This window comes from Glycine soja, chromosome 1 (genome assembly GCF_004193775.1).
Source record: "Glycine soja cultivar W05 chromosome 1, ASM419377v2, whole genome shotgun sequence".
NCBI lineage: Eukaryota > Viridiplantae > Streptophyta > Magnoliopsida > Fabales > Fabaceae > Glycine > Glycine soja.
The window spans coordinates 49,206,394-49,277,882 of NC_041002.1; the positions used below are offsets into that span (position 1 = coordinate 49,206,394).

Consider the following 71,489-nt stretch of genomic DNA (forward strand, 5'->3'; position numbering starts at 1 on the left):
AGTTGATGCAGTTACTGCATATGTTTCAGTGACTTTCAATCAATCTCTCTGTTTAAGGATTTTCACTTTTCTTAGTCCAAGTCTTATGTAAAATCACGTTAGTAGTGTTTCTCTGTCAGTTTGAGACAGCAAGTTAGTAAGTGTGGCCGAAAATGCAATATATGAAACATTACAGAGATCAAATTCCATATAAATTATATGTAATTGGCAATTGGCTATTGACTTGGCTTTATTTTTTTTTTCGTTGAATTTAATGATGGTGAATAAATCAACGTAGGAGAAGGAGCAACAGTCGCCTCATCTCCGGTGTTCAAATACCTAGTTATATATAAAGGTTATCTAACAATGGAAACACTACCATTTTTCAGCCTCCAATTCCTCATCAAAAGGAAGTACTTTTCTCTCATGATACTTCAATTTTTGTCTATATGTGTCCACCTATTTTCTCTCTTTACATTAAACTTGTTATGGTTTACCCCAAATATGACTGTCTTTGCATTAAAAAATGAGACTGATCATTTGACACTTCTCAAATTCAAAGAATCCATATCTACTAAATCATAAAATTTTTCTCTCTTGGAATACTTCTACTCACTTCCGTAACTGGCATGAAATCACATGTGATCCCATGCTTCAAAGAGTTACAGAGTTGAACTTGCAAGGATACAATTTGAAGAGATCCATTTCACCCCACGTAGGCAATCTCTCCTATGTGAGGAACTTCAACCTCAAAGACAATAGCTTTTGCGGGAAAATCCCACAAGAATTGGAATGGCAGTCACAACTATAGTACCTCTCTATCAGAAATAACTCATTGGTAGGAGAAATTCCTACAAACTTGACAGGTTGCACACATCTTGAAAGCTTATAATTGTGTGAGAACAATCTGATTGGCAAAATACCGATCAAAATTGGCTCATTTCGAAAGCTTCAACAATTGGGTGTTGATAGAAACCAGTTAATCGGAGAAATCCCATCATTCATAGGGAATCTCACATCCCTAACTGAAATCTGGGTGGATAGTAACAACTTAAAGGGATATATTCCACTAGAAATATGTAGTCTCAAAGGATTGGCAATTGTAGCATTGCATGTCAACAAACTGAGTGGAGCATTTCCTTATTGTCTTTATAATATGCCATCTCTTACTGCAATCTCAGTTGCAAGAAATCAATTTAACGGCTCTCTTCCTCCCAACATGTTCCATACCCTCCCCAATCTCCAAATACTTGCAATTGGTGCCAATGAATATCAGGTCAATCCTACCTTCCATCACAAATGCATCTACCTTTTCAAAATTAGATATCGGTCGTAACCATTTCACCGGACAAGTTCCTAGTCTAGGGAAACTACAAGATATTCACTTTCTATCTATGTCTTGGAACAATTTTGGTGGCAATACAACTAATGATTTGGAGTTTTTAAAATCAATGACAAACTCTAGTAAGTTTGCTATACGGCAAGTATACCGATTGTCATCACAGTTTACAAAATTTGTAGTTAAGATCGTCTTCTCAGGAACTTGAATTACTCATTTTCTTAGATAATATTAAACATTTCAATATATATATATATATATATATATATATATGATCTTTGATTGAAAATTCATTGGTTTGTTGTGATAAAAGTAAATAATATAAAACTTACAAGCTTATAATTCTAAGAAAAGCGATGAAAAATGTTTTGAACTCAATCAAGAAAAACATAGGATTGAATTTCATCATTCGACTCTTTAGTCCTAGTGAAATTTACGCATATGAATCATTCTTTACTGTTGTTGATGCACTCGCTAAATCACAATGTATTGATTCCTCACATATGAAATTTCTAAGAATAATTATCAAATACTGATTCCTTGCATATTCAAAAATCATTTCTGCATTAAACAAGTATAAGATTGCAATCAATATGTTATGATCTATTCCTAGAAACATAACATGGAGAGTAACTTCATTTAGTTTAGACTCTCAAGATTGCTTTCCAATCAAACTCAAGAACTAGATTCATGAGACTATTAATGAGATAGAATCAAGCATAAAGAGCAGAATGATGTTACCAACAACAAATAGAAAAGATTCATATATATATATATATATATATATATATATATATATATATATATATATATATATATATATATATATATATATACACACACACACATACTGAGAGATATATTAGAGTACGAAGATTACATCCAATTATACTGGGAGAACTAGCCGATCATGACGGCGGTATCAAGATCAACAAGAGATATGATGAAGAACATCTTCACGATCCTTCTTGGTGATCTCAAATGATTCCACGTTTTTTTGTGTTTCTCTCTCTAGAAGCTCTTGAAAGTGAATCCCCCTTAGTTTTTGTCCTTTTGAACTTTTAAACAAGTTGATTTAATTAATATTTACCGAGGACAAACATTCTTACCTAGGCGACTAGAAGACTTTAGAATGAAGAAATCTTGGGTCGCCTAGGCTACTCATTCTCACCCGAGCGAGTCTTGGACAACAAGTGCATTCGTCCAAGCAAGTTATTCTTGCTAGACGAGAAAACCCACTGGATGAACTCCTATTTTCACAGATTTCATTTGCCTAGGCGACTTTGGTCTCGCCTGGGAGAAGAAACAGGACACTTTAAAAACTCCAAGTATTCAAGACTCAACTCTTCATTGCTCCAAAAATGTTTTTCACTTCTTCCACCTTGCTTTCATCATATACCAATCTTTTAATCTACAAAATTTACACGAGAAAGAGTTGGATAAACCTTCGAATTATAAACAAAACATTTAAATCTATTTTAACTACCAAATAACTCAAAATTATAGGAAGTTTCTAACAAATGTTGTTGAAATCACAAGATAAGTGTCAACATTTGAATCACATATTAACTAAAATATGACACTTATCAAAGTTGAAAACCTAAGATATATCCAACAATAATTTTGGAGGCCATTTTCGAAATTCCTTGGGCAATTAATCCACCCAACTCAGTACACTATATCTCGGAGGCAATCAGGTATCAGGAGAAATTCTTGCAGCGATAGGAAACCTAATTAGCTTAATTCTCTTGACAATGCAAAATAACCACATTGATGGGATTAGCCCAACAGCTTTTGTGAAGTTTCAGAAGATGCAATTCTTAGGCTTAGATGGAAACAAGTTGCTAGGAGAGATATGAGCCTTCATAGGAAACCTTAGTCAATTGTTTTATTTGGAAATGGCAGAAAATTTGTTAGAAGGAAATATTCCTCCAAGAATAGGAAAGTGGCAAAAGTTACAATATCTAGGTCTTTGGTAAAACAACCTTAGAGGAACTATATCTGAAGAGATTTTTAATCTTTCCTCTTTAACAAACTTGTTGTCTTTGTCACAAAACTTATTGAGTGGTAGTATACTGGAAGAAGTCGGCAACCTAAAAAATCTCAATTGGCTAGATATGTCTAAGAATCATCTGCCTGGTGACATTTCTGGAACCATAGAAGAATGCATAATGTTGGAGTACCTTTATTTGCAAGAAAATTCTTTACAAGGAATCATACAATCCTCTTTGGCATCACTCAAAAGTCTTTAATGTTTAGACCTGTCACGAAACTACTTGTTTGGATCAATTCCTAATGTTTTGCGGAACATTTCTTTCTTGGAATACTTAAATGTTTTAACAACTTGGGTGGTGAGGTACCAATTGAAGGTGTCTTTCAAAATTCAAGTGAGTTAGTGGTGACTGGGAACAGTAAGCTTTGTGGAGGCATTTCAGAACTGCATCTACCACATGCCCCGTCAAAGGTAAGAAACTTACAACACACCACAAATTCAAATTGATAGCAGTGATAGATAGTATGGTTGTTTTTTTCTCATACCATCAATTATTCTAACTATCTACTGGATGAGAAAAAGGAGTAAGGAGCCATCTTTGAATTCACTAACAATTGGCCAGCTGACTAAAGTTTCATACTAAAGCTTACACAATGGAACTGAGGGGTTTCATTTACAAATTTGATAGGGTTTGGAAATTTTAGCACTGTCTACAAAGGTACTCTAGAGTTAGAAGACAAATTTGTTGCTGTAAAGGTCCTAAACCTTAAAAAAAAAAAAAAGGAGCTCACGAGAGTTTCATTGCTGAATGCAATGCACTTAAAAATATTAAACATTGAAATCTGGTTCAGATTTGGACATATTCCAGCACAAATTACAAAAGTCAGGAGTTTAAAGCTCTAATTTTTGGGTACATGAGAAATGAAAGCCTAGAGCAATGGCTGCATCCTAGAACAGTAAATGCAGAGCATCCGAAAACTTTGTGCCTTAATCAAAGATTAAATATCATGATTGATGTTGCTTCTGCTTTACATTATCTTCATTGTGAATGTGAGCAAAGAGTATCATTCATTGTGATTTAAAGCCAAGCAAAGTCCTTCTTGATGATGACATGATTTCTCATGTGAGTCATTTTGGCATAGCAAGACTTCTCTCAACCATCAATGGTACCACGTCTAAGCAACACAAGTATCATTGTAATAAAGGAGACTGTTGTCTATGCTCCTCCAGGTATGTTTTAAACTCTTGAATAAGTGTTTCTTTGAATTCCCATAACTTTTGGTAAAAACTTTGCATTAATTTCTAATTACAAAGTTTTGACAATTTTTGCTATATCTTTTTAGAGTATGGAGTGGGTTCTGAGGTGTCAATGAAAGGCAACATGTATAGTTTTGGGATTCTTATGTTGGAAATGCTTATTGGAAGAAAACTCATATGAAATCTTTGAAGATGGTCAAATTTTGCATAACTTTGTGGAAACTTCATTTCCTAATTATCTTTTACGGATTTTAGACCAATCACTTATACCAAAACATGAAGAAGCAACAATAGATGAAGAAAACCGTCTGAATCTAACTCTAGCGGTCGAAAAGTGCTTAGTTTCACTTTTAAAGATTGGACTTACTTGTTTAGTGGAGTCACCAAAAGAAAGAATGAATACGGTGGATGTCACTAGAGAGCTAACAAAATAAAAAAAAACTTTCTTGCTGGTAAGTGGTAAGATAAATGAAAATTTATCTTATTCTCTGCATATTACTAGAGAATAAATGTAGATGTGTCAGTTTGCTTTGTCTGCCAAATTTTAATAGCAGTTCTTTTTATAATAATGCACTTTTGTCCTCTGTTTTTTATTTTATTTTTTGAATTGTTTCACACATAATAGTTTTCCTTTCCAAACTTCACAACATAATCAAATTGAGTTTTCTACTAGATGCTTAATTGCATATGTTGTTGGCTTCGGTTCTTACCTGATTAATTGCTTATGTAGTTATAATGTTGGTTTCTTCCATTTTGTTATGTATTGCAAAATTCTAAAACTACAAAGGTAACCGGGCTTGTTTTAGGTGTTGAAACTTGAAAAATCAAGCTGAGACCAAATGCCACAGTTATTTCAGAAACTGATTCGTATATTGTATGTTGTACTCTAGTAGAGTTTATTGCCAAGGTTTGGAGCTGTTTAATAATTTTAGTCAGTTATCTACTCATATGAATGCGTCAATCCATCTTTCAAGTAATATATCTTATACTCAATTAACGTAATACTCCATCTAAGTAGTGGAATTATTGTACTTTCTTTATTTTTATTTCTCATGATTTTCCAAATTTTAATTTAGAGCATTAAATTGCTTTCAAACTAAATCCATATTCACCATACCAATTTTTTATTTTATTTTATTTTGTACTTTGGAGATCCATAAAATTGTGTTTAATATTCAGGGACTAAAATATCAGAGATTGCTTTCTAAATTTTGTTTGAGACGTGAAATTTATAAAGGTAAAAACATAAAATCTTCCATATGAAATATACAAATAAATGAGAAAAAACACATGACATCGGTCATAATAAAAGTGGACTTCAGTGGTACAAGTTGATGCAGTTACTGCATATGTTTCAGAGACTTTCAATCAATCTCTCTATTTAAGGATGTTCTCATTTCTTAGTCCAAGTCTTATGTAAAATCATGTTGCAGATTCAATGTTTAAATAAATTGCGAAAGCAGTAAATCTATTCAGCGACAACTTTTGTAGGTGTCATACAAAGATCAAACAATTTAATCTGGTGTTTTTTCTGTCAGTTTGAGACAGCAAGTTAGCAATATATGAAACATTGAAGAGATCAAATTACACTTTCCACTCGTTCGTCATTTTTTAAATGTATCTGTTATTGTAATACTTCCGAATAAAAAAACTGACACTGAAGGTGTTGATATAAAACAATATAGAAGATGTAAACTGCACCTGAACATACTGAGCTGATGTAAGTCTTGTTAGTTTCACTGCATGGATGACTTTATGTTGGAGTCCACCTAAACCAAGACAATCTCATTATGTAATTTATTCAAGCAGCTTTCACAATATATTGAATGCAGGAGAATGACTTGACTTGCCCGCAAATTGTTCACGTTTACATATTTTTTAAGTTTCTGTTAAAGTCCATTTTTCTTTTCTGCTAATTAATGTCTAACTAGCTTGCAACCTGAGTTATTTTTTCTAGACAACACTATAAATTTGCATGATCCATTATCTGTATGTCCTTTGAGGAGTTGACTGTGTCTACTATGTATAGAAAATGTGGCTTTAATTGCAGCTGCTATTATTTATAAGTTCCTCGAGTTGATAGATCCTGAAGACATTAGGTAGGAGCTAGTTCATATATTAAGTCTTTAAAAAAAGACGGTGTCATCTTTATTTGTTAGTGGGGAAATTGCTTAAGGGTGGAGTCCTCATAATTGTGTGCTCTGCCAAGTCTGGTTATGGCTAGAGAAGTGAGAACTTACTTTGTAGCTTGAATGTGTGAGTGACTGTGGAAGCAATTGCTTTTTCTACGACAATTATGTGCCCCAAATTACAAGATGATTTTAAGTTTGGATTTATGCAAGTTTTCAAATGTGTATGCATCACATCACTTCACTCTCCAAAATCCCTTATTTTAAAAAAGTCAAATCCAACAAATAGAGGTACTTAGACATTAGGAGGAGGTCTTACTGTCACTAATGCACTATTTGACTCAAAAGAAGGGAAATGAGAAATCTAATAAAAAAAAAAAGGAAAATAAGAGCTTTTAATGTGGAGAAGTAAGAACACCTTATTTGATTTATAAGGCGGAGAAGAAAAAAGGAAATAAACAAATTTATTATTATTTAATCAGGGTAGTCAAATATAGCCATTATTAACTTAAGAATAATTTAATTTAGGGGAGCCAAAATAGTGTGGAGATATTCTTCTCTCTCACTTCTCCAAAATTTTGAACCCAACATGAAAATTTTATAAAAGTCCTGCCTTCCGCCTCCCTCTATTTCTGTACAATTAAACACCGTGTGAAATAGTTTTAGGAGGTAAGGAACTTTCTCACCATTGAAACTTTGCAACAATTTTTTTTATTAATAATAAAAATGCTAGTAAGTGCTTTAATGAAGAAAGAATCAAGATAATGATAACCAACAAAATTCTCCATAGCTGAACCATAATTTTTCACTCACCCACACGAAATAAAATTAAAAAATGCAAGACAAATATAAGACAATCCTACATCTTTCAGGGTTTGTTCCAGCATCCTCAAGCTTTACCCAAAAATGTTGAATTCTGTTATCACCGTAACATAAAATTCAAGGATATAACATTATCAACCATTTAAAGCTAGTATATCTCATCATCAGGAATATCTGGGGTTAGGAATTTCCTGGGGTCTTTACTTATTTCTTCATAGTTTAGTGTTGATTTCACTCTTTCTGGCACTGGCATGAGAGGAATAATGCTATCTCTATCGATTACACCATCAATAATTCCGTATTCCACTGCTTCAATTGGAGACATATATTTATCCCTATCAATATCTTTCTGCACTTGTTCAAATGAGCGTCCAGTGAAACTTGATATAATTCTTGTGATATTATTCTTGTTGTGCATAACTTCTTTAGCCTGAATTTCTACATCTATAGCTTGCCCACTAGCACCTCCAAGAGGTTGATGAACCATAATTCGTGTATTTGGCATAGCAAAGCGCTTGCCTTTGGTCCCACCACCAAGTATAACAGAAGCTGTTGATGCTGCAATGCCGAGTGCAACTGTGGAAACATCGGCCCTCACAAGCTGTACAGCGTCATAGATAGCCATTGTAGCACTAAATTAAAAACAAGCAAAGTAAATAAGCAGTGAAAAAGGAGTAAGGCATCAAACAAAATAAAAACTTGCAATGAAAAGCATACCATGCAGAAAAGATTGCTAATCAACTAGAACTTGACACAACATAACTCCAAGCAAACCTATAGGCTATACAGACTTCCAATTAATTCTCTTAGCTGCCTAACAGCATAAGGAACCAAGTTGTAAACCCGAAAAGAAAGCAAATATCTTGGTTTAATCAGCATTACTAATTCAGCCCAAAACAGTAGGAAAAAGAAGCTCTTGTTGAAATTAAAGAAATGGCAGGCCCTTCAGATATGGCCTTAGTTCTCGTTACTAGAATGGAGAAAGAGAAGAGTATAAAAGCAAAAGGAATAGATGAAGAGAAAACTCTTCATCAATCAAATCAGAGGTCTCCATTCTCTTTGCATACACACCAAAGTCACTCCTTTGAAGTAATCATTATACAGGAAACCATGAAGAGGATAAGAAACCACTTCATCTGATAACATGCTAAAACAAGTAGCTGCCATTGAAAATTTTAGAATTCCTCTCCAACAATAGGCACCAAATAATAAATAATAACAAACACAGCACACAGCCAAAGTGACATGCCAGAATCATTTGCAGCAAGATCCAAGTCTCTAAATCCTAAAATCTTCAAAAACTGAAGTCTTTTATAGAGATCGGATATTTCTTTAAGGGGACAGGATTTCAGAAGATATGGGAAATAAAGGACTTCTTTTACAAATAATTTGGATATTTCAAGGGGCACATTGTTTATTTGGTCACAGGATAATTCCATAACAACATCAACAGGATAAAGCATGGTGCAATTAATATACTAGCACAGGAGGGAAAAGTTACACCTTTCATCAAACAACAAGCAAGATACAAGAAAATGGGACATAATGGAAGGGGATTGTTTTTTCCCTGAAATTAAAGATGACCACTTAATAGTTTGAAGCCCATAAAGCACATTAGCTTGTAAAAGTAAGAAAATTGGATTAATGAATATAATGCAAATGAAATAAACATTATGAATGAAGTGATATAAAAGTATCAGCCAACCATTTTGGTGCTACGATTGTCGACAGAAACCCTTCAGTACAATTGAAAATTAATTTGTCAATTGATGACCAAGCTTATAGTTGAAACCATATCAATTGTCTACACACCCCAAACTTTGTCTCATTCACCATATGGAATAGAATTCTTTGCAGTGTACCTCAAATCATGTCAGACATGAACACAAAAGATGTTTTCCTTGATTGTTTTAATTTAAGTTGAAATTAAGAAGCATAGAGATGGTACAGACATGAACACAAAAGAGGCACCCAGTAGCATGGCAAAATCTAAAATACTAACCACTAAGGAATCAAGGACACAACACATCATAGACAAATAGAGATATGTAGGTGTGTGCATATGTACATGTGTGTGAAGTGAACTGTGAAGGTCAATCTTATGTGGAAATGAAAAGAATTTAGATTATCAGATTTGTCAGAATAGACAAGACTAAAACATCAAGTCATAAAACATTTTAAAATGCTCATACACAACGACTTGATGTTTTAATCTGGAACTCAATCATGTGTACAAGTCTAACAATTAAGATTCACTCCTCTCATTTTTCACATAAGATTGGCATTCCCACTATTCCTTAGAACCACTCCTTATATCTGTCCTGTCAGTGAGCAAAAACACCAAGGAACAAAATTATAACTTAAATAAGCCCAGTACACCTTAAACCATGTTTAGAGTTTAGACTCTATTTAACAATTGTTAAATATCGAAATACATCATTTTTTTGTTCCTACAGACTACAAGTATTGTATAGGTGTATGTTACCCAATAAATGTTAAATATGACTATATGAGCATGGCTCTTTCTATAAGCACATGCTTCAAAGTTGCAAATGCATGACTGCCCAAGGTTTGGTGTGATGCCAAACACAAATGGGTTATACTTGAGTAGGTTTGGCTTTCAGTGGAAAATTAATAAGAAAACAACAACAACAACAACAACAACGCCTTATCCCACTAGGTAGGGTCGGCTACATAGATCAACTTCCGCCATAATGTTCTATCAAGTACCATACTTCTATCCAAATCATTAAGTTCGAGATCCTTCTTGATAACCTCTCTTATAGTCTTTTTGGGTCTTCCTCTGCCTCGAATTGTTTGCCTTCTCTCCATCTGGTCTACTCTCCTCACTACAGAGTCTACCGGTCTTCTCTCTACATGCCCAAACCACCTAAGTCTATTTTCCACCATCTTCTCTACAATAGGCGCTACTCCAACCCTCTCTCTAATAGCTCCGTTTCTAATTTTATCCTGTCGAGTCTTACCACACATCCACCGCAACATCCTCATCTCCGCTACACCTACTTTAGTCTCATGTTGGCTCTTGACCGCCCAACATTCTGTTCCGTACAAAATTGCCGATCTTACCGCAGTCCGATAAAACTTTCCCTTTAGCTTGATCGGTACCTTTGCATCACATAACACCCCCGATGTTTTTCTCCATTTCATCCATCCTGCTTGAATGCGATGATTCACATCCCCTTCAATTTCTCCATCATCCTGTATTACAGACCCAAGATATTTAAACCGTGTGACTTGAGGGATAATATGGTCTCCTATTTTCACCTCTGAGTTAGATACCCCCCTACTTTTGTTGAACTTACATTCCATATACCTCAAGAAAACAAAAGCAAAAAAAAAAAGTGGAGATGACAAAATGAGAAAACTGAAGGCATATTCTGTATATACTTTCATACTTCACTTTTCACTTAAGCAAACATGTGATTTAGATATTTCCCTACCAGGAATACAAATATTGATGTATTCAGTGCCTTCAAGTACATAACACAAATCATTAATTATCTGTGCCAGAAAAGACAAAAACAAAAAAATCAAGAGCAAATGCCAAATAGACTGACTCTCCTATACGTTAGGTCAGTGCACCTTGCATTTAAGAGTTCAGCTAACAAGCTTTCAGTGCTTCCCAGTTTGGTCCGTGAGTGTATTGAATAAAACATGAGAAAGGATAAAAGAAAATAATGCATTCAGTTAGTTTTTATTTTCAAATTAGTTGGGTGGCTTCCACTAATAATTATAAAATGCTGCTTTGTTTTCACTTCATTATCTATTTTCAAGATTTCAGAATTTTTCACAAAATCATGAGACAAGGTGACATTTTTGCAATTATTAGTGAAAAAACATCAAATGAAAACAAAAACATAAATATTGCAATGCCCCAACTAAAACTTCTTATTCAGGGGACAATATCTCCTCCTAAAACGGCAAACTCAAAATGCAAAAGCTACAACTAAGCAAAACACTTCAGCAGAAACCAGGAAAGACCTTGCAATGCCCCAACTAAAATGAGAGGAATAATATCATCAACATTTGAAAGCCATTGAATTGTATAAATATTGAATAGTATAAACTGCAGGCATGAAAACAAAAGGACTTTCACTGTCAACGGCCCAGTGAAGGGTTTTACATATACCAAAACACTATCAGAAATCCATAAGAAGAAGAAATAAAGACCATCCCAAATTAACCATAGAACTCTTCCTTGTTCAATTGAATGAACCTGTTGATGTTTTATGTCACTTCATTCAAAGCAAGCTTCAAGCAGCAGTATAATCAATTAAATATTTGGTTACCACTTACCAATAACCACTGCAAACAGTAATTTAAACAACAAAATAATTTATTTATTTTTCAGTTCCCCACAAGTATCTTCCTTCAGAGATAGTCTTATTTGAGACAAGACACTGTCTGACACTAAATGTGAATATCTCCCAGGCTATTCAAACCTTAGTTCATCACGTGATGGAGATTAACCCCTTCCACTAGAACTAACCCTCGTTGGTAAAAGTTCCACCTATCCCTTACTCACTATATCCTTATTTCTCGGGAAAAATTCAATTAAAAAAAAGGTGTTTTTACTACTACCCTTTACTCTTCTGTGCCCAATCCACTTCCTTTATCATATACATACATTTGCTATACCATTCTAAAAAGGAACTCAGACAACACAAAAACAAAAACCCTCATTGGTTAGACTTCCCATCTATCCCTAATTCCTTTATATCTTATTTTCCTCAAAATTTCAATTTTTTTTTAAAAAAAGGCAGAAAAAAAAGGTGTTTTTACTCCTACCCTTTACTCTTCTATGCCCAATTCACTCCCTTTATCATATAAATTTGCTATACCATTTCAAAAAAAGGAACTCAAACAACACAACAAATCAAAAACCTCGTCTAACCTGAGAGAGCCACCAGTGGAATTAATAAAGAGCCTGATATCCTTAGTGGGGTCTAGGGCATCCAACAGCAGCAACTGGCTCATGATAGCATCAGCCACAAAGTCGTCGATGCTGCTCCCGAGGAACACAATCCTCTCCCTCAGCAACAGCCCCATCACGTCGCCCTCCGCGCCTCTCGCCGCCGTCGAAGGCGTCTGGGGCGCGGAGAGCTCGAAAGTGAGGCCCGGGTTCCGAGATTGAGACCCAAAGTTTGGGATTTTGGAGGGGATTGGCGAGGCCGTGAAGACACACCTTGCGGGGGTTTTGGAGGGTTTGGAGAAGCGTGAATGGGGTTTGGGGGTGAAGAAGGAGGAGGAAATGGGGGACTTAGGGTTTGAGGAAAGGGTGCGAATGGAAGAAGGTAAAGGGTGAGAGGGAGAGATTGAGAGCAAATCCATGGTGTGAGTGTTGGGGAAGTGCACGACTTCACTTGCTTTACTGCAGATGATTAGATAACCTGGATTTTCTTCTTCTTTTTTTACTGAATTTCTTCTCTCTTTTTTTGTTTTTATAAGTGTACGGTATTTTCTGAATGACTTTTCCGATATAAAATAATTACTTTTATACTCCTCTTTTATAAGAAAAAAAACTATTCTTTTTTATAAATAAATTTTGGTTAGTTTAATGTATCCCTTTTCATCCATTAAGATTCACGCTTGCTTAATTTTAATATATTAAATTTTAAATATTTAATTTTGATTTTTTATATCTTCAACAATTTTATTTTAAAAATAATCAATTTAACATCCTATTTGATAAAAGTAACTAATAAAATAATATAAATCATAAAATTATAATTGATTTTTTAAAAAATAATCAATAAATTAAATAAATATATTAAAAATAAAAATATAAAAAATTAAGAGTTAATATTTTAAAAAAATACTATTTTAAATATCTTTTAAAAAGCACTAAAAATTATTTATCAAATAATTAAAATATATTAACAAAATGTGAATAACAACTAAAAATCATCACTGTATTATTTAATTTTAAAATTATAAACTTATGAAAATACATTATCATTCATCATCTCTTCTTCTTCGACCTTCCATCATCACCCAAAACCTCCACCATAAATCAAGAAAATCATAATCCAATTGACAAATCAAAATCCTAAAGCATATTTCAGCTTCAAATAAAAAATTCATAAACAAGCAAAAATCTCCAAAATCACAACCCTAATTAAGGAAGCGCGTACGACGATAGAAGAGAAAACATAAGTGTCGCTGCACGCGGTGACAGTGAAGATGGAGATGATCGTGGCGCTCCCCAATGTCATTGAGGCTAGATCTGGAACTTGTCGTCGTTGGTTGGCTTGGTGAAGACGAGGGCAGATTTGGCTGAAAGTTGAAAGTTACTACAAGTTCGTGTAGGGAGAAAGGAAGAAAAGAGAATAAATTAAGGGAAAATAAAGATGAAGGTTACCAGAGATCTGGCTTGTGATTTTTTCTATGTGTGGTGAAGGTTTTGGGTGATGAAAGAAGGTTGAAGAAGATGAATAGGACATGGATTACAATATTTTTTCAGAAGTTTATAATTTTAAAATAAAATAAAGATACTGATAATTTTTAATTTTTACTTATTTTAAATTTTAAAAAACTGATAGAGTTAAAATCGAAAATGAAAAAAAAAATATTAAAATAAAAATAAGTATAAAATTTAATAGATGAAAAGTAATATTAATTTTATTTGATAAGGAGTTTATGTTTAATATTAAGTTTTAATAAATGATAGTTTAAGAAAAATATTTATTTTTTAATTAAATTTTTTTCATTTTAATGAAATTAAATAATTTTTTAATAAGGGTAAAATGAATTTCATTTGCTTATAAAAGAGAATGTAGGGAGTATGAAAAAAAATTAAGGTGATGAAAATGAATAATTCTTTAAATGATGCGAAGTTTGTTTTAAACAAAATGACAAATTTAACTGGTAAAATTTTAGTTGATGAAATTTATATTACAAGAGTGTGGAAATTTTTTATTCAATAACACACAATAATATTTTGTTTTGTGTTTGGAATAACTTAGAAGTTAAAAATATTTCTCTTTAACATACATTTTTTTTTTGCTGATTTAAAGTTTAGGTAGATTGGATTTCTATACCATTATTTACCAACAAGATTCTCTCACATCTATAACAGATGTAAAACTTAAGTCCTTTTAGGATATGAATTTATTTTTCTTATTAGACTAACTTTTGTTGCTACTTTTAACCTAACTTAATTTCTTGGTTTGAGAGGATATCAGGTCCAATTAGACTTATCCTATGTTTGAATACTTATTTTCTAATTAAAAAAAAAAAAAAAGTCCCCAATATGAAAAATCTAACTAATTTGGAATTTGGACTTTCTATGATACAATAACATGGAACAGAAACTGGCAGAAAGCAACATTCAAATCTGAATCCAATAAAATTGTTTTTTTTTTCTATGAAATTTCTATTTTCACTCCCCTAATTACTACTACACTTTCCTTTATAATTATTTTTCCTAAAATAGCCTAGACATTGCACTCCCCTTTCCTTAATTCTGCCAACCTCTAACTACCACCTCCGCGGAGTGCGTGCAACCCTTACCGTCTGACTATAAAGTGAACATTCTGCACCAAGTCGCATGTCCCCTTTTATCTACAAACCCTAAGATTCATTGAACCCGTTGACACTCGCACAAAGCCCCTAATAGGCACGATGGATGGCATAATTAAATATTACACACCATCTAAATACATTAGTTAATTAATGTTGAGAGAAATACTTGAAATTAGGTCACTAGACCACCTACAAAATTAAGGAGTAAACAAGAACAAAAAGAAACAATGATTTTGGAAGTGTGCATAATTTCATGAACTTCTCTCACTCTGCTTTGACCTAGTTGGAGACACAATAAGAATTATAAAAAAGGAGTGTAATTTCTAGACTATTTTAGTAAAAATAATTATAAAGCAAAGTGCATTAATAAGTAAGTAGGATGAGTAGAAATAACAATTTTCTTTTTCTAACGGTTTAATTGATATGGGTTGGGCTCACAAGTTGGTCCAAACTCATGACCACCCTTGATACATATCAAATGGTTAGTATAATTTTTTTATAATCTTATTAGATTTTTTATGATTTTTTAAATAGTTCTTATACAAATTAATAATATTATCATATATAATAATTTATACTGAATGATAATATATTTTTTTCTGATATAAATTGATAATGTATTTAAATTAAAATCTTAATTAAAATACATATAAGATATATTCTTTTACACTAACATCTAATTATAAATTGTTATATATAGTATGATTATTGATTTTTATAAAATCTATTTTAAAAATTATATTTAGAATTAATTATCATATATAGTATAATTATTAACTTTTTTAAAAATTGTATCTAATGTGCTGTAAAAAAAGTTGTATCTAACGTGATTTTTAATTAAATAATAGTGTATAAATTTAAATCAATTATCAATTCTATATTATAATTTCCTTTTTAAAAATTATATTCAATGTCACAAGAAATCAGACAATATTTATTTTTATCTCATACTACAAATATTTAATTGGTAATTTACCTTTTCACCTTCCATTTGTCCATACTTTTCTTTCTCTATAGTACATATTGACATCGTGCCCTCCTATCTTTCATCTTCCGTTTAATCATAACTTTTCTTCTCCCACTGTCCCTTCAAATTGACTTCCTTTCTTGTCTCCTTATGTACATGCAATTGTAATCCTTTTCTTACATATTTTTCTTTTTTATTATGTTATTGTTTTGTATGATTAGTTGGTATATATTTGCAGAGACTTTTCTTTTAAATAATATTAAAAACAACATAATAATATAAAATATAGTATATTTTAAATCTCACACCTGTGTTATTACGGTAGTTTAGTTTAAACATAAGTACAAAATGTCATCCAATCTTAAATTGCTAGCGACAAAATTATTGTTTTGGAATAGTTGAGTTTTCAGAGTTGATAAATAAACTAATTTTAGATTTTAAATTAATTAAAATTGTGAGAATCTTTACATTATCCATATTGGTAAAAATTTCTACCATGTATAGAAGTCATAATATTTAATTCTTACTTTTCTTGGCATTGAATTCAATTTTGGTCATTCTCTTCTCTCACCAGCTGTAACAGCGGTTGACCTCACACCACCCACCACTGTTCTGTTTCTTTCTATTTGTTGTTTTTTTCCTCAAACAGGACAAAACAAACACAAACATAGGGTAACTGGAATACAATGCAATGCAACTTTGATCAAATGCTGATAAAATTGAAGGGTCCCCTAGATCTTCTTTGAGGTCACTGTTGCATCTCTCACCTCTGCTCCAACGCCACGTTGCTTTGGTCAGTCACACAACACAACCGTTTTTTTTTTTTTTACCCTTCGTTGTTCCATTTCCCAGCTTCTTCCCTGGATCTGCAATTTTCTCTCTACCCGTTGAATTTCTCGTTACAATTTTTAATTTTGCTTCCAAAGTTTGATTATTTTTGTGTTATCATCGAACCCCCATTCCACCAAAAGCGAGTTTTGCAGGTCAAAAACATGCGTTTGCTGGGAGTTGAATCCTATAAGCCACAAGGCATTGCTAGGATCAGTTTTGACTTTTGAGCAATGCCGTGTGAAATGGGGAACTGTGTTTTTCACTGTGATTCTGAAGATTTTGAACATGTGTGTAAGAGGTTTTGTTTAGCTTTTTCTGAAATGTGAATTACGAGTGTGCAATGGCATGGAAGCATGAAAGGGTTAATAAAAATTGGAACTTAAGCGGAATGGGTGATCATGGGTGTGTGTGTGTGTGTGTGCAGGTTGGAGGGAGATGATTGATGGAGTCCAGTGAGGATGGGAGCATGTCATTTAGAGAGTTCCATGCGAATGGAAGCCGCATGGTTACATCTGAAGTTGAGGCCAAGCTTGATCAAGGAAATATTCAAGAGGCAGAAGAGGCATTGCGAGAAGGGTTGTCGCTCAATTTTGAGGTGAGTTTGTTAATGCTCCCATATAGTTAACTAGTTTGTGCCTGCCATTTTTGTTTGCAAAGTGCAATCATTCCCTTTTTTCTCCTTTTCTTTCCCTTTTATGACATTTGGTGGCAGCTGTTTCTGGATTGTGCATTTCATATTTGCAAATAGTAAGAAGCAAAAACCAAGGACCACATTCTCACTTGGATTATTGAAGGAAGCTAATCTCAAACTCCCACTTGGTGTCAAATGATTGCAATAATTGTCTCTAAAACATTTTTTACTTTTTGGTATTTGACATGCAATTATTGCTCATCATGCTTGCTAATTATTTCGATTTCATTATGTTGTCTTGCTATATATTACTGTTTGGAGCAACCTATCGAGACTAGTGGGTGCAAGGTCATTAATCATGTTAATAATGAAATGGTTGAAATTTGGAGGGCATTAGCGTTTTCCTGGTTTTTAGGATATAATTGGATCTTTAATCCTAAGATCAAATTAAAAGGTCTTTGGCATCTATCATGATTTCCTTTACCTTAATTTTGTCTGGTTGTAGAAGTCTCTGGTCCCAACTCCTAACCTTCTACTGAAAATATGTTAATGCCTGCCATCTATAAACTCTTTTCTTTCAATTGTCAAAATTGTCCCCTTTTTGGCTATGTTTGGACTCTGTGATCTATGATTACATTTCGAACAACCAAATTTTTTTGGTTAATTACTACAAATCTGTTGTTGGATGTTACAGAATTGACATAGGGTAGAAATGCAGACAAAAGGAATCAAATTTTAACAAGAAAAAATTGTAATTCCTGCCTTAGCTAGGTAACAGTAACTATTTGTTATTCTCAAAACCTTCAATGACTAGGGGATAATTTTCTTCTGAGTCAAACCTTAGGATCACTCCTTTGCTCAGAATAAAATTTCATATGTGACCATGAAATTTTCTTGTGATGTGATCAGTGCTCTGATTACTCTTTTATGAGCATCAAACATATATGGATTGTAATTTATACACATGAACATAACATAATGTGTTAGATTTGAAGCTAGATAAATATAGCAATACAAGAACTGGATCTCATAATTTGTACAATGAGTAAATTTGATCCAAATGATCCCTTAAATGTTTGTATATGAACATCTTGCATGCCTTGATTCTTGACATTGGATTGGAGCAGCATATTTATTGGGATAAATTAATCAGATGTTTGAGTTTTGCCCAATTGTTACTTTTTAAAAATTTAACAGGAAGCAAGAGCTCTTCTTGGAAAGTTGGAGTATCAGAGAGGTAATGTAGAAGGTGCTCTTCGTGTGTTTGATGGGATTGATCTCCAAGCTGCCATACAGAGATTGCAACCTTCCTTTTCTGAAAAAACACCAGTGAAGAAAGGTCGCACTCGCACTGAATCACCCTCCTCAGTCTCTCAGCATGCTGCTAGTTTGGTGCTTGAAGCCATCTACTTAAAATCCAAGTCTCTGCAAAAACTGGGGAAATTTACTGGTATTGAATATAGTATTGGTTGTTGAAAGTTGTTCTCAACCTCACCTTTACTTTCTTAATATTGCTTTTCCTTCTAAATGAGAATGATTCCTCCTACATTTTTAATATATATTTCTTAATCAGAATGAACACACTGAAATGCTTGTTTGATGGATTCTGCAGAGGCTGCTAATGACTGTAGACGTATTCTTGATGCCGTTGAGAAGATATTTTATCTGGATAATCCTGATATTCAAGTGGATAATAGATTGCAAGGAATAGTCAGCCATGCAGTTGAGCTCCTTCCAGAGCTTTGGAAACAAGCTGGTTGCTATGATGAGGCAATCTCTGCTTATAGGCGAGCCCTTCTCGGTCAATGGAACCTTCATAATGATTTCTGTGCAAGAATTCAGAAGTCATTTGTTATTTTTTTGCTATACAGTGGGGTGGAGGCAAGTCCACCTAGTTTAGCAGTTCAGATTGATGGATCATATGTGCCTAAAAATAATCTTGAAGAGGCTATTCTGCTATTGATGAATTTCTTGAAAGATTTTTGCCTTGGGAAGATGAAATGGGATCCTTCAGTCATGGAACACCTGACTTTTGCACTTTCTATATGTGGTGGAACTTCTATTTTAGCAAAGCAACTTGAAGAATTGAGGCCTGGAGTATACCATCGAATTGATTGTTGGAATACTTTAGCTTTATGTTATAGTGGAGCTGGACAAAATGACAGTGCTTTGAATCTGCTAAGGAAGTCTTTGCACAAACATGAACGACCAAATGACCTTACATCATTGTTGTTAGCAGCCAAGATCTGCAGTGAGGATCCCTATCTTGCTGCTGAGGGAGTGAACCATGCACAAAGGGCAATCAGTAATGCTCATGGCCCAAATGAGCATTTAAAAGGTGTTGCTCTTCGGATGTTGGGACTTTGTCTGGGAAAGCAAGCTAAGGTTGCTTCCTCTGACTTTGAGAGGTCTCACCTTCAGTCCAAAGCTCTTGAGTCATTGGTGGCAGCAATTAGATTGGAGCCAAACAATTCTGATCTGATTTTTGAACTGGCGTTCAGTATGCAGAGCACCGAAATTTGCCTGCTGCTTTGCGTTCTGCAAGGCATTTCTTTAACAAAACAGGCGGTTCTGTATCGAAATCTTGGAGATTGCTTGCTCTAATTTTGTCTGCACAACAAAGATTTTCAGAAGCTGAAGTGGTGACAGATGCTGCTTTAGATCAAACTGCAAGATGGGAGCAGGGGCCTCTGCTTAGGCTGAAAGCAAAGTTGATGATCTCCCAATCACGACCCATGGATGCTATTGAAACTTATCGATACCTTCTTGCATTGGTTCAAGCCCAGAAGAAATCCTTTGGGCCTCTCCAAATTAGTTCAAAGGTAAGATTCTGCCATCTACTTATCATCTTTCAGGACTCCTATGTTTAATATAATAGCCAGGCATGTCAATTTTTTTGTTATTAAATTATGCAAGTCATGTCCTAATTGTAGCTGAATATATGTAATGGGGGAAGTGGGTTTCGAATAAGAACTCTTGAATTTTTCCTAGACCTAATTCAACCCCCCATGCCCAGGATTAATCATTTGTAACGTGGGGATTGTAGGTCTGATTTTTCTTTTAATTGCACTGCGGGCCATGTAGGATTGATTTTTTAAAAAATATTGCATTCCGAAAGCCACAGGGCCAAGTATATTGCACTAGGAAAATTGTGGTGCCTGGTAGATTTTTGGCCAGTTGAGAGTGGCCAAAACATTGTATCTATGATAAGCACTGATACTATCTTGAATTGGCCTGAGCTTAACTCAACCCTAAAAATTAACTCATGAGATAAGGATTGTCTAAGCCTTATAAGCTTTACTTTGGCCATAATTACAGTTGATGGGACTTCAATTATAAATTGCTGATTGCAAAATCAATCTTACCTCCATTTTTTCAACTCTTTCCAGGTTGAGGAGGACAAAGTAAATGAATTTGATACTTGGCATGGTCTGGCAAATTTATATGCTAGTCTTTCTCATTGGAAGGATGCTGAAATCTGTTTGCAAAAGGTCAGGGAGTTGAAGGAATACTCTGCAGCATTGATGCACACTGAAGGCAAGACCAAAACCTTTTTGCTGTTTGAAGTTTTCTATTCAAGCATGTTGAACTTAACCCCACCCCTTTTGATCTAATTGAGGCTGAGGCAGGACCGACGATTGAATCCCTTGCCTGCAAAACTCCTGCCCGATAGTTGCTGTGCTTATGATAGGATTATGGATCCAAATTGGGCCCAATAAGGCTTTAATAGATCTGGAGAGCATATGCTCTTACGTATTCTGTCTTCCTTTTCTTATTTTTGTATAATCTTCCTTCTTGTTAGATAGGAGTTGAATCCTATCAATTGGGGCTTTCATTGAGAGAAGTTTAGGGGAGATTTTGGTGTATGCAAATGAACTTGTTTTCCCTGTGCCTTGTTGGGTCCAATTAAATCCAAATCCTATCAGCTTATGCCTGGTCATAGGCCTAAGGCTGGATCCACATGCCATCTTAAAAGTTTTAAGATTGTAAAGTCACATCCATGAAGGCCATGAGGTAGAGCATAATACCATAACAACCTGTAATGAAGCAATGAGCTAAGATTTATCTGCTTGTATAGAAATATTTGTGTGGCCTACTCTAGGATAAACATTTTATATTTTCCCGTGTGCTCTGCCAGGTGTTTTGTTTGAAGGACGTGGGCAAAATGAAGAAGCTCTTTGTGCTACTATTAATGCTATACTACTTGAACCAAACTATGTTCCATGCAAGATCTCGATGGGTGCTTTGATTCAAAAAATGGGTTCAAAGTATTTGGCTGTTGCAAGAAGCTCACTGTCTGATGCACTCCGAATAGAACCCACAAACCGCAAGGCTTGGTATTACTTGGGATTGCTTCATAAACATGAGGGCCGAATAAGTGATGCTGCTGAATGCTTCCAAGCAGCTTCCATGCTTGAAGAATCTGATCCCATCGAAAGTTTCAGCTCTATACCTTGACCGGATTCAATTCCTAAACAGTTAACTCTGCAACCATCAGTGAGATTTATCTCATCATGTTTTTCTGTGCATACGTCTTTTGAGTTCATTGGGACACATAGAAAGAGTTTAGGAACTGCATTCCTTTTCTTTATAAATTTTTTTTTAAAATTCTTGTCATCACAGACTAGGATCAAAGAAAAAGGATTAAAAACATTATATAGTAAATAAGATAAGAAAGGGATTGATGTTAAACTGGTTGAGGGATGGATGAATTGTAAAGAACTTGAACTGGCAGAGATATTAATGTTGTTCAACTGATGCTTAGCCTTGTAAATGTATTTCGAGCAGTATCATTGTACAGAGAGTAGAGATTCAGTTTTCTTCTTTTACGTGCTTTAGTTTGTTGGCTAGATCTACAAGACATAAAAAGGAAAATGTTAGGAGTCACTTGAACTCAAATGCAGTGTGATGTACATTTCTGTAATTTTTTTGAACTTTGATGTTTTTGAGCTTGTAGGATAAATGCTTTTAAGAACTTCTCTCTATTTTCAGTAAAGAAGCTCTCAAAGGACTTTCGGCTTGTATCCAAACATGCCGAAGTTGTTACATATGCATTATATTAAGCCCTAAATATTTTCCCTCTTCAAAATGGGCACGTATACCCATTTTTATGATGGGCAGATGGCTTTGTTTATTACCCTCACAATGCGCAGCTACTGCCTGTGTTTGCACCTTAAAGATAAGCATTGGCTTCTTGCTGATAACCTAGTGCCTATTTCAACAAGTATGAACAAAATTAACTTTGAATGAAATTGATATTTTAAAATTAATTTTGAAGTAATGTTATTTACATTTGAATACTTTTATCATAAAAGTTAGGATTAAAATTCGATATAAATTTTTTTATCCAACATAAAAACTATCAAAAGTTACATAAAGTTAGAAGCAATTTTGGATTCTCTCTAACATGAAATCATATATGTAAAAAATTATCTAAAATTAATTTTAGACTTAATCAATTATGCTACATGAAATCAAATACACACTTGGAGTTTATTTTTTCTTTTATTAAAAAAATGATATACTGCCTGTATTGTACATTAGAGGATGAGTTTCTACCCGCGTGTGAAATGGCTTGTTGCATCATGTTTAGCTGCACACTGCGATTACTGGTGTGTTGAACTTGTTTAACAAAAATGGGGCTAACTTGTATTAACAAAGTGACACCCAAGCTATCTGCTAAAAGGCAAAGTGGCACGTGCAAACGCTACAGCAGAAATTGTCAAGAGAAAATTGTATTAATCCAGAATCGGTCGTTACTTAACAGTCAACAGATAGTCCAGCCAACTAACCCAACAAAGGGATTCCAAATCAGATACAATTACATACTACATTACAATAACAAAATTTTAGTTCTACTATGAAAATACCAAACTACAGGTTTTCTTCTTCTTGGGTATCGTCGGAACTTTGGAGATGACTTAAGTTAACTCTAGCCTTTTTTGGTTGTGATGACTCTTCTTCTCTTGTGCCATCTTCATTACCCTTCTTCCTCTTCTCTCCCACATTGTCTTCTTCATCAATAGCAGCTGCAGCAGGTTCAGAACTCAAATCACCTTCAGATCCCAATGTGGATGTCTTTGGATCAGATTCTTCAGCTTTATCTTTGTCTTTCTTTCCCAATTCTCCATTCTTTGCTGACTTCTCATATTCCTCCAGAAAGGAGCGGATTTCTTCATTGGTAGCAAGATCCAAAGGGGTCTTTCCTGCCTTTGTCTTGGCACCAAGGTTTGCCCCTTTCTTGGCCAAGTACTTGACGAGTTCCATATGGGAACCTTGAACAGCATAGTGTAATGAAGTCATGCCTTTGCGGGTGGTGGCTTTGAGAGAGGCCCCAGCTGAAAGTAGAGCGCGGACAACTTCTAAATGTCCCTTCTGTGAAGCAAAGTGTATTGCAGCCATGTCATCCATTGCAGAAGCACCAACATCAGCCTTCTGCTTGCAGAGATAAGTGACTACCTCTGCTTGCCCAGAAAATGCAGCTAAATGCAGACTATTGTCCAAAGTTGCTAGTCAAAGAAACATGGTGGAAAGGCAATGCTAGAAAGAATTCCCAAAGAAAAACCTAGAGTGTATATTCGATTCCTATTTTCAAAACAAAATTTAAAGAAAACAGACACCCACACCAAGCTCATGTCTAACCACATACAACACCAGTCCAGGTGACCTACACACCTTTAAGTTAGGGCCATGAAACAAAAGAGGATGAAAAAACATCTCCTAACTGTTCTTGTTTTTTGGTTTCTAAAACACCTGTTTTAAAATCTTAATCTATGTAGGATGAGAAATAATTGTTGAATCGCATCAAATTGTTTTAGAAAAATAATTTTTAAAACCAAAAGGTGAGAAGTAAATCAAACATACCCTTAGTTACCACTTCATCCACATAATTTTTTTTCCAATTCTGCCAAGAATGCAATCAGAAGAAACATTCAACCGGCCATAAGGATAGGGATAGATATATGATGGCACCAACACAGGTTCAGATTAAACAAACAACATCACCCTTTTCATACCTGAAAATCTCTGTGCTAAGGAACACGTAAGCCTTCTCTAATAGGGGTGATTATGATGTAGTGATTTCATAAAATGAATGGTTCAAACAAGATAGGTAAAATATGCAATGCACAGAACAAAAAGAACGAAAGAAACAGATGCTGCAATGAATCATATCATTATAATAACCAGCAAAACGTAATTTTCAATTCCAGCTACTGTGTTTTGTTATCTAGAACAACAACAACGACTAATTGAAAGAATTTAATTGTTAGGGTTTCTATTGCGTTGAGTTTACATAAAAAATAAAATTGAATTAATTAATAGAGGAAGAAAAGAAGTGAGGAAATGAGGAGGATACGGTGTTCTGGAATGCTTATCTCTGGAATTAACGGCCAAAGGATTTGAAGCCAAAATTGAGTTAACGGCGATGAGATCACCGGACCTTGCCGCCGTGTGAAGCTCGTCGGCGGTACTCGGTTTCCGTGGATTACCCATCTGCTCCTTCTTCTTCCGCGAATGCACAACACAACACTCTTCTGCTCAACAACTCTCTTTTCTCCGGTATTTCTTCTGCTCTTCTTCGCAGTTTTGCCAAATGCCACGCCAATTCACCAACGATAAAAAAAAAAAATGGTTTTTCTTCTTCTTTTTTCTTTATTCATTATTTTTTAGTTAATAATAATAATAATAAATAGGAAGCTTTTGATTTAAAAATGATTAATTAATTTAATACTATTGTATGAAGATATGAAGATTTGTAAAGATTTTGTGAATTTAATGTTGAATATAGCAACTTTAACTGGGTTGCTTAATTCATTTAATCTTAAGCAACATTCTTCTCTTAGGTGTTAATTGGTAATGGTTTTGAAACACCAACTAAGTCAATGTCTAACCCTGAAGTTTAGTCCTTTTTCACTTAAGTCAAATAAGAAAATATCATGCATGAAGAATGAGAAGAACACAATGATAAAAGAAATTTTAGAGCATGATTCATCATTCAGATGCACGGCATTAAAATGCTTAGATGGATTTGTAATAACTATAAATGATATGTTAATGAGTCCTAACATAATATAATGGAGTAGAATTTCTATAACAAATGGATGTTTATGGTTTTTCATAGGGGTAACAAAGCAAGTCATCCAAAAAAATGAGTTGGGTGGGTTAATCCACCTTCGAATACTAGGCAGAAAATCATGGTCCGTCAAAAATGAAAAAATAAATAAGTAAAGAAATTAAAAAATTAATATCTTATTTCATAAAATTAATTCAAATAAACAAATTAAGCCTTTTTTAAGAGGAACAAATGTAGTTAGAGAATGTAAAGTATATTAATTATTTATCCTAAATTTGATTTTAATATAAATTTTTCGATAAATATTGGAGAAATTAAATTTATAAAATAATATAAAAGTAATGACAAATATGTATTTTGATTTTTGAACAATACTATAAACTTAAAAAATACAAAATGGTAACCCAAAGCTTAAACATTTATTAGTATTTATAACTTTTTTATAAATATATATATATATATATATATATATATAACGAGTCGACGAATCAATCCATCTCATTCTGTCATTGACCTAGCGGGTTAGGCAGGACAAACCAATATAGGATGACAGGTTGAGTTATTTAGTCTAACTTATCTACAAAGACCCATACATATTATCACTCCTAGCTTTTCTAAATATGTCACCTAAGAAGCATCAATTGCATACATTAGGAATGAAAAATTATTCAATAACATCATAGGTCAATTTTATTATGAAATAATATCATGTTAATTCTACAACATACTTGAATTAGTAGAGTTATAAGAATTATGAATTTGATATGCATTTCTTATATTATATAATAATGATGAATGTATTAAATCAATTTGATGTGGAAAATGACATTTTAGAATTGATCCTCAATTATAATATATGATGAACAGAAACCAACAACTAATAATATTTTTTAACGTGCTCTTGTATGATTTTTGATAAAATCTTTTTCTTTTGATTTTTTAAACAATAACCTTAAAACAAAAGGCACTTATTGCATCCTAAGAGAGATTACATAAGTATTGCATCCTAAGTCCTAACCCGCTACCTCAGCAACCAATAAATCCTCCAACATGTATTGCTTATCAATACCATCATGGTATAGCTGCCAGCAAAAAGCAATACCAACCTATCCCATCAATGCTATCAGGTTATTGCTTATCAATACCATTATCATACTTCCATGAACATTCCTTTTGTAATATTGATTTGTCCAGTGATCCATTTCCACACAACCAATGTACCCGCTGTCAATTTGGTGTATCAAGCTAATTAAGCAATTGTTCCAAGCGTTACCAGCTTACAAACTGTCTCATACCGCTGAAAAATTCCTCCATATCATCTTCCCCTCATATATGTTATATGCTTAAAATGTATCAACTCTCAGCCAACACCAATCGTACTATTATGCAGACACAGCTTCAACAGAAAAAGTTACTGAACTTATTATGCATACAATTAAACAAGCCAACGGATTTGCATACCAACTTGACAGAGGATAAACTAATGAAGCTCTGCTTGTTTCCGTGACCTTAGCCAGTTCCAAGACACAAATAATATTTAGAATAATATTCAGTTCAATTTAATTATTTATTCTGAATCAAATAACGATAATGAACTTTTTTTATTTATATGTAGGTCTCCTTTTAAGTGCTGAACTTATCCTTGTTATGAGTTAAAAATAGATTCAATGATTTACTTATGCAGTTGTGCACAATTATAGTTACAATAACTATTTAATTAGTTGATGGCCAAGATGTGGTGATGGATGTATGATTGCCCATAAGTTGAATAATGACACTCTGAAAGTGACTGGAAAATGAAGTTTCATTCCGGGGTTTGGGAGAAAGGGAGCGGATGAATATGACAAGGACGATTTTATTACTATATATAGTGGATATATGTAGTTTAGCCTGAAAGGTCCTAATTCTTGCAAAGACTAAAGTAGCATAAAAGCAGATTCTACGGAGTCTACTTAGAAATTAAGAAGTTGAGCGTAATATATAGGTCCTGTTTAAATTAAACTTCTCAATCCACACAGAGAAAAATAAGATAAAAAGAAAAATTATTAAACATCTTATATAAGTTAATTAATTTTTAGAAAAATTAAAGAGTTTCGTTAGCATAAAAGCAGGATACTACGATGATAGCCCTATTGTGTTTATTAATTAATGATTTGTATTCTTAAAAATTTCTTTTTTCTTTTTAATTACTATGATCTCTTACAAATTATATATCCAAGTTTTTTCACCACATACCTAATCTTAGTGATTTGATTTCTAAGTGTTCTTTGGGACTTGTTACAATGATTTCAATCTATCATTTCTATAACCATGTGTGATTGGGAGGATTGCCCGTTCAAAGCTGGGGCGAATAGCTATGGCTACAGGTTGCCGGAAGGCCAATCACCATGATTGTAATTAAGTAACGATGTAATTAATATATGGTAATTGGTTTGGCAGAGTACATTGTAAGATTATATTTTATTAAGGTGTTGGGTGATATTATACTTATATAATATTTAAATTTTTTATTATATTTGAACATAAGTTTATTCTCACGTGATTGAGTTTGTTACTTTCCCTTGGCTTGGAGTTGCTGCGACAGATTTCCCGTGTCCGACATATCATTCATCGTACGTTTGAAACATCCTATAAACCTCTTTCGGAATCTGAAACATAATCCAAAATAAACGGTTATCAAATGTGAACTTTTTTTGTATACTAGTGCTATTGGAATATGATATTGTCGCGTGATGTGAACCTTTTTATTTGCAAAACCTTTTTCATATTTTATTACGTAAACGGGACGGCCACCCGGCCAGCTTATTATGATTTCCTTAATTTGAATGATGAAAAATGGAATTAATCTATTATTTGTTATGATCCATTAGCCTTGCGTGAACAAAGCGCGATCATCCATATCAATTCATTTCACTTTGACTTATTCCCTACTTCTCCTTACTCCGCCCCTACAATCATGGCTTTGTGGAGCATTTTTGTCACTTGATTTGTTGGCCCGAGATTGGACCCATTAATACTTTAATTATTTAATTCTTTCTTCTTCTTTTTTCCCATCTACCCGTTAGGTACTTTGTATTCATGCAGATAGACTTTAAAAACTAAAATTGGAGCGAGGCTTAAAGTTAACAAAACATACAAAAGCAACGGCAGAAACGGTGTCACCTTGACTCATTTGCATGCGCTCTAAGCACCACGCCTTCTTCCGTCTACGTCATTTCATAATTATAAACGGCGTATTTATCATCCTTTTCCGGTTTAATCTGCGTTTCAATAGGCATTTGTATTCAAATTTTGAGATGGGATGATAATCTACTCTAGCAATTTCTGTGTTAAACCTATCCTACAAACATTACGCTTAGATGTTGCTTAAAGGTGTACTACACAAATTTTACATCGATTAATAATATACTAAAATGAAGTTTATAAGCAAGAATAATTCTCACCTTTTAAATTATCTTTCAAAATTGAGTTAAATATATTCAAATCTAAATTTTTAATAGAAACCTAATATAACTTTTTTTTGTTATACAAAAATTATTTCAAAATTAATTCTAACTCTAACCTCAAAATCAACTTCTCTTTAGTCTTTTTCAAACATATAAATATTTACTTAAATTCACGTTAGATGATATTCTCCATCATAATCTAAACATGCTATTAATCAACTTTAAAATTTTCTTTTTGTTTGGTTTTCTTTTCTTTTCATTCTCTCTCTTGGTATTCAGCTTCCAGAAAATTTCAGGGCCCCCCAGCCAGTTGTCCCAGCCCCTTTTATTTCCTCGCACTCACCTCATCCATCTCACTGATCCCATGCGAAAATCCACAAAGCCAAAAACAATTCACACAAGCTAAGTCCCTTCCAAACATAGCGCAAAACCACGAAGACGTTCGGCTAGTTTCTCTTTTCGCCAAAAACCATGAGATGAGCAATATCATATTCATATGCATGCGGACATGAAACTCACTCCCACAAAACCATTCATCCTAAGGTGCTTCCTCATCTCCCTCTTCCTCTCCCTTCCCTTCCTCTTCCTCTACCTCTTCTACCCACAACAACAACAACATCATATCACAACCAAAGACCTCAGAATCCGACCGGGTTACTCCTCCTACGAATCCTACATTCAGCGCCAGCTGAACAAGACCCTTAACCCAAAACTCCGAAAAATATGGACAACACGCGACTGGAACCGCAAGATCCCCGTCTTCGCGCGGTTCTTCGAGGACCTTAAGGTGAAAAAGCTTCTAAAAAACACGTCCAAGGCGTTGTGCATCGGTGCACGAGTGGGGCAAGAGGTGGAAGCGCTGCGGCGAATCGGAGTCGTTGATTCGGTGGGAATGGACCTGGTTCCGTACCCTCCCCTTGTGATGAAGGGTGACTTCCACAACCAACCGTTCCAAAACGACACGTTTGATTTCGAATTCTCCAACGTGTTCGATCACGCGCTGTACCCGCAGAGGTTTGTGTCGGAGATCGAACGCACGTTGAAGCCCGAGGGGGTGTGCGTTCTGCACGTGGCTCTGTCGAGGCGTGCTGATAAGTACTCCGCTAACGACCTCTACAGCGTGCAGCCACTCGTGGAGCTATTCAAGCGTTCTGCTTTGGTTCACGTTCGCAGCGTCGATGGTTTTGGATTGGACACCGAGGTTGCGTTTCGGAAGAAGGGGGAACCTCCTCCTGCTGCTCATCACCGTTTGTGATTGCTTTTCTCACTCTCTTCTTCTCTTTTTTTCTTTTTTTTTTTGCCTTTTTTGTTCTTCAAAGAAGTGGAATGGTTGAGTGGTGGCATTTAGCTTATTGCACTGTGCATTTGCTTTGGTGACGCTAGGATGTATAGAATTTCATTATATTAATTATGATGGAGAAGAATTCGTTAACTACTCACGCATATATTTGAAAATGTTATTTTTACGTAATTTAACACTAGTCACTAGAACTGGAATAGCTTAAACTATGTGCATGATTCGTTTAGCATAATTATTAAGGAAAACAAATTAACAATAATCACACTCTCTAGGAGAAAGAAATGAGTTATTCCATTCCACCAGATTAGTTCTTTTTATCCCGACGACTATAATTTATATTGTTTCATTTGTTATACCCTTTTAATACCATTTATACATATTTTAAATTTTTAAGGCATTATAATACACTGTAAAAAAAAAAAAACAAAAGCATTATACTAATGCAGTACCATAGTAGTAGTAGTATCTAACTGGACGTCGGATAAGCAAGGCTTGAGTGGCGCCTTAAGATGGCCGTAATTATAATTTATAGTTACGCGAAAAAGTTTCCCATGGCAAATGATAAATACAACTAACCTGCTCTGGTAAAGAAAAATCACAAAATTTAATAAACTATAAATAATTGGACGGCACTAAAGCACAAAACAAATAAAATTTGCTTTCAATGAGAATGCTGCTTTCCTTTTTTGCCATAGCAGCATTTTTTTTCATTAACTGACAAAAATAAGTTTCACTGTTTCGGGATGTTTACCCTTGTAATTTTTTTTTTACTGCAGAGTGTCACTTGGAATGTGACGGCGAATACAATAGATGGACCAAAAAAACAGAATAATAATGATCTATAATTTAATCTCAAACTTTTAGCTATTAATCATATTTTTCATTTCATTTTGATCGAGTTATTCTATTTCATTTGTCACATTCTGTTTCTTTTTATCAGCATTTGTCACATTGTCTAACTAACTCATTTTTTAACATTAGTAAAAGAAAAATGCTACTCAACCACTTTTTAAGACAAATTTTGCAATTTAAAAAAGAAGAAAAAATTGTACAAAGAAGAAAAAAAATGCTACTCTCAACGAAAAAGAAAGGCGGCATTCTCACATTGATACCAAATTTGATTTGTTTGTGTCTTCCAGTTATTTCTAGCTTATTGAATTCTTAATCATTCCTTCAATTTTAGTTGGGGATGCTGGATTTCTGCATATAGGCAACTTCCATTCTTAAATCAATTTATGAAAAATGCTAACCCTGTGAATATTTCAATTTTCAATAGAACATGCATAAAATCATTAAAGGAAATCATCATTCGAGGTTAAACTCTACGGCTAGATGAATGAATACGAAGCAACAGTACTGCGTAATCCCATAAACCATGAAAGACGTCAAAAAAGTAATGTTTACCTTAATGCAATCAGTGAGCAATTGAGCATCCACCCAGCTACTCATGGCTAATTTGATGGAATTCCGTAACGGTTTCGAAGAGAGTCAATAGCCTTCTCAAACGACTGCGAAAGCTCAACGATTGAAGTTTTGCATGCTGAAATTTTTAAAATTAAAATTACTATCTTTTACAAATGAATTAGCACTTAAATTCCGTAGTAAGGAGTAAGGACATCTCAAATCAAAGATGTTGAACAAAACTACATCTCTAATAACAGTGATGAATCAGAGTAAAAGCATTTTCGGTATTCATCGAACAATGCATACCACGAGAAGCGCTGGCTTGTGCTTCTGCCATGAATTCTTCATAAGAGGCCTGAGAAATTAATAACCATTAGAATCTTATAATGTTTCCTAACGATAGTTTAAAGTGATGGTGAAGGAAAGGAAACAACACCTTCATTGCATCTCTGCTTTCCGTTATTCTTTCAGACACCTTTTTGTATTCCTTCTCTGCTTCATCCATAACTTGCTGGTATGCTTGATTCTGCATCTAAAATTTTCAAAATACAAACATCTAAGTGACTATTAATAATTAATCCAAAGATTTACATCGATTAAAACCAATTTGTTACTTCTTACAGATTTCCTAATGCTGATTTGTTAATCAAATTTACCACAGAGCGATTAATCTTCAGATCTGATTTTCTACTTTACTACTCACTCTAGCTCTCTCAGTTTTCTGATTTTCTCCTAAACTAGACAGAACGTGCTAGCAATTGATATTATCAAGCATCACGAAGAGAAGACAGAGTCAATAATGTGAATATTCCATAATAAGCTGTTTGGATCGCGAAAAGTTTGAATAAAATCACAGAATTCGAATTAACGTTTGACATATTCTAGTCCTTGAATACTTTTCAGTCCCGCTTCAATTTTTTTTTTATTTTTGTTTCGTTTGTTTTCCGAGCAACAAGATGAGAATTAATTAATTGATAATCTCAGTGAATTATTCGAAGAACATTGTATAAATCGATCTCAGAAATGCAATGTTATCAAGATTGTAAGAGAGCGAGGGCGTAAGCGAGAGAAGAAACCTTGAAGCGTTTGTGGAGACGAGAGTTAGAAGCCTCGAGATCCTTGAGGATCTCGGAGTGAGAGCGATCGATGCGGCGTTTGAGATCGTCGACGCCGGAAGAGGCGAAGTTCCTGAGGTCGGAGATGTTGCTCGGAGCTCTGTGACCGCGAGGTGGAGAAGTGCTGGTGGCGAGAGCAACTCGCGAACCTCTCTTCGCGCCCTTGGAGGAGGAAGAAACTGCTCTCTTGAAAATCGCCGGAGAATTCGCCGTCGGTGAAGCCACCGGCGACGGTGATTTCAGAAGATCCGCCACCGTCGGTTTGGTTTTCTTTCCGGTTTTCTTCATCTCTTTGGTCGCGAATTTCAGATTGAAATGTGAGATTGAGCGGTTAACTTGGCGCGAATATTTAAATCTTGAAGCTAATTTTGAAAATGTTTATTACGATGGTGAGTGGTGACTAAAAAAGATGTTAAATACTAAAAACTTTAAATCAAAATCGGTACACAATTTTTCATATTACAAATTTAAGCCCTTATTATTGAAAATTGTATAATCGTTTGTTCTTACTGTTTTGTAATCCATAATTTAGAAATGTTATATTAAAAGAAATTAAATTTATTTCTTTATTTAGATATTCAACTAAATTTGTTTTAACTATTTTAATTTTATTTATTTTTACGTTTAATATTAAATACGATAAAATATTCACAAATACTTGTGTAATGAACTAATTCTTGCTAGTAATAAATGATTTCTTGAAGACTTTTTTTTACAGCTATTTTTTTAAGACTTGGTAATAAACATTAAAATATATTGATAACATGAATTTTTTTTATATTGTTATTCAACTCTAAATTAAAATATATAATAAATTTGTTGACACTTACGATGTCTATATTAAAAACCATGCATAGGATAATTTATAATTAATTGATAGCATAAAAAAATTACATTATGACAATGCATGAAAATTAAAGTCAAGCAAAATATTTATCTTTCGAAATCCATTTGTGTATTATCATTATTTGTACTTAATATTTTATTTTATAACATTTTTTTACTAAAAATTATTCAATTTAGTATTTTCATAGTCAGTTTTATCCCTGTCTAATTTGGTACTAACAATTAAGTAATTGAGTGAAAATGGTTGTTTTTAATATCTAGTTTGGGATAGTTTAGTTTAGTAACTATGAATTACATTGAAATCAAGTTATTTTTTGAGTTACATTAAACTTCCCTTCAACTAAGCCTAAGTTTACAAAGTTAAGGTCAATCAAACTTCACTTTTTCAACAATAAACCTTTGGATTGCAGTTTAATGCTTGTCAAACCAAAAAAAACACCTTCAAATTCAATGCACAAAACTGCGAAACAATATTTTGTCTCATTAAGACAAACGTCAGTTACATTGAACGTAAGTTTTATTCAAAGTTTCCAAGGGACCAAATCCAACCTGATGTTAGTACCCTCCCTTTAACCCCTGTAGAGAGACCAAGGGGTGGGGTTTCTGCTGCATGATTTGAAATGAATGTCCACTGAGTGAGTGTGAGTGACGTTAAAAAAAATCTAACAAAATTCTAAAAATATCCTAGACGAACTTTTAAAAGAAAAGTGTTATTTCTACCCAAAATTTATACAACACTTTTTATAACAAAAAGAAAGAAAGTGTGATATAAAATAAATAATATATTGAAAAGGAGAGAAAATAAATAAATTTGTAAAAAGGTGTTATAAATTTTTTAAATGAAAATAATATTACTCTTGAATAGATTTCTATAAAGCACGTCTACCAAACATTCTAACAATCTCGTAGCAAAAATAAGATTCTAACAATATTATACAAGCCACCATATGACCAAAGTTACTTGGACTGATGACTTAGCTTTTCTACCAAACACTTATGAAATGCAAACAATTTAAAATTAAAGGAAAAAAAATCTAATTTTTTCTTGTCAATTGATAACATAATCCACTTCTTATCAAATAATCGTATTTCCCAAGACATTCTAAATACTAGTACTATCTTCCACGTTTCTAATAGCCACCCCATCTATTGATCAAACTAAAAACATAGACAAACAGCTGAATTACCAAAGGTGTAGGATACAAAGCTCCCCTTATATGATTGTTTTCAGAGGAGTGTGAAATTAACAAGCATGCTTGAAGACCTTGAAGAGCAAATCTTCTCCATATTATTGAAACAGGACAGATTAATGCACCAAAGAGCGATTGCCCTCCTGATTGCCAAAATCAGGGAGCTCAGAACTATAGGAAAACTTCATCCATCTCTTTTTCTCAACTAATTTGAGACAAGGCTGCATCACAAGGCCAATTGCCATAGCAATAAGGCTTATAACCATTACTTTAAGGGAGGAGAAAAACAACACAACACCAATCAATATTGTCGGAGGGATACACATGATAATTGCTCCAGCAGTTCCCCCCGGTATCTTGTAAGGCCGGGATGCGTTGGGGTGTTTGATCCTCAACAGAATGAACGCAATGAACTCCAAAATCATTCCAAAGCAGTACAAGAAATTTTCTGCAGCAACAATTTCTTGAAAGCTCAGCCATGACAGTAAAATCACGCCGGAGGCTGAGAAGAGTATTCCTATGAGAGGTGTTCCATAGCGAGACCTCTTGCCGAAGAACTCAGGCAACATTCCCCTCTCAGCCATCCCTAGAAGTTGGAAGGCGTCACTGCTCATTTCAGCAACAAACATTCCCATGTTTGACATCGCAGCAGCAGCCTGAAGCCACCATCTCAACCATGCTCCTCCTATAATCAAAGCAATATCTGAGAAGTAGCCATCTGTCCACAACTCACGGTTGACAGGAACAGCACCAGTACCAATTAGAAGAGGAAAGAAGTACCCTAGAACTACTAGGATCACAGCATAAAACAAAGCCTTCGGAAGAGTTTTCTTCGGATTTTCTACTTCTCCAGCAAGAGTACTTATGGAGTCCCAATAGTTGAGATTCCAAAATAGAGTATTCAGATACAAATTCCAGTTAACATCATTCAGATTTGTCACAGTCCATCTTGAAGGCTTTAGGTCTGGAATTGACAAAAACCCCATAACCACAAAAGGGAGGAGTGAGAAAACCCCTAAACAAACAGCAACCCATCCCACAATGGTCATACCCCTATAGTTCAAGTAAGTGAGAACTATAGTAAGACCCCATGTTGCAATAACTCTTGGCAATCCACCACCTAAAGCAGGGATTCCTGACTTCAGATAGTCAAGAAATAGAACTGGGTATAATGCATTGTCTATCACCCCACTCAGCCATTTCATCCAACCTTGTTGAAACCCCCAATAGGGACCCAAAGCAGACGAAACCCAAACCACATAACCACTGTTTTCAGGGAACATGGTACCCATCTCAGCAGTGATCAAAGCTTCAGGAACACTCCATATCAATGGGAAAAGCAAGAATCCAATGAGGGCTAACAGAGGACCTGCTGCGTGCACAGTATCCTCCACCCCGAAAGGCCCCCCTGAAACCTCATAGAAGATGAGAAACACAAGAGGAAGAACTGTAACTTTCCTTGAATGATTTGGCCTGGAGGAAGGTAATTCACCGTGAGTCACATACTCACCACTCCCGGTGAACTCCCCCATCTTAATGGAAGCTTGTCTATTAGCAGCAGCAATTCTCAATTTCTGCACCCAGCAAAAAGGGTTTTATTTAATTCTTTCCCAAGAATAACAAAATTTAAAATTGCCGAGTACACTCTGATAAACTTCTTCTAACACACTTATTACTATTGGTTAAATTTATTGAAAATTATAAAAACCATTAGTGAGACTCATTAAATAAGAAGTGATACATATAAATTTATGTAATTTTGAATAAATTTCATACAATAATAGAGTGTGTGTGTTAAAAAAGAGTGTCTTTGAGGGTGGTGTTAGCATTTTTCTCAGAAGTTTATACAAGGACCAAAAACATAGTTTCGAGTACTTTAAGTCTCAAGCTATCAAATAAAAGTCAGAAAAATACACCGGATTCGTCAATTTTACCAGAAAAAAAACAAAAGCTCTCATCCCTTAACAGAATTAACAACCAATTTACACCACACAGTAAAATGAAAGGGAAAAAAAAATATATCGATTACAGAGATGCGTCTATCTAGGCTTACATGAATTTCAAACATTTAAAGTTGAAACAAACACGCACGCATCATAAGAAGACCAGATCTTGGAACACCGACCTCAGATAACAAAAGAGAATTAGGAAGAACAAGCGATACCCTATTCGTGAAAAGCTTCAATATATGTGACCCGATTAAAATGAAACTAGGGATATAAGGGGAAAAAAAGGAATTTGAGAAATGAGAGTGAAAATGGTTAATGAACGAACCATGAAAGATTTGCTATCCCGTCAGGGTGGTGAAGATAACACCTTCCATCGTGGAATCCAGCGTCGAAGGAAAGCTACCATGCGTGATGCGTGTACACTCACGACCCAAAAAGGAGGAAGAGAAAGAAGCTACGGAAGATTTTTTGTAAGGATGAACTGCTACGGAAATTAAAGTAAAGAAATTTTACGGAATGAAAAACTGAGTCATGCCGTCATCAGATTCAACTCAATGGGTTTTGAAAGCAGAAAATAAAAAACTACTATCAGTTCATTCAGTGTTTTCAATTTTATTGTTCAATCATTCAATTAGTTTTTCTTAGATAATAGTTCAGGTAAACTGTATTATGAGAACTCACCAGGGGACATAATTTAACATTTAAAGATTGCTTAATTAAAGAGATATTAATTTAATTAGTTTGATAATAAATTCAAATTCAATTTTTTTATCCAAAAAAAAAAGTCAATCCAATTCAGTTTAAGTTATTTTGATTTAGATTGAGTAGATTATCTTTAAACCAGATATACAAACAATAAAATATTTATTTATATATCAATAATAACACAAGTGATAATGACTCTTTTAGTTGGATAACTATGTATTAATGTTAATGTCATGATAAAAAAAATTATTTTTATACTATAAAATTGAATCTTTTATTTTTAGTAAAGTAAAATTGAATATTTAGTTCAAATGATAATGTTTTTAAGACTATTATTTTTAAAAATTATTATTCAGTGAGATGTTATCAAATCCTATTCGATCGTTGACTCTCTCCCGATAATAAATTAATGATCTAATTGGTGGATCAGATGCGATTTGACTCGGTATATATATTAAAAATTTAAAATTATATATATATATATATAGAGAGAGAGAGAGAGACACGTTAGGTCAACGATATGTCTCTAGGCTTCTTCTTCTTCTTAATTTCGTTCTTCTTTCTTATTCTTCCAAAAATTTTTCTTTTTCCCGCATACACCCAAACTTGTCTTAGTGATGATTTCCAAGTCATTAACCGTTGGATTGTCGTGAAATTTGAACACAAGGTTTGAAACTCATTTTTGAACATTCTCACCATTGGAATTTGCGAAGTAGCGTGAGAGAAATATGTTTCGCATCGTAGCTTTCTCTTTTCGTGCAGAGACCCAAAACCTATCCAAGTGAAACTATGATCCCTGACTCTTCAACCATTGGATTATCGTAAAATTTGAACACTACCTTTGGATCCAATTTTCCCATAGTCTCACCGCTGGGATTTGCGAAAGAATATTTTTTAAGATAGAAATCAGTCTCACACGTTGATAGTAAAATGGAGGCTAAAATCTATTCTTCTCACTAATACATAGAAACTCTAATAGAGTAACCAGAGAAAAAGTTTGAGGAAACTTAGGGAACCGCTAGAGATGTTGTTATTACTGTCAGACTACACACGTGAGCCCACTTAGAAGTAGGGGATGAGTTTATCGCTATTAGAGTTAGAATGAATATGTGAAGGGATCTTTAGAGAACTAAATTGGGTTTATTTTGGGATGTTTATTGAATTATAATTTTTTCTTTATGATTATAAATATGATATTGTTGTGTTTGACGAACCAATCGATATCCTAATGCGAATTGGTTGATAAATTGAGTGTTCTTGGTGTTTTCGTATTTTTTTTTACTTATAATTTTAATTCCTTGATTTTGATATGATTATGTGAAATTGTTTGAGGGGTTTTACTCCCCATGTTGTGAGAAATATTTTTGTATAAATTATTTGTATTTTGGATAAGATTTACTAGGTGAGCATTTTAAATTGTAATATTGAGATCATGAAATTGTGATTAAAATTTTGTGTAAATGATAAATTGAATATGTGATGAATTGTGAGATAACATGTTGCTTTGAGATTATAATATTGTTATTTAGATTGAGTATAAGTGTAAAGTTGAACATGCATTAATTTGTGAGATACACGTAAACATGTAATGGTGGATTGCGACATTATGAGATGTTAAATTGTGGACATGAGATTTGATTGTGAATAAGTATGTGGTTGACACTTGATGTGATAATACTTATGTTATGAGCCGTGAATTATACAATAACCCAACTAGTGTTTACCTTGAGAAGTGTTTATGCGCAGTGTTAAAGAAAAAGTGTAGGATTCCTAGTTAAGAACCTAAAGTGTTAATTTGTAGCGCAATGTGTTAAACATGTTTGAAACACGAGCGTGAAGTCGTGGGTATTATATAATTCATGAGCACTATCTACGTGCAAAATTTGTTTTAGGGGTTGGACCTGAATCAAGAAGATGAGGCCCTAACGGATTCTTCGGAGTCTAGGTCTTAGGGGTAAAAACATTTTATTTGAGTGCTCCTTTAAACCTATGTTGATCCCCATATGGTTGGAGCATTTTGGTAAAACAGAGTGACCTTGACTGGTCACTTTATGATTTTACTTAGTGAAAATGACCTGACATACCTATTGTGTGGTGTGTCTTGTTATGTACTCTTAAGCGCCCTAGGATGGTTTTTCACTTACATGGTACCACATTGCATATTAGCTTGAGTCTTAGTATAATTGTTACATAACACTTGTTGATTATTTATTATGAAATTGATGAGTGTTATTACGTCTTGACCCGAGTGTGTGATTCATGCGTAATGTGATTGGTGATTGAAAAATGAATTTTAAATGACAAAGTGGTGAAGTGATGTGGATTATATTAAGTTGAGCTATGTTATAATTACTTTCATAATTTATTTTGATTACGTCTTTGTTTATTTGTATTTTTTTTTACAAATGTGATAATTCACTCCTTGTGTGTTATTTGTGTTTGGATCATATGATGATCTCAAACCTTGTGTTCATGGGAGCAAATGACTACGTGAATGATTTTAAAGAATCTCGTGTTAGAGGATGCTGGGACACAATGTTCTAATATGATGTGACATTGGGGATGAGTTTTTATTTTAATTGCATGATGTTATTTCATTCTATTTTACCTCACTGATTTAACAAAATTTCATTTGTAAATTTTGACGATCTTGTTATGAGCTGAATATGTTTTTAATAAGTTTTATTTAGTATTAGTGAAGTGAGTGTAATTTTTTTATCCATGTAAATTTATTTATCAATATTTTTATATGTTTTATTTATTTATATGTATGTCGGGGTAGAAGGTATCACAATTTTCATTTTTAGGTTCAAGCCCAGGCTCACTTCATCCACAAGGAGCCTCATGTAGGGGATTTAGATAATCTCTCTTCTTTTTATGAGGTAAATATAGCATGGATGAAACTAGCTTATGGTTCCTACAAAGTTAACATATAAGACTCTTATCACTCTTCACCAAAAATGATTAATGATGACAATAATAACAATGATAATAAAAGTGGTAGTAATTATTGAGCCAATCAAGAGAAATGAATGAGTTAAATGATTTATTTTCACAACAAAAAATAATAAAATAAGATTACTTTTTTCATTTTCAATAATTAAGGTAAATATGTTTCAAAAATTGAGTTAAAAACAATTCAACTCTATTTTATAACCAATCTATTTTTAGTTTTGTATTTGAAAATAAAAAATTAAAAACTTATTATAACCACTCTAAACAAGCCTTTTTTTTTTCATTAGATATACATGAATGAAATATAATCTCTATTGACAAGTCTAACTAACAACCTTCATCAAGATTTATCTTCTTTATTATCATTTTTCATTTACAATACTCAAATTTAAAATTGTTTAAGAAATTTGAACTCTTTCCACTTGGATCAATTTAGTATTAGTACACAAGACCAAGTTTTTAATCATTCAAAAATCCATGATGTTTTTATCATATAGTCTTTTTTTTTCTTTTCATATGAAACATTTGTAAATCATTTTTCTTTACAAATTAATCTTTCTATATGTAATTTTGTTTTCCATTTAATAATATTATAGGTTTCTTTTTAGTTCTTCTAAATATTATGAGTTGCACATTTTATTTTCTTAAAATATTATAAATTAAGTTTTCCATTTGATTCCCCGTTTAAAGGCGCCGAACAGGAATATTATGATATTTAGAGAGATTAAATGGGAAAAAAAAACCCGAAAGAAATCATTTAGTAATAAAAAAATATTTTATAAAACACACATTAAAATACTAAAAATAAGAAATTAAATAAATAAATATGAATTTGTAAGTAATAAAAACTTTATTAAACTAACTAAAATTGAATTTTTTTTTATGCAGTGGAATTTGAATTAAACTTAAGCTTGTAACTGAGTTTACAAAAAATATTTTAAATCTTAATTCTCACAAATGAGTTTTCAGGCAAAAATATTTTTAAGGAATAACTAAATATCGTAGTATAATTCTAAATTGATTTTGCCGTTAAAGCATACTTTTAAAATTCTCTTACCGAAAATCTAAGCACCCCCTTTGTTAGTGTGGTACTTTTTCCGTTTGCTATTGTTCTTTTGTTTGCTTGATGGTACTTTGGTTGCCTATCTAAGCAACCTCTTTTTGCCGACAGAAACCCTATGCTTTAGTGTGCTTTATTCCCACTTTTCGCTTGTATTTTTTTACAGTTTTTTTTTTTTTTTGTAATTATGCATGAACTACTGTTATTACTTTTGTATAAAATAATAAGAACAATGTGCATGCTTACATAATTGTCTAGACGGCAAAAGTAGATTCAGTAGGGTTGTGGTCCAGTGCAGGCTATAATGATAACAAATATATATTAGGGATATTTGACGATCAAATAGTATAGTTTACGGCATTATTAACGATAACATACAAGATAAGTATATTGGTTTTATAATAATTATTTTAAAAATTATATTTATCATGATTAAAATTGTAAAATTCTTTATTAGTGTATAGAAATTATATTCTTCCAAATTTGACAACTCATTATTTGAATAATGTCATAAATATATCGATACAAACATTTTTTATCAAGCAAAAAAACATTGATTATCGACATTATAAACAAATAATTTGAATTCACTTTAAGCTCAAATATATTTCGTACACAGCTATTGCATATAACATCACAGAAAATTTATTTAAATAATAGCCCAGTGAAACTTACAATATCTTTGAGTAGTTATAGTAAATAAAGTGGTTGGCTCTCCAAAGAAACCCTCAAATATCTTTACAAGTATCAATTTTTGTATCTACTATAAAATTAATTTTTAATTCAATATTTAATCATATTTAAAATTTCTTAATCTTAGAACAACATTTAACGAATTACTAAATTGGGGTGGTGCTTGTGTAAGTCCGGTGTCCATTAAGTTTTTAATATTGGAGCAATGCAAATAAGAATTGAAAATAATAGTATAAAAAATAATTTAAGCACACATAACATTACTCATTGCTATAATTGCTCTCATTTAAATAGATAAACAAAATATTAACAATTGTTGGTTCAGAGTTATACTAGACTCTATTAACAATCTCTTAATTTATTTTACAACTTTTATTCTTCCGTTAATTTTGTGTTAGGATTTTTATTTACCTATTTTTACTTTCATTTTATTTTTATTATTCAAAATTAATATTTTTTTTGTCAATTTTAAGTCATTTATCTATCTTATATTTAAGATTAATTTTGAGCAATTAAACTAAATGAGAGACTAAAAGCTAACAAACAAACAAAATAAAAGGAATAAAAATGTTGATAAAAAGTTCATCAATGGCTAAAAATCATCTTAAAAAATATTATTGATGTACTAAAAAATATGACAATGAGTGCAAAAAAGATACTTTATACATGTACTTCAAAATTATTTATGTATATAATTTAGTGTAACTTATTTTGAAAGTTATAATTTATTAGAAATTAAAATAAAATAATCTAATAATTTATAATAATTGAATATAAAAATATTAAAAAATGAGTAAATAAAATTATTTCTCTTTATATATAATTATAAATTATAAATATGAGAAAGTTGAGGAAATAAAAATTTAATTAACCCAAAATTATAGTAATAATATTAGAAATGTTGGTTTGAGTAATTGATTATTGTTAATGAATTGGACAGCAGAGCAGTTGGAAACATGGGGTGTCTTTTAATGAAGAAAAAAGCTGAAACCGTCAGAGTGTCCCTTACTTTAGCTTTTTATTTCAAAATCCAACATTACAGTAACTGTCTTCCTCACGACACCAACCAAACTAACCCCACTTTCTATCCTTTCCTTTCCCCTTCATAAAAACAAACACCCAACAAAAGCATCCAATCCACACACACCACAGTCCCATCCCATGGCCATAGCCATGCCTGAGTCGTCTTCTTCTTCTTCTTCTTCCACAACCAAACGCCAAAAACAAGAACAACATATTCATCAACAAGAAGAACAACCTTTGATCCCAGGTCTCCCTGACCACATAGCCCAATTATGTCTCTCATCCATCAACCCTTGTTTGTTATTCTCAATCTCCCACTCTTGGCGCCGTCTCATATACTCCCCTTCTTTCCCTCCCTTTTTTTCTCTCTACGCCATTCTCTCCCACTCCCACTCTTCCGCCGTCATCCAGTTCCACACCTTCGATCCCATCTCCGCCACGTGGCTCCCCCTCCCTCCCCACCCACCCCTCCACCACCTTCTCCTCCGCCGCCACCCCTCCTTCCTCTCCCGCAACCTCTCCGTCCAGTCCGTCTCCGCCGCTAACCGCCTCGTCCTCCTCGCCGCCACCACCCACAACCTCTCCCCGGCCCTCCCCCGCCCCTTGATCTTCCACCCCCTCACCAAAACCTGGTCCTTTGGCCCCACCCTCTCCACCCCCCGCCGCTGGTGCGCCCTCGGCTCCCTCGGCCCCACCGTCTACGTCGCCAGCGGCATCGGCTCCCACTTCTCCATCCACGTCGCGCGCTCCCTCCAAAAGTGGAACCTCCAAAACCCTAACGCCGTTTGGGAAAAGAAAACGGAGCTCAAGGACGGGAGGTTCAGCAGAGAAGCCATCGACGCCGTGGGGTGGAAGCAGAAACTCTGCATGGTCAACGTCAAGGGCGACGCCGCGAAAGAAGGGGTTGTGTATGACGTGGCGGAGGATGCTTGGAAGGAGATGCCGGAGGGGATGTTACACGGTTGGAGAGGACCCGTTGCGGCCATGGAAGAGGAAGTGATGTACGTTGTGGACGAAGCGAAAGGTGTTCTCAGAAGATACGTGGAAGAAGAAGACTCGTGGGAAGAGATTCTCGAGAACGAGAGACTCAAAGGAGCTGAAAAAATTGTTGCTTGGAGAGGGAAGTTGTGCGTCGTTTCGGCTTCTTCCGGGATCTCCGTCGTCGATGTCGCTGCGCCGTCGCCGCGGATTTGGTCGGTTCGGCTGCCGGAAGGGTTCGAGCCGGTGACTGTTCACATCTTGCCCCGGATACCGGCCGGTGTATGACTGTCTGGGATACTAATCTTACCTTACTCAATTTTACCTTACTCAAATATCATGGTGAAGAAGTATTATCATCAATCATATTCTAACCCTAAATTACATGTTTAAGACATTTGAAATTGAATCCAATACTCGAATTAATTATTTATTGCTGATTTTTTAAAATTTTTTTTGTAAGAAAGTAAAATACAAAATTAAATGAGAAGAATCTAGTACTCTTCCTTTACTTTTTATTTTTCAAAATAAAAATGTTTTTTGTTGTGAGTTTGTTGTTTGGACTTTGAATAAACGACACGGTTTGGTTTATTTATTTTGCTTGTTATGTGGGAAGGGTGGGTTGTCGTAGGGACTTTAGAGCTGAAAGTGAAAATTTGTCCGTAACGGTGGTGAGATTTTTCCCCTTCTTTTTTCAGTTTTAGGGCAAAATAGTGTGGTGTGGAAATGCCTAAAATGGGAGGAATATAATGACGAGGTTGGCATTGGGAGGTGCTAATTTAAATGAAATCTTGTTGCTTTGTTGACTGGCCAATGCGATGTGGATGAAGGGCATATAGGTGGGGAAGGATTCACGTGGCTATTGGAGATGAGTGGTGTATAGAAGAGATTTATTGGATGCTTAACCTTATGAGTGATGGAGAAGGGTTTTGTTTGGAGACCAAATTATGTTGCCTGTTTCAACGGATAGATGTGAATTGATGGTGCAAATTGCCTACTCATTCCCTACCGTTTTCAACTTTCAACTCATCTTTTTGTTCAAGATCTTGCTTGTACGGTGATATACACTTCATTCACTGTAAAACAGTGAGAAACAAACAATATAGATGGGTATCTATCTGAGGCAGAATTCAACTAAAATTTTTAGCCATTTTTAGTAAGTTTTTTTATTTATTGGCACGTAAAAATTAAAAGTACTTATTAATTTTTATTTCAATGTTAGAATGTATCTAAAATTCTAAATTTATTTTTAATAGATCTCATTTTATCTCTATTTATAATTATTTTTTCACTCATTCAAATTAAAGAAATTTATTTGCTTTAATTTTTTCATTTCTATTCATTTTATCCTATTTCTTTATTTTATTATTTTCTCTTTATTTCACATTTAATTCAAATAAGAGAAATGCTAGTAGCACACTCTTATAGACACACTTTTTTCTATTAGTAAAATCTATTAAAAGCTATAAAACTTTGTGAGTGCCCGGTCTTATTTAATAATCCTCTCTCTTAATTTTATAGTTTTTAATGAATTTTAATCAATGAAAGAAACGTATTGATAGAGTTGGTTAAGTAGTTAATCCTTGAACTCCTTTTCAAATCATTAATTTTCAAATACAAATTTATTTATTTTTTAACTTTATTCATATTTTTTGTTTTACTTATATAATATCAAAAGATTAAAATGAATAAGAAATACATTTAAATAAAAATATATAATATATGCACTAGAAGTTTTTTTTTATTCTCATTCTTCAATTATAATTTTTGAATTTGATAAATTTGTTGACTTTGTATAATTTCAATAAAAATTGTACCCAATAAAATTTCTATTGGTTGATATTTTTTTTGTTACAGTTTTGGTTGGTAATATAAAACACTTTACATTGCTATGGTCAATTAAATTATCAAAATAAACTAAAAAATTTAAAAGTAAAAAATATGTTAAAACGGACTCAATTATTGAACAGATCAAATAGGACAAAAGTTGCCTTTTAGATTTTTTTATTCATTACAAGTTGAATTGCATTTTGCATCACTAAAATGTATGACTTTTTTAATGATACTATTGGGTGTGTCTCTCTCAACATGAAGGATATTTATTTCTTAGTTTGATGAAGTTTGGAGTCCTACCAATGGATCAACTCCGAGAGCCAATTTGGATTGAAACGGTGTAAGAGAGTGTTTGTTTCTGCGTCAAACACCCAAAGAGGCACGTATGTGATGCGAAAATGTGAAGTATTTATTTCAAGCTTCCGCGTTAAAATGTAAAACTGAATTGATTTTGGATTGAGATAATGCACAGTCAAACATGCACTAAGACATTGGTAATTATTATATTACAAATCAATTTTTGATGGAGGATTGGATTCTTTTCGTTGTTTGTCAAAAATTGACTTTAATATATTGGTATCACGGAATCAATTCAACGATCAAATACGCCAAAGCCCAAAAAACGAGTTTTTAATATTTTATATTTGAGTATTATTAATAATATTTTGATAAATTCTTTTAATATTGTATAAAACAGAAATAAATGAAAATATATGTGTATTTCTTATCTTAAAATATAAAACTTATTTAACATTTTCCATCTAATAAATAAAAAAATTAGTCAAGAAATATTATTATAGATTTTAAATTATTTTTTATATTTATAATATTTTTTTTTGCACCTCTACATTGTAAAATTAATAATTTGGGGGCTGCCATCGTAAGGTCGTAGCTGTTTAAGTTGACCGTCACATATAACATTTATTATCAGCTCGTTGACAAATTTAGGTAATTTAATTAAATTTGAAAACGAAACTCGATTAAATTATTTGATTTTTTTTTCAAGTTTAGTGATGTTTGAAAAATTCTTAGTTGTTACAAAGGTATTTACAATTATACCAAAAGATTTAATTTAATTGATTGAACATGATGGATAAATATTTTAAATTTTTTGATATTGTGTTTGATTGTTGTGAATAAAAAAAGTGATTCGCAGATATTTAAAATTTATAAAGCATGCATTTGACTGGTTGTTCTTTTTTTATACAAATTAAAGGATACTTTAAATTAAAATTCAAAATCATTTATGTTTAAAATAGAACCTGTTTAATAACATTAGTTTAAAATCTCGTAAAACTAAATTTTTATTTATTTGTTTATCTATTTGATTTAGAAAAAATAAATGAAAGGAAAAAAAAGAGAAAATAAAAAAAAGTATAAAGTACAATAATTTGTGGGTTGGTTGGTATCAAAGAATGAGAGGAAAGAATATTGATATATTTATAAAATAACATAAAAAATTAAAATACACTTTAAGTTCTTTATATTTTAGATTACATTTGGTTTGCTACTTTATGTTTTAAAAAATATACTTTAGTTATTTATGTTATTAAAATAAGTTAAAATGATCTTTTCAAAATAATAATCTTTTTTTATTTTGCGACTAGATTTTAAACAAATTAGAATATATTGTTATTCACATAGTCATTGATGCAATTGGTAAAGTTGAGCAAAATTGCTCCAAAGTTTATCACATTTTGTGATGCTACCCAAAACTTGTTTGAGTCTCTTTCTACTTGTTACGAAAGATACACTCTTTTCCTTGACATTTAAAATCTTTTGCCTTCAAAACACTTTGATAACCGAGATGAATCTTCACTTATACACGATGAATTTAGTTGTCTTTGTTTCCCTTTTGACCCAACTCCTTTTGGTCCACTTGCCTCATCTTTTTGTGATTCGTTTTGAACTTCACTTATACACTTATGTGGTTGTGCCTCCACTTTAAGCCTTTTTATCAAGTTGTGGAATGTTAAAATTATCTCTTTAAAAATTGATTGATTTATAAGAAAGTGACTTATCTAATTATATAAATATTTATCATAAGCCGATGTGAGACTCTATGAAACATTTGCACTATTCTACAAAATCAAATACCAAAAGTTTGTGAAACTTCTATAATAATATATTAGGATTGTTAAAATGGAATGTCAACACATAAATAACGAGAATTCCATACCTTGATGTGAAATTGACAGGCACTTTCTCTCCACCTCCAAAATCTTTTCTATTCACATTCATTATTTTCCTCTTACGGCTTAAATTCCTTAACGTAGGTTTCCTTTCCTGTGTCTTTCCAAATCCCAACTTCAAATATTGTTTTTCCCCTTTTGCCTTATCTACTATGTACAGAGGAAGAAGGCAAATATCCCACACGTGCCTGGCATGTGAGCTCTCAATTCCATGCTTTGCTTTTTTTCTACTCTAGCTAGCAAGCCACAAAGGCTTCACATTATTCCCCGTCAATTTCTGCTTTGTGACATCATTGGTTTTGGATTACCATGTTACAGTTGTGAAATGTCTATTAACTTTAATAAATAATTTTTGCTGACAAACTTAACTGTTTATTTTTCATGAGTTTTTTTTATTCTAGTTATATTTTTTTCATCAAAAAAATTTAGATATGATAATTAAATGATTTGAATTCAATATCACTTAAATCAATATAATATTCATAAATTATGTTCAATTTGATTCTTAATTTTACAAACTACTTTTAGCAAGGAACAATTTGACTATTAATATGGAGAACTATTTTTCCTTTTAACAAGTAGTATTGATAAAAGATTAAGAAATATTTAATAAATCTCATTTAATATTTTTTAATTCTTTTAGAAAATAAATATTAAATTTTTATATTTTAATATAATAAATATTTTTCAATAACAATTTTTGTTTTTTTTTATTTCCTGAACTAGTACATTAAGATCATTTAAAAATTTGTACATAATTTATTTCTACAAAACACTATCAAGCATAGCTTCCTCGCCTTGCTTCATTCGTCACAAATTTGTCGTCACATTGCAATAGAGGTGAACCTCTCTAGCGATCGATGACCTTATTAGGTGTGACCCACTAATTTCATAGATCCTACCATATAAGGCTATTTTCTTTTCTCTGTTTTTGAGTGTGACACACACCATGTATTTCAATTCGTTGCACCTACAATTTTCTAAGCCTTTGCTGCTGATATACGTTACCTTTCCCTACTTAGATCCATATACTTTCAAATGGTCTTACATTGATTGAGTTGAGAAGCTACTTTTTGCCTTAATTCGTTTTTCATATGGTCCTCCAATTGTGGCATGGATTTTGAAAATAACTAAAATAAGACTGGGGCAGGGTGGGCATACCATAATGGCACCACAACTACCGGTGCCTAGCCATAGTAAGGGAAAAAAAAGTAGACCTTTATGCCTTTTCGGTGGCGTTTCACAGTCATGAAAAAGGCACAATAGAGGGGGGGGGGGGGGGGGGGGGGGGGTGTAGGGAATCAAATCTATTTTTAATTCAATTCAATGTAAACTGATTTGGGTTTTAGATTTTTAATGGGAGTTGATTATGGGTTCTTAAATTTAACAATTAGTTAACCCTAAAAAAAACAATTAGTTCTTATGTAGTTTTATTAGTAGAGCAATTAATTGATTTTATAGTTCTTGTATAAGAATGATTGTTTATATAAGTAATGCTTTTAACGGCTTCTAAGAATTGTGAGACAATTATAGAACTCATTACATCATCTAAGGAAAAAATTGTTAAAAATTCTTATTCTATGTTTGGTATCAAAGAAAGAAATAAGGTAAATGAAAATAAGAAATGGGAGAAAAGATAAATAGATAGGAAATAAAATGATTTTTTTAGTTGTTTGATTTGAGAAAGATAGAAGTAAAATTGAAAAGAAATAATACTGAGTTTGTTTGGTTTAGTATGGAAGGAGTGAAGAGAAATAAAAGTACTTGAGATGCAAAAGTCCATTGTTATTGATAGACAATTGATAATGTAAAATTATATAGTGGGCAAGAGTTAATATCTTAAAACATAATAAATATAAGACACTCAACCCTATTGCATAACTACTCAATCCTAAATGGTAATTGATACGGGAAGTTCATGATGTGATCATTAACAACCCATTTAACCAATCGATGATCAGGCATTCATAATCTATTATCAATTTTAAAGAATCAATTATTAGCATAAAAAATTAATTATGAAAATCAATTATCCGCATCATGTCAACAATATAGTTAATCAGTTATGAAAAGGATAAATCAAAGTCAATAGTATTATAGGAGCATTTATCTAGGTGGATCAAATTGGAGCAATTGAGAGTGGAATGGATGAAACTAGTGAAGAAAGAATAGGGTTTTTTAGGTAGTAAAAACTGATAGCGATGTTGTAAGCTATTTTCTTACTATTTCTCACCACTATAACGTTTTTTTTTTTTTTACGTGAGACTCACCACTTTTTAATTTTCTGCTTACTAATTCATCTCCATTCCCAACCAAACAACTCCAATATTTAAATTCCTTTTTATTTTCAGTCTCTCCTCTCAATTTCACCTATTTCACATCTAGCAAACAAATTGGTAAGACAAATAAAACTTTTACAACAAATTATACAACAAAATTTACAACCATGCGAGATGTTTAAAGTGTAATAAATCATGTGATAGATACACAAAATGTTAATAAATAACTTAAGAATTATTGTACTGTATAAGTGTTAAATATAATATCATTTTATGGTCGGCCAAGAGTAAGTTAAACAATACTCTATCATTGGAGATGCTTTTAAATTTAAATTTTTTTATGGCAGTAAATGAATTTAGGGTACAGATTTCTTAATTAGCCCTTGTTGTCGAGATATGCGTTAACCTTTACACAAATCCATATACTGCAATGGTCTTTAATTGAGTTGAGAAGCTACTTTTTGCCTTAATTCATTTTTCATGAAGTCCTCAGATTGTGGCATGGATTTTGAAAATAAGACTTAGGGAGGGGTGGCGATACTATAATGGCAGCACAACCCTAGTCATAGCCCATACGAAAAAAGTAGATCTTTTTTGGTGGTGTTTCACATACATGTAGAAGGCACATGATGCATAATCAAAGGAGGGGTGCATGGAATCAAATCGATTTTTAAATCAATTTAATAAGAAGCAATTTAAGTCATAGCATTTTCGATAAGAGTTGGTTATAGGTTATTAAACTTAAGAACCATTTTATTAGTTGCTAGTTGCTAAAAATAAGTGTTCTGTGACCGTCAATTGAGTAAGTTTTGATAGCTAAAAACAGTCACAAATGACTTTTCTGACAATTAAAATAAAAAATATTAGTAACACATTTATTTTAATTACTTAAAATTTATAAAAATTATAAAATAATAAGAGAATAATTAAATATGATGTGTGAACCATAAAATTTATTATTTTCAATAAATTTCAACCAATAAAAAAATATGTAAAAAAATATGTTTCTAATATTTTTCCTTAATTAAAATGACTGTTAGAACCGATGTAACTAAACATATATATATGGGAGGTTTAATCCGTACAAAGTGGTTTCATTCATCAATTCATCAAAACCAAAATTTGATAAATAATGTTTCGGCTTAAATAAAGGAATCTGGCAATACAGTAAGTTTTTCACTAATTCAAAACTTTTTTTTTTCCATTTGCTTACCAGTGGGACTATTTGGCTAATGAAATTGGTGAGTAAAAGTCCAACGCCATATTTGGTCAATATTCTTTCCCAATTATCCTCCATTTGGTGTCAAAACAAAATGAGTCCATAAAATCCAAATAGATATGCACTGGTTTTTTATGAATCTCAGAAGGCAGAACTACTTTCCAATCTACTCTTATAGAATTATAAGCTAAATATTACATAGTTGTTGCTGCTATATATTTCTCATAGTTCAAATGTGGTAAATTGGTAATGACAGAACAAGAGCAACTAAGAACGCAATTGCGGACCGATATTTAAAACCATAGTTCCATGCTTATTCCCACTAGTACATAAATCATATCTTGATCTGGAATCTTAAGAATTCAGATAAAATAATCAAACAATTAACAAATATATAGTTAAATCAGTAAAGTCAGTTTATTAATATTCCTATAAATTTCTTTTCTTTTGTAGTTATTATTGAAAACTTACTTTCACAAAAGGCTAAGAGCTCTGTTCTTAAAAACTTTAGTTCCATCTGGGCAATAAGAAGGAAGTACCCACTTCCTGTAAATAGAAAATAAGCGGGAAAATATGCTTCAATTTGATAACAAAATAAATTTGACTAAAGAGAATTAAGAGTTTAATTATGGATATACAGCTGTAAATGTTTCAAGTGATTATAAACTGTTCTGTATAATTATATGCACTTAACAAAAAATGTTTCAAGTAATTTTTCATCATTCTGCTCAACCCAACTGTAAATATCAAACAAAGAAAAAATGAGATAACAAGAGAGTAAAAACTAATTAACACTGTAGCAATGGTACTAAGAGGAAAATATAGGTATTTAATTATATATGTATACACACCTTACATAGTCAACTTTGGCCCGATTTGATTTTTTTTCTTTCAATAAACACTTATAAGAAAATAAAATAAAAAGGTATTAAAGAAATTAAATGAAATAAGTTTTACAAATTAACTTACGTATCAAATAATTCAACTTATAAGAAAAACTTATTTCATTTTATGTTATTTTCTTACTTTCTTTCCTTAAGAAGTTTTTCTATACAAAGGACCTAGAGTTTATCATATGACCACAGTTGGTGACATTCGGAGTATATGGTTCTGACAGAGTTTGTTACGAATAGAAACTAAGCTAGTTATGCTAAACTACATTAACAAGTATTTCATAATTCTTCTCTGTTATTTTCATTCACTTAGTGTTTATTTATACATATAATTGTTTGTCTGCTAGTGAGAATATTTGCCTAACAGAATTGCACTATTGCATAACATTACGTAATTAATTTTGTTATGACCTACGTGAGGTTGCTAAAATGGCCTATGTGCTGCTAGGTGTGCTGATTGTCCTTGTTGTTACTAACAATACCCACCGCTAGAAAACCAACCTTGTCCTCAAGGTTGGGCAATTAAAAACAAGCAAAAAATAGGGGTGAGTTTAGGAAATAAAAGGTACGTAAGTGAAGTGACTTTGTTGGTGGGCTGGTTTGGGCCTAACAATAAGAATGTCTAAAGTAGTGTGTGTGATCCGTGGGGAGGAGCAGTCAAGGAATGTGTGAACCAAGGTTGCGGAGATGATGGTGGTGGATGTGGCGGCGGTCGATGACGCCGATGACGAATGGAGCAAAGCGGAGTCTCAATAGCGAAGAGAATCCAAATCCAACGCGAACGAATTCGGTGCGTGACAGCAGCATCCTCGAGTAGGAAGATGTCATTGTCATAGGGGATCTTGCGGTAACGACGGGGGTTGGTGCGGAGCGGCAGAGGCCACAGCTGGATGGACTAGAAGTGGCAGTTGATATCGGCACGGTGCTGCCACACGCTGACGGAGAAGTCGATGGTGCTGGAATCGATTCCAATAACAGGACTATCTCGTTGTCCAACAATGGGAGGAGGCACGTGAGAGCGAGGCGGAGGAGCTGGTGGTGTCGGTGTTGGTTGCGCTGAAGGAGGAAACGATGGCAGCGGCAGTAGTGGTAGTGGCTGCACCGGAGAAGGTGACGGGGAGTGTTGGCGGGAGATCAGGGTATCCAATTTCAGGCTAATGAGATCTAGTTTAAAGAGCATGGAAGCGTGGAGCGCGTCTAAACGAAGGTGAGATGCATGTAGATCTGAATCCACTATGGCGAGGTTGGCCATGGCTGCCTCGAGCCGGTCTAGGCTGGCGTCGAGAGGTTCGGCATCTGCCATTGAAGAACGGCAAAGAAGGGGGCAGGTCGGACCAATTTTTACGAATAAGAACTAAGCTAGCTATGCTAAACTATACTAACAAGTATTTCATAATTCTTCTCTGTTATTTCCATTCACTTAGTGCTTATTTATACATATAATTGTTTGTCTGCTAGTGAGAATATTTGCCTAATAGAATTACACTATTGTATAACATTGCGTAACTAATTGTGACGTGAGGTTGTTGAAATGGCCTATGTGCTGCTAGGTGTGCTGATTGTCCTTGTTGTTACTAACAGAGTTTCTGCATCTCCTAGAACACGCAATTTATGTAGCAACCTTAGATGAATCTCTAGCCCTTGTCTAAATATTATTATTAGCACAGGATAACAATTCTCAAACAGATTGAGCCACCTTGAAAGCAAAACGTTTTGGTAGTCTACAGTCCACTAGTATTTCTTGACATATGTTAACAGACTGGTCTGAATGTTGTAAAAATATTTATATGGTCCTTATATCCAATTAATGAATGTGCTTCATAATCTGAATTAATCTCTAGTAAAGGATTTTCACGTGCTAATTTTGTGTTGTAGTTCTTGACATATGTTAACAGATTGGTCTGAATGCTGTAAAACTATTTATATGGTTCTTATTTCCAATTAATGAATGTGCTTCATAATTTGAAATTGCCAAAGCAGTTCAGTTTGGCAAAAAGCAAAACCAAAATCACGATGGCCAGAGAATATTAGAGGGGAGACTCTTGAACATTAATTCTGTGCTGCTCCGGAAATTCACCCCATAATTTACATCACAGCGCAATCATCATTTATTTAACTTGATAATAAGCTATAAGTCGAGCTGTCAACAGGGCGGGGCGGGGGCACTCCCCGCTTTCCGTCTCTTCCCCACCCCAATTACCCAGTCCTCATGCAGTGGGTCCCTGATTTTATTTTTTTTGAAAAAATAATATTAATTTTAAATTATAATTCAAATAAATTTAAAAAATACTTAAAAAGTCTCACTAACATAATATTCAAATTCAAATAATTCATATAATGTTAAACTTAAATAAACAAACATGAACAACAAGTTTAATTTGAAATGATACAAACAAATAATTCATTCAATTAGTGTGCCACACACACACACACAAAGTATCATTACATATATATTGATTTATCTGAATTATTGATGTGAAATAATCTTACGATCAAGAACCTTTAATTTTAATCAAGGACTTGTCAAATTAACAATTTAATAAGACAATAAATATGATAATAAAATAAAAATAATTCTTTACTCAAATTGATAACATGATGGATTAGATCTTGTACATTCGTATTTACTCCAATAATTTTAATTCTTAAAATTATATACAATTACTTCATTCTTTATATTTACAAAATGTACTTCAATTTAGTATATTGTGGTATGAATAGATATTACTTAGTTCCCAAGCAAAACTCATCTCCAAGAAAACATATAGGCTTGATGTGATAATGAATTGACTTCAAAAAACAAACAAAAATCTCATTTAGAACTTACACTCTGAGGTGATCGACGACAAGAGATGACAGTACGGTTTGGGGGAGAAGTGAACGGCACAACACGGTATAGGACAAGAAGTGAAATGAACAAGTTATTTGAAGGTTTCAGCTTTGAGGGGAACCTGCGAGGTGGGGAGAATGATCCTCATCCCCATCCCTACCGTGCCCATAAGAAAATATTTATTCTCGTCCCCCGTCCATCTATAGAGTCCCGAACACGGTAGTCCCATGGAGATTCTCGTTTATGATACAAATTGACACCCCTAACTATAAGAAGCTCTACAAAAAAGATAGAAAAGAAAAATGAAACTACACCTATGATCGTTTCCAGATTGTCAATCATGTTTATTGTCATTGCAAAAGAAAAGAAAATAGAACAAAAAAACCATCTCGCAATTTATATTTTGTAAGTGTCATTTTCAATGATACATAGTTAACACATTTTTTCTTACAAAATGATCACAATAACAAAACAATTCAATTTCCAAACCTGTAATTTGTTTAAAAGAAGAAAAAAAACGTCTACATGAAAAATAATTCTCTCATTTTTTTTTTTTTTTACAAACTTGAATCCTCACCAACCCCTTGCCAAAAAAATGAGTATTGCATATATAGTTTTTTAACTAACTACTATAGCAAACTAAGGAAATTATGGATGTCAAAACTCATTATCAAATTTCTGTGTTCTTGGGGTTTCAACCACTTCATAATCTATGCTTCAATCAACAATCATCTGATCATCTCCTGATTAAAAGTAGTTCTCAGTTGAAAGCTAATTTGAATGTAGTACATCTTAGCTACAAACTTTGGTCCCTTAATTAAATACCAAAACAAAAACAAAAGCTAGTAGTGCATTGTTGCCTTGAGTTTCTGGAGACAAGCATGTAAAGATGCTTTCCAACCATCTCTTTCTGCTAGTCATGAGTAGTAGCAACCATGCTATACATGCAATATTTCTAATCTCTGGGTTTGAAATACTGCTTCTGGAAGAGTGATAGGAGAAGAAAAAAACATTGAAGCACAAATCATACTTTTAAGAATCTAATCACAAACAGAAACTCCCAATCGGCAATAAAAGACCTACTCCTCAGAGCTTATTCTAACAAACGTTCATTACTTTGCTTGTATCACAATATATATTCATTAAACTCATCAATCTTTTCCAACTTGTTGCAATTAGAAACATCAGGATAATGAAATGTTCATAGATTTCCTGATTTGTACTTTTGAACATCTTTCAAAGCCCTTTAAGCCTACTTTCCAGAGTGGATATACCCTTTGTACAATTTCAGAAATCCTCGTTTCTTCAAAATTAAATAAACAATCTCAAAGTTTCTTGAATTAACACAACCCAATATAAAAGGATACAAACATTTTAAGATCAGGCCAAAGCTGTGTCCTAAGAGACAATTAGATGAAACAAATAACTTATTGAAATATTATATCAGGACCAAAGTGATATCAACAAGCAAAAAGAAAAAGTAGTGTCTACAACTGCAACATTTAACTTGTTTGATTCTCTTGGACTATTCACGAAATTGCATAAGTGAATACGTTTAAAGCAAAAGACAAGGAAATACTCTTATGAATGTGGGAAAGTAACCGGCCAATATTTTAAAAGCAGTTTGTTGGATTACAGGTGTAAGATGAAGTTCTACATCGGATAAAAGTGAAAAGGTTGAGAGAAGACCCACAAACCTGAGTCTTAAGGTTTTGAATTAGAGTGTGATGTCAGGTTTTCTTGTGTGATAGCTCGTGGTTCACAAGACTAAATCTCCCATCTAACCCTGGAATGAATGTAAATTTATGATTGGTGGATGAAAATATTAATTAAGAAGCTTACATCAGAAAATGAGACTGATCATTTGGTACTGTTCAAATTCAGGAAATCCATATCCACTAACCCATATGGAATCTTCCTCTCTTGGAAGTTGGAATACTTGTACTCACTTTTGTGACTGGCATGGAATAACACGCGATCCCATGCTTCTAAGAGTTACAGAGTTAAATTTGGGAGGATATGAGTCGAAAGGTACCATATTTACTCACATAGGAAATCTCTCTTATGCGAGAGACTTAATCCTCACAAAACAATTTCTATGGAAAAATCCCACAATAATTGGAAAGTTGTTACAACTGTAGTACCTCTTTATCAGAAATAACTTATTGGTAGGGAAAATTCCTGCAAACTTGACAGGTTGCACAGCTCTCGAACACTTACACTTATATGGGAACAATTTGAGTGGCAAAATACCAATCAAAATTGGTTCACTTCGAAATCTTCAATATTTGAACGCTCCTAACAACCACTTTACTGGAAGAATCCCAACATTCATAGGGAATCTTTCATCCCTAACTCAACTTCTAGTGTCTTCTAACAACTTCCAAGGAGATATTCCACAAGAAATATGCAATCTCAAAAGCTTGACAGCAATATCATTGAGTATCAACAACCTGAGTGGAACATTTCATTTCCTTGTTTTGATAATATGTCATCTCTTACTGGAATCTCAACTCCAGTGAATCAATTTTATAACTCTCTTCCACCCAACATGTTCCACACTCTCCCAAATCTCCAAGTACTTGCTATCGGTGGCAATCAAATTTCAGGTCCAATCCCACCTTCCATCACAAATGCATCTTTCCTAGTTTTAGTTGATATTAGTGGAAACCTTTTCACTGACCAAGTTTCTAAGTCTAGGAAAGCTACAAGATCTTCAACAAATATCTTTTAATTGTTTTTTTTAGCTTAATTGCATTTTCCACACTTTTTATTTTTTTAGCGTTACTTCCTAAAAGTTAATTTAGCTCATTTTATCCTCAATTTTTAAAAACTAACAAATTTTCCTTCAATTATTAAGTTGACGTGACATACTGACATAAACACAAAAATTTGGAGTAAAATTGTAAAAATATATAAAAAAATTTACCAACAAATAAAATAATCAGGTAAAAACTGTCAAAAAAATTAATAATTCGAGATAAAAAGTACAATTACTATTGGGATAAAATTCGCCACTCGATAAAGAATTTGGAGTAAAAAATGTTAGTAGACCTTATGTTTTTACTCATTTAAGAAGAGAGCTAGGCCACAACATTTATATTAATCGTAAATATCATATTGCTTCACTTTATTCTTTGTTTTCAGTTTTAGTTTTAAAAAAATGGTGCATTTTCTCGTCCTTTTTTATACAATTATTTGAAACCAAGAAACAAAAAGAATAAATAATAATTTTGATTACCAACAAAGTCTAACATAATTGGTAAATAGCTAAATTTCTTAAATATATTATGTTATCGGGGGTTCCTCCGTGAAAACTAAAAAAAGAATATTCCTATTTTACCAATAATTCATCAAAACCAGATCAAAAGACGAATACTGAACTCAGGGTTGTAACAGAATAACAATAGCAATACTTTGAACATAGTCTACAACACGTAAATGAAAACATCAACAATCACAGCATATCACATTAATAATCGTACATAATTGTTTCCATAAACAAGGGCATCCAAGATGCTAAAATAGTAAAACATCCCCATACACTACATAGTAGTTTTATTTCAATTGTACATTTATTCATACAATACAGATACAGTGCATGTCTGGATACGCTTTCTGAATGTACGTATCAGCATATTTTCATGTCAAATTTGTAAAGGTGACGCAAAAGCTAGTTATATTAACTTTGATCTCCTCTGAATGGCATCCAAACACACTATCAAACACCAACCAAATCCCTGAAAAGCAAATTAACTTTCAGAGCTGTAACATGTCTCTCCAGCAGACAAGTCTTCCTGACGAAGTCGCTTCATCTCCTCATAGGCCCATTCCAGTCCGGGGCAGTAATGAAGCGGTGGGTTAAATCTGCTATCACTGATATCAGGTGGCATGAAGGCTCCATTCTCTATCAAGAATTTCACAGCATCCCTCCTCCTTTCCTTGGCTGCAATGTGGAGCGGCGTCCCTGGTTCAAGAGAAGAGCATACACGTCAATGTGAAAATTTAAAATGTTGAATGTGCATAGACATTGTATAGTATTAAAGTAATGTTTGACCCAACTTATCTTGACTTTCTCTTGTCTGCCAAGCAGTTTTTTTTTTTTTAAAAAAAAGCTTTTCATAAAGTATTATTGGCTTTCACTAACAACACACTACCCAGGAAATTTTAACTTCAAAGCAACATTTTTAGCTTAAAAAATTACAAAATTATCAAAAAAGCTATATCTTAAAATCTAAAACTCTTATTTTTAACTTCAAAGTAGTTTTTAAGCTAAAAAAATCGGGCCATAAGTTTAAAGAGGAAGCATAAATCACTTACAGCCACAAGCACCCTTAGTTCTGGCATCAATGTCAGCACCACACTCAAGTAGTACATCCATCACTCCAATGTGACCACCTTCGGCAGCAAGGTGGAGAGGGGTCACCCCTTTTGATTTGGGGCCCCATGCAGACACATTGACATCCATTCCTTCATTGAGAAGTTTTTTAACCTGTTCAGCAACACCAAAAGATACCCCCATGTGACTAAATTAAACAAAATTGAAAACCCTTTTGCTCCAAATATGATACAAATTTAACTCTTAAAAGAACAATAAATCATGAATAACCCAACAGTTTACAAATCAACCACATGCGGCAAAGTATTCAAGTATTCAAGCACTACAAGAATTGGTAGCCTCATAAAAAACTTTAACATTTAATTTCAGCCAGAAATCCATAAAGGGTGGACCAGTGACAAGGTTTAAGCTCCCAACATTGAGGGATGTGGGGTAAGTCAAATGTGTGAATCCATACTCCAAGATAGAAGAGACTGTTTAAACAACCAGAACAGTCTCAACTGGTCACAATGCAGCAACCTTTTTGCTGACATGCTGTTGTTGTGCCAACATTTATGCTGTTCATCTTCTACAAAAGATTGTGCACAACATTTAGACTAAAAAAAGAGTAAATAAATCCGTTTGAATGAGATCATGTGGATTCCTAATTAATGAGAAGCATCTGTTTCTAACCACAGACACCCTTGGAGGGTAAGGGCCTAAGGGGAGTAGGGTTTAGCAACCGCACAGCGATAATTTTATTTCAAAATTACCAAATGATGTAAAACGTAAATAAATCCCAAACTAGGGTTAGTTGTTGACTGATTACCCCTCCCCGGTAAATTAGAATTGGAATTTATTCAAATTCTACACCTTTTCAGGCAACTTCGAAATAAAATCACATTTCTGGTAAAACAAGCCGTTTGGGTGTGCCTACGATTGAGGAAGATTGTGCAAGTTTTATCATAGTGAATTTTCTACTGTCACCGATGGACTTCAGCCTATACCGCAACAATGATAACGATAAAAACAAAACCGCTTTCTCAAACAAAAAAGGCTTTCATTTAAAAAAAACCAGAGCCTACAATCTCAAAATCGAAGCCTCCCAAACCAAATGCAACTTCTTCACACACACATACACAAGCATGGAGGATCTAAATTCAAATTCAATAAGCTGAGTGGAACCCTAATATATTCCCACATGAATCTAACCAATTCAAAGCTCAAATCGAAATTTCCCTAATAAACAATCACAAAATTCAGCAATCAAACAACAACAACGCCCATCATAACGAGGCGCGGATAAAAGAAAATACCAATTTGAGATCGCCTTTTCGAGCGAAAACATGAAGCGAGGTCCAACCCCTATCATCGGTAGCAAAAGCAGATCTCAAGCGCCTCCTGGAAGGGCTCTTCCTGAACAAAACAACAGGCTGTTCCTCCAGCATCTTTCTTTCTTTCTTTCTTTCTCAGCAATCAACGCAACGCAAAAACGACGACAAAGAAAAGCAAAACGACGACGCGTAACCGAAGTAAAGTAACCCCCAAAAAAATAGACCGAATCAAAGACGGTGTCCTCCGAATTTACATGTTCGGAGAAACGGAGAAGGAGAAGTTGGAGAGGAAAAAGAAAGGGAATTGTAATTTAGCGAGAGGAAAGGGAAAGGAAAAGGGAGTGATTGGCGATGCAATAAGGTGCGAAGGGATTCAAGCCGGGACCGAAGACGCGAAGGTTATGCGAGGCGAAGATGGAGTTCATCATAATAATAATCATAATTTGTAGAGGAATCGAAGAAGATGAATGTTAAGGAGGAGAAGGAGCGAAGGGAAATCGGAATCAGATGAAGCCTGGTTTCATCGCGACGGAGGTGGAAGATGCAGAAACCCTAGCACAGCAGAAACGCACCTTTGGAATCGATGTCTCGCCTCGCTATTGGAATAAGGAAAACCCCTTTTTTATTTTTCCTTGCAAAATATTATGTAGGTAGTTAATAATGTTATGACTTATGAGATTATTTACTATCAATATGGTTAATTACATGTAAAAAATATATGCTTAATTTTGTATCACAATTTAAAAGTGAAGGTTAACTTTATTTTACAAACAAATAATAATGTTGTGAAGTTATATATTATAGACGTAGTTAATTTAATCACATGTAAAAATATGGTCATAAGTAGTAGATGGTGTTAATATTTAATAATAATTAATCACTTGTATAATAAAGTTAATTATATTTACATATATAATTAATCATAATGGATAAATAGTCATTTTTAAAGTGTAATTCGCTTATAAATGTGTCCCTAAAAGATTTAAATGCAAAATTTAATCCTCCAACGTGTTAAAATGTGACAAAAATATTCTGTCATCAACTTTTTTCCGTTATCGTTAAAAAAGTTGTCTACGTGGCACAGAAGGATAAATTTATCACAAAGTTGATTACTAATGTGGTCATGCTGACTAGATTAGACGAAAATATCAGTAAGAAATCATTTTTGGACGTAAACATTAGTAAAAATTTTATGGATCAAATTGTCAGTATTTTTTTGTTGGGGGAATTTGTCAGTAATTTTACTTGGACTTAAATGTTAGTGTCTTCTTTTGAAACAAAATGTCAATTTTGTGATATATTTTGGTTATTTGGATGAAAATAGTTACCAATTTTTTACTACAATGTGAGTAATTTCACATAGTTGCGGCAAGTTTTCCACAATTCTTGAGGTGTACAGACATTAACCAAATTTGTTTCAACTTCTTCTCAGACACAAAATTTACCATCGGCATACTCCACTGTCCCATTTGCATTTTGTATAAATTTACTATTGTGGTGCAAAATAAGACTAATTTCATCATACATCCTATAGAGAAAGATAACAAAAATTAATTGTATATTCACAAAAAGATAACATAGAAAGTTTCATAATAGAGAAGAAAAGGCAAGTTTCATAATAGAGAAGAGAATAAAAGAAGTTTGAGAATAAAGAAGAGAACACAAGAGAAGAGGTTTGACGATAGAGGCCAGATGGATGATGACCACCACGAAAAACGCAATGGCGACGACGTCGTTACAGTCATCGTCGAAACCCCAAAACAACCATCAGTCGACGACGAAGACACTAGTCGACAACGGTGCCATTATGGCCAACCAATAAAAGTCATATGCATAGAAAAAAAACATACAAAAACGACACAACATATGATAAAGTCCAAACTTGGGTGTGTGTCGTTGTGATCACCGTCAACAGGAACAATTGTATGGGTGTGCGTCGTCGTGTGTCGTTGTGTGTTGTCGTGTGTTGTTGTGCGTCACTATGGTTGGGAGATTTGCTCGCGTAATAAGGCCGTGGAAGTGTGGGAGATGAAGAAAAATCAAGAATGTAGCTGTTGGGAATGAAGAAAATCAGCAGATGCCAAAAAACCCTTTTTCCCACAGTAAGGGAAATCAAAAGTCACTACATATGTAGTATATGACAAATGTGTCCCCACGTTGGCAGCCATGTGGGTAATTTTTTATTGACAAAATTGTCCCTATGTGCCACATTAGCAACTTTTTTAACGGTGATGGACGGAAGTTGACGGCAGAATATTTTTGTCGCACTTTTAACACCTTCGAGGACTAAATTTTGCATTTAGATCTTTTATGGACATATTTGTCAGCGAATTACACTTTTAGGGATAAAAGTAACTATTTACCCTAATCATAATTGTTTACATTTTGGGATGCATGAATATCAGTACTATTTTTATTTAAGAGGTAATGACTATCTAAAATCTTTCATACTGGCATTAATTTTGGTCAACACCTGTAGTGGAAGGCCTTCTCTCCCTACACTCTTTATAAATTCTGGATTAAGTAATTCAAAATGTAAAGCCTTTCATTCTAGATTAACCTTTTTGTAATGAAAGAGGACATCCTTTGTAAATTTTGGATTAGATAATTTGAAATGTAAAACTTTTATTCTGAATTAACCATTTCGAAATGATAGAAGGGTGTATAGTGAGATTGTTTGGGTGCAAAAAGAACAAGCGTGCTTGCAATGTGCACCAAAAATATACTCAAAGACATTTCTATTTACACACTCATTTTGGCTAAGTACACCCAAATCTCCCTTTACACATCCTAATTACCCATTATACCTTTTTTACTTAAAGAAGTACACCCTTAAGAACTCATTTTCCTTTCCGAAAGTTTCTTTCATGAGTATCATATATTCCAAAAATATATTTCCAAAAGTATATACCATAATTCTAAAAATATATTTTTGGAATAGGTATGCGTTATTCTAAAAAGACATTTTTGATAATAATGAATTTAAGAAAGTTGAAGTTGTAAATGATTATCTTATACTCCCATATTTTTAAGTCTTATTTTTATTCTATCATTGGTGCTCTTTGAACCCAATCTAAAATCATATTTTTATTATATCTTTATTGTTCTTTAAACCTTAATTTTGAATCCCATTTCACCTCATGGTATAGAAAATACAACTTTGACAATGTTATGCCAAAATTTTTGCCAAACATCATCAAGAGTGCTGAAATCTTTGTAGACAAAGTGTCGAGATCCATTAAGAAGCTTGTTCTGGTTGATGGTGGATTAATTTAAACTTTGAAATTTAGTTTATAGTATGTTTCTTATTTTTGTCATCATTCTTTTAAATTAAATAAGATTTTAATTATAATATATATTGACAATATGTATAATTTTATTCTGTCATTCAATAATATAATGTTATTTAATTGAAAGTGATTAACTTTTGTAATAATAATTTTAAGAGTTACATTTAGATTATTTTTAATATATATATATATATATATATATATATATATATATATATATATATATATTGATTCACAGTGTAAATTTTTGCTAATATATTAAAATTGAATTTTATGAAGCAATTATATAACACGTGAAACATTTTTTTAAAAAAATACGATTCATTCTTAGTATATTTTTTATAATTCAATGTATATATCTTTCCTTTTTGAATCATTGAATTGGAGTATAATATGTGAACAATCAACCAAAAGGTAGATACACAATAGATAAGGCAGAATATTATTGGACACATTGAAAAAGGTGTGTTATGAGTATAAATTGGTGACAAGCCATGATGGAGGATGCATAATCAAGTCCACAGTCAAATATTACACCAAAGAAGATGCACAACTCACAAAAGAGTTTATGAAGAATAACTAAAATTTATATAATGAATATGAGTTTTGAAATTAGGGTTTAAAGAATAATATAAAGTAGAATAAAAATAAGATTTTAGATATAGTTTAAAGAACACGAATAATAGAATGAAAATAAGACTAACAAACACGAGAGTGTAAGATAAACATTTACAATATCAACGATTAAGTTTATTACTAATATAAATGTCTTTTTGGAATAACATATACCTATTTTAGAAATATATTTCCAAAACTATGATATATAGTTCCAGAAATAATATGGTATTCTGGAAAGACATTTTTGGAAATGAAAACAAACAACTAAGGGTGTACTCCTTTAGGAAAAAGGATATAATGGGTAATGTAAAAGGGGAGGATTTTGGTGTACATATATAAAAGGGAGTTGCAAATAGCAAGTTCTTATTCTTAATTTGCCCATCATGCGGATTGAACCTTCAACCTTGAGTCCGGTCCAAATTTATTAAAATTAATTCTTTTTAACTTTTTATCAAAAAACTTATAATTAAATGATGATTAAAAAAACTTATAATTAAATTTATAATATAAAGTACTATAAACTATCATTTAATGAGAATTAATTAATTAATTAATTCATTGAATTATTTATTTAATCCATTATAGAATTCTCATCCCACGGTCATGGATAAAAGAAATCAGGTTTTGAATTTTAATAATACCCTAATCACTTCGCCCATTCGAAAATTAGTAGTACATTATAGGAACAAATTGAGAACTAAAAATCAAGAATTGCCGGTCAAAGTGCATATTCTGTCAGTGAGGAGCAAAAGTAAAAAAACATTGTTAAAATATCTTTTTCATTTTCATAAAATTAAAAATATATATATTTTTTGTCTATGCAAAATTTTTAATTTTTTTTCTTTATAAAATTAAAATGTATATTTTTTTTTACTCAAAGCAAGGTTCATACGAGCCTATGGTTATGATTTTTACATTGATGCACAAATGATATAAATGTAACATTTTTATATTAGTTATGTATATAACTAATATATATATAAGAGTTTAGATATTTTAACTTTACTTCAGGTAAAAAATAACATATTTAAATTTTATAAAAATGAAAAATATACTAAATTTTTATAAAAAAACAAATATATTTATAATTTTAGGAGTGCTAAGTATGTTTGAAGTAAAAAATGTTTTAAATATGACATCACTTATCAAAGTTTCAATTTCTTTTAACATGAGTGAGGATACAATCTATCAATCACATAAATTCAAACAAAAGAAAGATATGAATAGAAAAACACTTGAATTTAAGTGGACAATGAATGATGAAAGAAAATTAAATTATTTTTATGAGATAAATCAATCTTAATACAAGAAAGAATTTACTTACTTTAATAATAACTCTTTTTAAGTTATTCCTCTTTGGTATGATTTATTTTCTTAAGATTTAATTATTATAATAAATAACTCATTCTTATTTTTTAGAGCTCTTAAAGCAAGTAAATCCCTCCTCTTTCAATATTGAGAGTATTCCATCATCATAATCACAACAAATCGTTAGTTTTATCTTATAAAGTTTTTTATTTTATTTAAAAGTACTATTAAACTATTAAATTAGAGTGCAACCCATTTAATTTAAAGTAGTAATAAATTAAGGAGATAAAGTTATTTATTTATTTGAAGTTGTTTTTTAATTTGATTTATTCCACGTTCAGTGCATCCGAATCCAAAACGGCGTAACTTTTTACACCGACAATGGCTAGCAGCTTTAATTAATGAAGGGGCACAAGCGTAAATTCGATAAACGACGGTGCCGTTTTGAGGTGGCAGATTTTCACACGTAGGTAGCGATAGTCAACGATTCCTGTCTTGTCGACAAAGCAAACTCGCGAAACCGGAAAGTAAGCAAAAAGAAGAAAGAAAATTAAAAAAAAAAAAGGATATTTTTTTTCCGAGGCTTACACCAGCTTCAGCTTTCGCACTTCCATTTTGCGCTTTCTCACTTCCAAAACCCTAATCCCAAACTCACTTGGTCTGATTGAAACGACTTTGCGGTGGCTAAGAGGTCAATGTTCGGTGGCGGAGGGGAGGACGCGCTGGCGGCGCGGCTGGGCATGATGCCGCCGTCGCTGCTGAATCCAGCGTCGGTGATGTCCGGCGAGATGTCTCCGGCGGTTCCGGCGGCGAGGGAGGAGAGGGGGCCGGCGCAGCCGCAGTGGAGCCAGCAGGAGACGCGGGAGTTCATAGCGATACGCGCGGAGCTGGAGAGAGACTTCACTGCGTCGAAGCGGAACAAGACGCTCTGGGAAGTGGTGAGTGCGAAGATGAGGGAGAGAGGGTTCAGGAGAAGCCCCGAACAGTGTAAATGCAAGTGGAAGAATCTCGTTAATCGCTACAAGGTTTCTTCTCTCCCTTTCTAATAGTGTTTCCTTATATCCTTTGTGTCTGTTGCAGCATTTCGTTTGGTCAATTGTGGCGTTTTCCGTTGTTGATGAATTTTGAGCATGCTTTGGCGTGTCGTTGAATCTTTTTTGTTGATGTTCAGTTTGATTGTTTTGCTGCCGACTGTTGTAATGACATTCATTTGGATTAGTTCAAACATGATGAAATATCGTATGATGTTGCGAAATTATCAACTTAACACCCCATTTTGAGGTGTTCTGTATGTAGGTGGGAGGAAGAGAGAAATAGAAAGATAAAAAGAAACGGGAGACTGAGAAAGTGATAAATGTGATATATGATAGGAAAATAAGATGAAAAGAAAATGGAAGAGAAATTAGATGTATGTTTATATTAACTCTATGATGTTTGTGTATGGACAACTGATTATGATCCATTGAATTGTATTAAGTTCATGTATATGAAGCCTTATTCGTACGCACAAAGGGTGGGAACTCAGAAGTATATATGTTGGGTCTGTGGGTCAAAATCAAATTCAACCCAGTGGCCCATATCCTATGTCTTAAATGGGGAAGGACCTGAGTTTGATGTAGGGTATTATGTGCCAAAAGTTTAAGCTTTTGATATGGTGGTAAGCACTCTTGATCAGATCATTTATATGTTGTGAAGTTATTTGGTTATAGGGTGTGCATGCTACAGTTTAGGCCAAACTTCAGGAACCCCCCCACCCTCTAACTACGGTCATGTGAGAATAAAAACCCAATGCTTTGGATCTCTCCAACATGGATCCCTGAACTCACCAAAAATTGCATACTGACTGTGCATGTTCTGAAAAAGCCCTTATAGGGATTTTATATGTAGGGTTGGGTGAGTTTATATTGATGTGCGACTGGGCATGATTTTTTTTTCTCGGAAAATGCAGAAAAGGCATATCTTTAACTTTACATAGTAAATTATGTGGTAATATTTATGCAGGGAAAAGAGACATCTGACCCAGAGCATGGCAAGCAATGTCCATTTTTTGAAGAATTGCATGCGGTCTTTACCCAAAGGGCACATAATATGCAACGATTACTTCTTGAATCTGAAACTCGTTCAGCTCAAACCAAGAAAGGGGTGAAAAGATCAAGTGGAGATCGGTCATCAGAGGAACTCTCAGAAGATGACAATGAGGTTGAATATGATAGTGAAGAGGAAAAACCTTCCAGAAGTAATACCCGCAAAAGGAAAGTTGACAAAGTTGGAGTGGAGAAGTCTTCAAGGGCAAGCAATCCATCAAATTCTGCCAGTAATAGTACTAGTATTCAGGAAATGCTCAAGGAATTTTTCCAGCACCAGTTAAGTATGGAGATGCAGTGGAGGGAGATGATGGAAAGGCGTGCTCATGAAAGACAGTTGTTTGAACAGGAATGGCGGCAGTCAATGGAGAAGCTTGAGAGGGAGAGGTTAATGATTGAACAGGCATGGAGGGAGAGGGAAGAACAGAGGAGAATGAGAGAAGAGAGTAGGGCAGAGAGAAGGGATGCTTTGTTGACGACCCTTTTGAACAAACTCATTAATGAATCTAACTAACGGAGGCAATGGCTTGGATTACTTGTAGCTGATTACTTTGTTGTTTCCATTTATTATATGATTCTAAGTTTAGCACAGAACGAACTAATCTTCACCGTAGCTTTTGATTACAGAGAATATGGGAAAGGAGAATTTGGTTGATGAAAGGAGTACTTATAGGGGTATATGAACATTTTCTTTTGAAAATTGATACAGAAAGAGTTTTTACTATTTAGGGATACTTCTGAATGATAATATGTTCTGGGACATGTAACTAAAGACGGGTATGGTATTTAAGCTGTCTGTATGATTTTTCTTATATATGTACATATATATTATATTATTATATTGTTGGGATGCCAAGTTTGTTTAATAGTTGATAATTTTTTTTATGGAATGATCCCAATGTGATTGAGAATGTGTTTGTTTTAGCGTTAAAACCGCACATAATAATATGACTATTTGTGTCAAATTGGTTAAAATGACGCTGAAGCAACTTGGAATTGCTTCAAATGACGCATGCCCCTTTTTGCACAACACCCCCAAACATGCATTGAGATAAAAAATTTAACAGGATGATCATGAAAAGGCATATTGTTTTTAGCTTTCAATGTTTAACAACACAGTAAAGTTATGGTGTTGGATGACTCAGCATACAAGAGTGGTCTAGCTTTGTGTTATTCATGATTTATTTTTTCCCTGCAGTGTGTTGTAAAAAGAATCAAAGAAACTCATTCACCAGTTCAGACAATGGTGATAGAGATGAATGTTGACTCTAATGATATTAATTTGTTTATGGCTATAGATTAAAGATGATGGAAGAATTGGAAGATGATTGTCAGAATGTTTTTATTGTAATGAAAAATGCTAATTGCGTACTCTTTGAATACGTTCTTTACTTCTGCCTTAAATTTATCGAGAATTATAGTTATTTAAGTTTCACTCTCTATTTAACGAGTCTCGTTCATGATTTGAATATTTTAATCATTAGTTGAGGACATGGCTAGCAGTCTTCTATTGTGATTTATAGGTCTACTATCAGTCTATGTTTTTAACAATCTTTTAGAGGGAACGAGAATTAATACATAATTATTCTGTTGAATATTATTGGTAGGGTAACAGTAGGAAATAATCATCTACAGTTAGAAGGTGGGTTTTACATAAGGTAAGAGCATCTTCAACTAATAAATTCATCAAAGTTTATCTTCTATTTTTTTAATATTATTTTACATTTTATTATAACATCACGTTACATTTCTTACTTTAAATATCTCAATTAATTTTTTTACTTCAATCAAGAAACTCAATAATTTTTTTCAAATGAACCCCACTAAAAACAATAAATTATTAAAAATATAATAACTACAATTTTATATTCATATTACCTGCGAGGGATCCACCATACAGCAAGAGCAACGGTTGCTCATAGTAGCACCCCAAAAATTAAGAGTAACCCACAAAGTTTCTCTAGATCCAGAAAAGTAATATCAAACAATTTCTTGGTCAATTTCCTACATAGGGGTAATTTTTTCAATTGGAGTCATTTTTAAATTATTATCTATTTTAGGGTAATCATCAGACTTTATGATTTTTGGATTAGAAGTTATAATATCCCTTATGACTTCTTATTTTACTTTTTTAATTCAAATCGTAAATTTTTTTATTTAATTTTTTAATTTATAATTTTAAAGTCATAAGTTTTTCATTTTTATTTTTATGACTTTAAAGTCATAATTTTCTTTTTTACTTTAAATTTGTAAATTTTATTTTTTTATACGACTTTAAAGTTGTAGACCTTCTTTTTTTACTTTAAAGTCCTAAAAAATTATTTTTTATTTTAAGCGGTTTATTTTTTTAGAAGTCATATATAAAATCACGACTTCTAATTTATTTCTTTTGTTCAAATTTTTTTAAATATTTTTTATTTAATATAATTATTTATTTAATTAATTAATAAAAAATTAAAATTTTTAATTTAATTATATGATAAATTATTATTTTTTAAAGTTTGATTTAATATTTTGTATATATTTTTATATGATTTTATTTAATATGTTATATATTTTTTGAATATTTTTTTATTTAATATATTTTATATGTTTAAAATTTAGATGATTCTTTTTGCTAATGTTAAAGAATTTGATTTATTTTGTAAATTAAAAAAATAATATAAAATACTTAAATTTAAAAAAGGACTAAAATTTAAATGAAAATATTAAAATATTTTGTTACTAATATTAACTTATAATTTATCAAATAATATTATTTTTATTGTATAAAAGAACTTATTATTAATAACATATAATAATTTATCAATAAAAGTAGTTATTAAAATAAAAACAACATAATATATTAATATAAAATGAATAATACAAATTAAAGAGAAACATAAAAAATAGAAATAATATTAGTCATCTATTTGTTTGTAAGGATAGTTACTATGATTGTCTCCACTTCTAAAAAATGAGTATTTCCTAAGCCTATTTAAAATTAATTTATCCATCTCATTATGTATGGTTGACTTTCTCGATGTCTCTCATCATTTCAAAGGATTAGACATAAAATAT

The 71,489-nt window shown here is 32.9% G+C and overlaps 8 protein-coding genes and 2 pseudogenes across 10 annotated transcripts; 5 read left to right on the plus strand and 5 right to left on the minus strand.

The window, feature by feature from the left end:
• Positions 1-2,228: 2,228 nt before the first annotated feature.
• On the plus strand, positions 2,229-5,014 carry LOC114391565 (annotated as a pseudogene).
• Positions 5,015-7,442: 2,428 nt separating this feature from the next.
• On the minus strand, positions 7,443-12,971 carry LOC114418368 (ATP-dependent Clp protease proteolytic subunit 4, chloroplastic-like). Its single transcript, XM_028383677.1, has 2 exons — positions 12,435-12,971; positions 7,443-8,151 (listed from the first exon to the last, which is right to left on the minus strand). The coding sequence occupies exons 1-2, from the start codon at positions 12,869-12,871 to the stop codon at positions 7,668-7,670; spliced, it is 921 nt and encodes a 306-aa protein (XP_028239478.1). The 5' UTR covers positions 12,872-12,971; the 3' UTR covers positions 7,443-7,667.
• A 3,626-nt stretch (positions 12,972-16,597) lies between these two features.
• Positions 16,598-22,468, plus strand: LOC114418377 (annotated as a pseudogene).
• A 733-nt stretch (positions 22,469-23,201) lies between these two features.
• On the minus strand, positions 23,202-25,113 carry LOC114418384 (putative ankyrin repeat protein RF_0381). Its single transcript, XM_028383695.1, has 2 exons — positions 24,851-25,113; positions 23,202-23,986 (listed from the first exon to the last, which is right to left on the minus strand). Exons 1-2 carry the CDS (start codon positions 24,985-24,987, stop codon positions 23,368-23,370), a joined length of 756 nt encoding a protein of 251 aa, XP_028239496.1. The 5' UTR covers positions 24,988-25,113; the 3' UTR covers positions 23,202-23,367.
• Positions 25,114-29,263: 4,150 nt separating this feature from the next.
• LOC114418390 lies at positions 29,264-30,445 on the plus strand. Its single transcript, XM_028383699.1, has one exon. It carries the CDS (start codon positions 29,510-29,512, stop codon positions 30,266-30,268), a length of 759 nt encoding a protein of 252 aa, XP_028239500.1. The 5' UTR covers positions 29,264-29,509; the 3' UTR covers positions 30,269-30,445.
• Positions 30,446-31,376: 931 nt separating this feature from the next.
• On the minus strand, positions 31,377-33,186 carry LOC114405493. Its single transcript, XM_028367998.1, has 4 exons — positions 32,794-33,186; positions 32,154-32,249; positions 32,024-32,072; positions 31,377-31,853 (listed from the first exon to the last, which is right to left on the minus strand). Exons 1-4 carry the CDS (start codon positions 33,118-33,120, stop codon positions 31,765-31,767), a joined length of 561 nt encoding a protein of 186 aa, XP_028223799.1. The 5' UTR covers positions 33,121-33,186; the 3' UTR covers positions 31,377-31,764.
• Positions 33,187-34,672: 1,486 nt separating this feature from the next.
• On the minus strand, positions 34,673-37,441 carry LOC114418401 (probable polyamine transporter At1g31830). 2 transcript variants are annotated; one of them, XM_028383721.1, is made up of 2 exons: positions 37,143-37,441; positions 34,673-36,442 (listed from the first exon to the last, which is right to left on the minus strand). In XM_028383721.1, the coding sequence occupies exons 1-2, from the start codon at positions 37,143-37,145 to the stop codon at positions 34,985-34,987; spliced, it is 1,461 nt and encodes a 486-aa protein (XP_028239522.1). In that variant the 5' UTR covers positions 37,146-37,441; the 3' UTR covers positions 34,673-34,984. The 2 variants fall into 2 exon arrangements, with proteins under 2 accessions (XP_028239522.1, XP_028239512.1); XM_028383711.1 differs by lacking the exon at positions 37,143-37,441 and adding an exon at positions 36,922-37,120.
• Positions 37,442-43,239: 5,798 nt separating this feature from the next.
• On the plus strand, positions 43,240-44,664 carry LOC114418412 (F-box/kelch-repeat protein SKIP25-like). Its single transcript, XM_028383732.1, has one exon. The coding sequence runs from the start codon at positions 43,392-43,394 to the stop codon at positions 44,517-44,519; it is 1,128 nt and encodes a 375-aa protein (XP_028239533.1). The 5' UTR covers positions 43,240-43,391; the 3' UTR covers positions 44,520-44,664.
• A 14,242-nt stretch (positions 44,665-58,906) lies between these two features.
• Positions 58,907-61,758, minus strand: LOC114418419 (phytochrome-interacting ankyrin-repeat protein 1-like). 2 transcript variants are annotated; one of them, XM_028383754.1, is made up of 4 exons: positions 61,469-61,758; positions 61,112-61,250; positions 59,798-59,969; positions 58,907-59,444 (listed from the first exon to the last, which is right to left on the minus strand). In XM_028383754.1, exons 1-4 carry the CDS (start codon positions 61,567-61,569, stop codon positions 59,230-59,232), a joined length of 627 nt encoding a protein of 208 aa, XP_028239555.1. In that variant the 5' UTR covers positions 61,570-61,758; the 3' UTR covers positions 58,907-59,229. The 2 variants fall into 2 exon arrangements, with proteins under 2 accessions (XP_028239555.1, XP_028239546.1); XM_028383745.1 differs by having other exon boundaries at positions 61,112-61,757.
• A 5,115-nt stretch (positions 61,759-66,873) lies between these two features.
• LOC114418431 (trihelix transcription factor GT-3b-like) lies at positions 66,874-69,295 on the plus strand. Its single transcript, XM_028383766.1, has 2 exons — positions 66,874-67,370; positions 68,347-69,295. Exons 1-2 carry the CDS (start codon positions 67,041-67,043, stop codon positions 68,941-68,943), a joined length of 927 nt encoding a protein of 308 aa, XP_028239567.1. The 5' UTR covers positions 66,874-67,040; the 3' UTR covers positions 68,944-69,295.
• The last annotated feature ends 2,194 nt before the right edge of the window (positions 69,296-71,489 follow it).

Excerpts from the sequence above, each read along its gene's own strand:
- LOC114418368 (XM_028383677.1), bottom strand. The coding sequence starts at position 12,871 with ATGGATTTGCTCTCAATCTCTCCCTCTCACCCTTTACCTTCTTCCATT. Across the intron at positions 8,152-12,434 it reads TCCACTGGTGGCTCTCTCAG|TGCTACAATGGCTATCTATG; the intron begins GTTAGACGAGGT and ends TTTTTAATTTAG.
- LOC114418384 (XM_028383695.1), bottom strand. The coding sequence starts at position 24,987 with ATGGGTAATCCACGGAAACCGAGTACCGCCGACGAGCTTCACACGGCG. Across the intron at positions 23,987-24,850 it reads GATAAGCATTCCAGAACACC|TCTGCATTTAGCTGCATTTT; the intron begins GTATCCTCCTCA and ends TTTGGACAATAG.
- LOC114418390 (XM_028383699.1), top strand. The coding sequence starts at position 29,510 with ATGCATGCGGACATGAAACTCACTCCCACAAAACCATTCATCCTAAGG.
- LOC114405493 (XM_028367998.1), bottom strand. The coding sequence starts at position 33,120 with ATGAAGAAAACCGGAAAGAAAACCAAACCGACGGTGGCGGATCTTCTG. Across the intron at positions 32,250-32,793 it reads GTCTCCACAAACGCTTCAAG|ATGCAGAATCAAGCATACCA; the intron begins GTTTCTTCTCTC and ends TGAAAATTTTAG. Across the intron at positions 31,854-32,023 it reads ACAAGCCAGCGCTTCTCGTG|CATGCAAAACTTCAATCGTT; the intron begins GTATGCATTGTT and ends TAAAAATTTCAG.
- LOC114418412 (XM_028383732.1), top strand. The coding sequence starts at position 43,392 with ATGGCCATAGCCATGCCTGAGTCGTCTTCTTCTTCTTCTTCTTCCACA.
- LOC114418419 (XM_028383754.1), bottom strand. The coding sequence starts at position 61,569 with ATGATTATTATTATGATGAACTCCATCTTCGCCTCGCATAACCTTCGC. Across the intron at positions 59,970-61,111 it reads GAAAAGGCGATCTCAAATTG|GTTAAAAAACTTCTCAATGA; the intron begins GTATTTTCTTTT and ends GTTGCTGAACAG. Across the intron at positions 59,445-59,797 it reads AACTAAGGGTGCTTGTGGCT|GGACGCCGCTCCACATTGCA; the intron begins GTAAGTGATTTA and ends CTCTTGAACCAG.
- LOC114418431 (XM_028383766.1), top strand. The coding sequence starts at position 67,041 with ATGTTCGGTGGCGGAGGGGAGGACGCGCTGGCGGCGCGGCTGGGCATG. Across the intron at positions 67,371-68,346 it reads ATCTCGTTAATCGCTACAAG|GGAAAAGAGACATCTGACCC; the intron begins GTTTCTTCTCTC and ends ATATTTATGCAG.